The sequence below is a fragment of the Tachypleus tridentatus genome, chromosome 8, assembly GCF_004210375.1.
Source record: "Tachypleus tridentatus isolate NWPU-2018 chromosome 8, ASM421037v1, whole genome shotgun sequence".
NCBI lineage: Eukaryota > Metazoa > Arthropoda > Merostomata > Xiphosura > Limulidae > Tachypleus > Tachypleus tridentatus.
Genome location: NC_134832.1, coordinates 818,683 through 876,981, shown reverse-complemented (window position 1 = coordinate 876,981; position 58,299 = coordinate 818,683). Strand labels below are relative to the sequence as shown.

General features: G+C 35.1%; 1 protein-coding gene across 1 annotated transcript; it reads left to right on the top strand.

Moving 5' to 3' along the window:
- The first annotated feature begins 21,771 nt into the window (after window positions 1-21,771).
- mora (cysteine and histidine rich domain containing protein) lies at window positions 21,772-57,169 on the top strand. Its single transcript, XM_076452332.1, has 11 exons — window positions 21,772-21,841; window positions 25,825-25,937; window positions 29,650-29,756; window positions 31,527-31,616; window positions 39,080-39,239; window positions 46,722-46,781; window positions 46,944-46,954; window positions 47,689-47,759; window positions 54,855-54,957; window positions 55,656-55,847; window positions 56,363-57,169. The coding sequence occupies exons 1-11, from the start codon at window positions 21,780-21,782 to the stop codon at window positions 56,516-56,518; spliced, it is 1,125 nt and encodes a 374-aa protein (XP_076308447.1). The 5' UTR covers window positions 21,772-21,779; the 3' UTR covers window positions 56,519-57,169.
- The last annotated feature ends 1,130 nt before the right edge of the window (window positions 57,170-58,299 follow it).

Here is a 58,299-nt window from a genome sequence, read left to right as displayed (position 1 = left end):
CACTAAAATAAAGTGTCTGGAATGCTGCATAGATCGTTATATATTATGTTTTGTGCATTGTAAACTCATTGCCTCAATAGAGATGTGCCTTATTTTGTGCAATCCTTATCATCCCAGGGTCAGTATGTGATAAGAAATTAAAACCAGTGAGAGTCCATTTTTCAGAATCTGAAGACTTAACACTCCTACGAAAAGTGGGGCCTAATAGGCCCCAAAGCAACTTGAAAGGTTATTAATATTAGGCTAATAATTTTGTATTTAAATGAAATTGCCATTTAAATCCATTAATGAATGGATTAACGAGATTCTCACTGTCCCTATCTACTATCTAGCGAAACCACAGCCAGGGGAACGGGCTTGGAGAAATCAGGACTAGAAACGTATTTTCGTAGAAGTGTTAATCTCTTGAAAAGTACGGTATCGTGAAATTAAAATAACTTTTCAAGCATTATTTGCTTATCCTTATCCTCTTAACGTTTCCATTATATACAATAGTTATTATAAAGAAACTACCGCACTTTCAAATCTACTTTATAATACAAAATACTTGCACTAAGAAAATTAAATTTCGCCAGATAACACATTGGTAATCCCGTTTCATTTAAGTGAGTTTACGTAATATTTTACTAAGTAACGATAATTGGTATTTATCTAATCTTGCTTTATATCAATTTATCAAATGTTTCTACCTTATTGATATTTTGTATATATTGAATTTATCGGTTATTTGTCATTATTAGATTTCACAATACATGTGCTCAAGAAATCTATTAAATTAATCTCATTCTATGTTCTCTGTTTCTTTGCCATTGTTAAAAAAAAAGAAAAAACCTGTTCTGTCCATTGATGTAATTTGCTGTAATACTACACAGTGTGTAAGAATTGTCAAAATTATAGTCATTCTTGGTAGAACAGGTGACGTTTCTAAACTATGGCCTTACCTAGATTTGAAAGAGAATTACCAGTTGCGTAAGTTGTGCAATTCACCTTGGGTCAGCAGAGTCCACAGAAATTATTCCAAGAAGGGGAAAGTTTTTAAGGAAGATAAAGTAATGTGAAATTGTGAATTGAATATATATATGCTGATTAAATAAAGAAATAATAATGTTTCTCATTTTTATAAAGGGAAACAAGTGCCCTTCTTGTTCCCTGCAGACGACCATGATACCAGATCAGAGTATGGTGCCTGGAATGTTTTATTCTATTTAGATGAATGTTACAAAAAACTATGGAAAATAAAATGATGCAAGACAAAAATTACCTAGTAAAATTAAATAAATCATTCATTTGAATGATTTCATAATACCTAATTACATATATATAAGTTTCCATGACTTTGAGTGTCAGTGCAGTCAACATATTTTCGACTTAACTGCACGTGTTGTCACTTGGTGTTGCAGTTATTTTAGATAATAAAGTTATGCAAGCAGATGATTATTGGAAAAGTGGTTTTAATAAACGAACATTTCAAAATTTGCGAAATTCGTAGATTCCACACAACATTGGTCAAGACGGTCATCAAATTCCTTTTGCTTTACTTATCAATTGTTATGTGGTATTCACTTAATGTATCATTTTTCACCTTCTTGTGGAAAAAATAATTGCAATGTATATGATGTCAGTCAAGTATACTCTCTATTAGCAGTCAGGTTACCTTTTGAAATAACAGTGTATCTAATGTTTATTGTGATTAGACTATCGTGTTATTAACGCTAATCACTTTGGGTACGTCTTATGTTACCAAGTTAAGTAATTAAAGTAAGATTTATCCAATCTGGAATGCAATCTTGACAGGTGCAGAAGACCAACAGAAGTAGGCTTGTTAACAATTTGATGCGAGCTAAAACATCTTCATATCTATTTCCCATACAGGTGATTATAAACTGTGGCAAGTAAATTGCGTATTTTCACTGTGTTTGTGTAATATAAAGCTTACTTATTTTGATTTTACATTTGGGTTAAGTCTTCCTCTCTATATATTTATTTCTCGCAAACTCAGTCAATGATTACAAAAGTATTTTATTGTAAATGTCTTGATTAATATCTTATTATTCAGTAGTTCTAGCTTGTCACTCTTGTAGGAAATTAGTGCTGTAAGAAAACACCACAGAGTGAGCAGGAAAGAGAAAAGTTTGATGTCATAACTACAGGATATGCTATTGTTGAGTTTCCTATATTTTATCTCGTTTGTCGGCCCGGCATGACCAGATGGTTAGGGCGCTCGACTAGTAATCTGAGGATCGTGGATTTGATTCTCCGTCACACCAAATATGCCTGCCCTTTCAGTCGTTGAAACGTTATAATGTAACGGTGAATCCCACTATTCGTTGATGAAAGAGTAGCCCAAGAGTTGCCAATGTGTGTTGATGATTAGCTGCCTTCCTTTGGTCTTAGACTGCTAAATTAGGAACGGCTAGCGCAGATAGTCCGCGTGTAGCTTTGCGCGAAATTAAAAAAATAAAACAAACACTACCACCTAGTTTGTCTACTGCCCTTTACTGAAACTCATAAGTCTACAAAGAATTAACTAAGGAAATGGCATTTTCTACACCTCGAAATAGTTATGAACAAAGCAATGAATCAGTCCTTGTAATAAGATGGTTATCTGAGAGAGTTGAAGAGTATAGAAAAAGTCCTATCCAGGACATAAGAAGTTTTTACTGCTGCATAAGTGCATGACTTCTTTTACATTGCAACTGATGGCTCAATATGGAGAGCCGTCAAACTCTTGTGCACTCAAATTACTCAATTAAGTTCTTCACCTGAAAAATGGCCTTAATTCAGGAGAAGTATGAACGATTGAGAATGGTCATAAGATATAGCGGCTTACTATTCTGATATCAAATAGGACAATCTGTGAGGTTGCATCTTCCAGACCATGTGGAAAAATGAGCGTACAGCTACTAATGAATATCAATAACTTGTTGGTTGATGTATTCGGGGGGAACCAGGTGGCTGATTGGGTCAGACAACAATGACCCAATATAACGGAGTTACAGGTGACACATGTCTGATTAAACAATAACCATATAGAATTTACTGAAGCACTAGGGATGTAGAGGCTAGTGAAACTTACGCTGAAGGGGCTAAATGCCAGGTCTATGACCTAGTGTTTGGTCACATGTTGAACTCTACATGAAAAAACAAAAGGCCTGCAATTCTTATGGTTTTGCATCTTAATACCTAGAGATACATTCAAAGTGAGCATAAGTCTTTCAATCTATACACAGTTAAATGTACTGGAGATCTGGTGACTATTGTTGGTATGTCCTATAGTGGTTCAGCTACTTGACTGGATCAAGCAAGTGACTTCCTCAAAATGTCGGGTAACATTTTGCTATAAAAATCATTCAGTAGCTCTGCAAGCAAGGTTTCTAATGCCTTTCAGTTATTTATTTTTCATCCACACGACCATCCCAGCCTACGATGATCAAACAACTGTCACTTAATATTCGCTGGTTATCTCTTAAAGAAATCCTGCTCAGTAGAGCTTAGACGGCAAATTTAATAATGCCATTTCAGCCTTAGTCTGAAAGAGATAATATAATACTCTTATATTCATCTGACTTGATGGTTTATTTTTCTTATTCCTGGTCAATCCAATGCATAAGAATGTTGTCAGTATTATACTGGCTCTACTGTAGCTCGTATAAAATGGGTCAACTGGTTAAAAAACAAAAGAAAAAGAACTTGTTTAGTCACTCCTAGAGTTCGAAAAAGAGCAATTAAAGGACCTAGATTTAGCATGAGTAGTCCTTGCCATAAGCAAGGTGAAGCTTGATCAGTACAAACTGAAAAGCATGGTACAGATACACATAGTCTATGGAACTTGTATGAGCAACTATAAATGCAGGAAGGTTTACTATACTATTACTATTATCTCTGAGCTACAGTTCATTGCTGTTATTGCACTAGAGGTCATAGAGCACTAGGTTAAGATTATCCATACTCAGTATAGCAGAATGACGGAGTGGAATCAAGGTGATACTCATAATTTCATTACCATCTGATGACAGCTCCTCTGGCCTCATTCAAATCGAGTTGTTCAACATTGGTGTACAGTGTGTCTTCCAGGAAGTTGAATATACCAAAAACAATGTTAACTCTTGCAGATAATCAGTGATTTTCTTATACAAGGAATAGTTCTTAATTCTGAATATCGCTGGTACATTTCCAGAGACAGAAACCAGGTTTTAAGTATATGTTTGTTGCCACTGAATGCTATACAGTATGGGTCAAGACTTATCCATTCATTAACACGATAGCACAGTCTATCACTGGTAGATTGCTGAAACGCTGTATAGTACGTATCGGAGCACCTCAAGAGATTCAAGAACCATGAAGCTATTTTTTACAACCAGTTGTTCTCTGAGTGTACGAAATGTTAGGTATGATGAAGACTTGCGCTTCACTCAATCACCTTCTTCTCTTTTGGTTTCATAGCGTTTATAATATATAGAGTCACGTATATGTTTGCGAAGTTTATTAATCCTAATTGAATATATGCTGGGATGAACATTTTTGCATTTACATTAGCCAGTAAATTGTTTCAAAAGACAGTTTACCATCAGAGACAAAAACGACTGGTAACTATATTAGAGCAGGTGTAGTAAGTCAGTCTTTTTTTAAAGGTATATTTAACAAATTTTTATTATTTGTTTTTCTGTGTCACATAATACCGCTGAGAATCTTCTAACATAAATAAGTTGTTGCAATTTTCAACCAATTAGAAACATAAATTGTACATAAGTATAAGCAATGATAAAAAACACAGCATCCTATCTTCTTGATTTGTTGAGATATCAAAGAGTTTGTAAAACCCACCATAGAAGCCCTTATCCCTTTTCTCTCTGTTTTTCGAGACTGTTTGCTAAACATTTTTTGAAGGTTGTTAGGAATATTTAAAACCGAAAGAAAGAGCATGCTATTCTCTAAATAAATTTATAAGTTATTGTTAAGCTTTGTGCAGTGAACTGTTAATAAACAGAACTTTTCGGTATGCGGTGATCATATTTTGGTGCTTTGAATGGTAAATTAACTTTTAACGCAATTACATATTTTTTAGAATGCTAAATAAACTGCAGTACGTTTGGAACATTTTATCCAAGTGACTGATACTCTTCTTCTTGTTTAAAATACAAATTTCAAAGATATGTGGGGTCCGGCATAACCAAGTGTGTTAAGGCGTTCGACTCGTAATCGGAGGGTCGCGGGTTCGATTCCCGGTCGCACCAAACATGCTCGCCCTTTCAGTCGTTGGGGCATTATAATGTGACGGTCAATCCCACTATTCGTTGGTAAAAGAGTAGCCCAAGAGGTGGCGGTGGGCGGTGATGACTAGCTGCATTCCCTCTAGTCTTACACTGCTAAATTAGGGACGGCTAGCGCAGATAGCCCTCGAGTAGCTTTGCGCGAAATTAAAAAAACAAAACAAAGACATGAGAATATTTGGACAGTTAAATTTGTGAGACTCATTGAGTGTCACAAATGTACGTCTAAAATTTCAACTACAGTCTAAAAAAAAAAAAGCTTGAATACATAGCAGGTATTACACATTCTTTTGTTTTGTTTGTTTGGAAATTTCGCACAAAGCTACTCGAGGGCTATCTGTGCTAGCCGTCCGTAATTTAGCAGTGTAAGACCAGAGGGAATGCAGCTAGTCATCACCGCCCACCGCCACCTCTTGGGCTATTCTTTTACCAACGAATAAGGGGATTGACTGTCACATTATAACGCCTCCCACGGCTGAAAGGGCGAGCATGTTTAGCGCGACGGGGATGCGAACCCGCGACCCTCAGATTACGAGTCGCACGCCTTACGCGCTAGGCCATGCCGGGCCTTACACATTCTTATTTCTATGAATTCAACTATGAATTTTAACAACAGTAACTGAAATCTAAAAATTAGAAACTTCTTAATGTTAACTAAAAAAAACTTTAGTAAAAGTAAACATCTAAAATCTAGTTCTCTGTGCAACATTACACTCAGCAATCACATGATGTTGACATGGGTCTTTAGACTAATATTAACCCAGCAGTTTTAATATTAATGAGTTCTGTAATTCATTTCTTCTCATGCAATTTTTATAGCAATAAAAATATAAAACTTTAAACAGATGTGATAAAAAACTTTTGATATTTGTTCAGAAGGTTCTATAGATTATGGAAGTAAACTATAATACAAAAAATGTTAAGATGAAAAAGTATTTTCATTCTTAGCATGAAAATCACCTTTGATAGAGGCTAACTTGGTAAAAACTTTTAAAAGGAAAAACCAAATCTTCAGTGAAAATAATTTATAGTAAATGTAATTTTTTACGTATGACAAACTTAGTAAAATTTAGAATTATAATAAACATTAAGATATATATAGTTTCAGAAATGTGGGGTCGTCCAATTTGAAACGATCCTTAAACTAATAGTTTATTAGTTTGTTTTTGAATTTCGCGCAAAGCTACTCGAGGGCTATTTGCGCTAGCCGTCCATAATTTAGCAATGTAAGACTAGAGGGAAGGTAGCTAGTCATCACCACCAACCGCCAACTCTTGGGCTACTCTTTTACCAACAAATAGTGGGATTGACCTACTTTATAACGCCCCACGGCTGGGAGAGCGAACATGTTTGGTGCAACCGCGATTCAAACTCGCGACCCTCGAATAGTTTATTAGAAACGAATGACTATGTAAACTAATAGTTTATTAGAAATGGATGACTATGTGAAAGTATTTTTTCTACTAGAAATTTGTTTGTCCATAAATACATTTATGTTTTTTAGTTTATTACAGGTTAAGAATCGACAGATGTAAGGCAATAACCATTTCCTTTTGTGTAATAACTGTTAAAATAATTAGTAGTCAGTTATTGTAACCAGAAATTGGTTTTCCTTGTAGAGAGGTTGACCTTGCGGTGTGTTATTATGACACACTAAACTAAAAAGAAAGAAACAGAAGTTTTGCTCATATTTGGATGTCCTGCTCCCTCTAGATATAATGTAATGAGAAAATTTGCCACAGGTTAAGGTTTACATTAGTTGACAAATACCAGTCTTTGCAACACTAGTTAGAAAAACCGCTATATGACAGGAAAGATGCCTGTTATAAGATTCTGATGAAAGGATACATCAGTATGGAAACTGGGAGAGACATTGGTATGTACTAGCGGCGTAGAAGCAGCTTATTTCCGGTGAAACAGGACTATTTCTTGTGCTCCAATGAGATGGTCCATTACTGCACTATTCGTACATTACTGATCAACTTCTCTTGCAGTAATTTGATCAGGAATCAGAGGAATGGATTGAGAAGTCATAGGAGGACAAGAGTACTGTTTTATTGTTCCTGGATCTAAAGTATGAGAAGAAAATACCTGAAAGTACTGGCCCGATTGCTCATGATAAGATAGATGAGAAAATGTCCGACCTAGGGAAAGATGAAAGTTATGATTGTGAGCTAACCCACCGGCAATGGCCTCTTAAACAATTTGTTGGTATAAAACCTAATCGCCAACAGCGAGAAAAGTCATTTGGTTTAAAAATCAGTAGCTGAAAGGAAGTATGGATCCTTATTTTCTAAGCTATCAAGAGATTTTCATAGTAAAAGTTATGCATTGCATTGTTTGATTTCTTCATGATTATCAAAAGTTAGGAAATTTACTGACCTTAAAATCACAGAATGAAAGGAAGTAGCATTCTCTACTTTCGGAACTTTTGTGTGGTATTGTTCGAAAAAATGTAAGGACTTTTATTTTCTAGCTACCATTCTATTATTATAAGTTAGGTTGACTGGAATAAGTACATCAAGAGTTTGCACAACTAAATATTGTAGCTATAGGCTTAAAAATTATACTGAAAGGTTCTTGTTATGTGAGCTACTGAGCACAATTTTAAAATATACTCACCGGTTACGAGATCTACGTTATTTATTTGTTTCACTCTTTCAAGTCACAGTGGTAAGTGATCAGTCGTAAAATTAACGAAACTAGTTTATTGTGCGCGAGTAGCAAACCAAAGAATAAATTAGGTTTCTGCATCGCCTTTTCTTCACGAAATTCACGATTTGACGAAGAAAAGAAATTAGCAAATAAATAGATTGTTTTCAATTTTCCGTTATTTTTCATTATACCTCGAAACCGAACCAAAATTATATTCACTTGAGTTTTATATGAAAAATAACATTTCTCACAAAGTATATATATTTGTGCGTGTTTGTGTTTTCTCATAGCAAAGCCACATCGGGTTATCCGCTATATATATACGCCATGTAGTGTACTGAATTTTATTTTATTTTTCCAGGCAAGCTACATAGTCCTCCTCCCTACCCGGACAATGTTTCGGAAATAAAATGCTTTCTTTTCCATTTCATTACAATTACTAAAATATTCTAGTCGGAAGTGTGATAAACTTAAAAGCTAATTGTTTTCTATCCTTATGATAAATTACATTTCCGTTTTTGTACTTTTGTCTTCCACTTAATTTTAAACTTATTATAACACTGATTAGATTGTTTTCTGCTTTTCGCCATTTAGGTGTAATTAATAAATGGTTAAATTTGAAGGAGTAATAGCAAGTGCGTAGATTTTTTACACCCGATGGGGAGGATGATTTTTGCAACCACTTACGTGGACTGTTCAATTTGCAAATTGGTAATCTCTGATTCGTGAACCTGAAAGCTGTAAACATGTAGTCACAAAGTAATCTTGTTGCTACCATACTTGCATGTATACTTAGCCTACTGACTGATACTTACGAACTATCGCTTAGATCGAAAAGCTTAGAAGCACGCCTATATTAAAGATGTACATTTCGGCTACTGAAAAAAGCCTATATCTAGGCCTAATTATGTAATTCGATTGGTAAGAATACGAGAATCACAAGAACAAAGGCCTGGCATGGCCTAGCGCGTTAAGGCGTGCGCTTCGTAATCTGAGGGTCGCGGGTTCGCGCCCGAGTCGCGCCAAACATGCTCGCCCTCCCAGCCGTGGGGGCGTTATAATGTGACGGTCAATCCCACTATTCGTTGGGAAAAGAGTAGCCCAAGAGTTGGCGGTGGGTGGCGATGACTAGCTGCCTTCCCTCTAGTCTTACACTGCTAAATTAGGGACGGCTAGCACAGATAGCCCTTGAGTAGCTTTGTGCGAAATTCCAAAACAAACAAACAAACACAAGAACAAACACACAATTTGTAGGCCTGTGATGCAATAAAACAATTCAACAGACCAAACTGTAGTGGGGGGATGATTGTATGCACCATACCCCCCACCTAAAATGAAGGGACGGATGTATACCCCTCATCCCCCAAGGATCTACGCCCCTTAGTAATAGCCATGTTCAGATTTCTGTACATCTCTAACATATATTTGTGAATATATATATACTTCATTTATGGTCATCCAATGGGTTAGTGGTAACTTTAAAGACTTATAACGCTAGAATTCGGGGTTTAAATTCTCTTAATTGACAAAGCGCAGACAATCTATCGTGTAGTTATAAATATATATATATATATACGTATATTCAAGTTAATAAGCGTGTATGGAAAGGTTTGCTCCGACGATTTATTTATTTTCTTCCACAATCGGCCCGGCATGGCCTAGCGCGTAAGGCGTGCGACTCGTAATCCGAGGGTCGCGGGTTCGCGCCCGCGTCGCGCTAAACATGCTCGCCCTCCCAGCCGTGGGGGTGTATAATGTGACGGTCAATTCCACTATTCGTTGGTAAAAGAGTAGCCCAAGAGTTGGCGGTGGGTGGTGATGACTAGCTGCCTTCCCTCTAGTCTTACACTGCTAAATTAGGGACGGCTAGCGCAGATAGCCCTCGAGTAGCTTTGTGCGAAATTTCCAAACAAACAAACAAATCTTCCACAATTCTGGGTTATCGTGTTCTTATTTTATTAATTTGTAAGTAGTATAATTATTTATCAGTGATGACGAGTAAACCCAATTGTAGAGAAAATATATATGTAAAAACGGCTGGTTTTGATTGAGGAATTGTTTATGTAGAGGAGCGAACAACGTTTCGACCTTCTTCGGTCATCGACAGGTTCACAAACTTGATGATGACCGAAGAAGGTCATAACGTTGTTCGCTCCTCTACATAAAAACAATTCTCAACCCAAACCAGCAGTTTCTACATATATAGTATAATTATTTATATATGGAGGATTATTTCGTTTTATTTTGCCTCCAGCAGTAGCACAGCGAGATGTTCGCGGGCTGACACTGCTCGATTTCGTAATTGTTTGGAATTAAGCACAAAGCTACACAATGGACTGTCTGTGCTCTGCCCACCACGGGTATCGAAATCTGGTTTCCAGCAGTATGAGTCCACAGACATACCGCTGTGTCACTAAGAGGCTACGCTACTCGAATCCGTGTTTGAATATTCGTAGAGAGCAAATCATAGGAAGCCCTTTGAGAAGTTACGTGGTAAACTACAAACAAACATTTTTATTGTTTTAATTTACTATATTTTCAAATATTAAGCAGTTTCGCGACGCTGATATTTATATTAACTAAATATATATTCTTACACTTTGGTTAAGGCATTCGACTCGTAATCCGATAGTAGCGGGTTCGAATTCCCGTCACACCAAACATGCTCACCCTTTCAGCCGTGGAGGTGTTATAATGTGATGGTCAATCTCACTATTCGTTGATAAAAGAGTAGTCCAAGAGTTGGCGGTGGGTGATGATGAATAACTGCCTTTCCTCTAGTCTTACATTGTTAAATTAGGGACGGCTAGCTCGGATAGCCCTCGTGTAACTTTGCGCGAAATTCCAAACCAAACCAAAAAGTTACACTTTAAACATCATGCAAGATATAAAAGTTTGGAGACGGCCATCATCTTGTCGAAATATTGTACATGTATTATTGTTTTATTCATTAACCTTTCAAGCTGTCTCTAAACTTTTATTTTCTAAACTTGGGTTTACGTCATCAAAGCATATATGGTTATGTTCTTGGGAATGTTTTTAAATTACTCCCCTAGGTGGCAAGGTAATTGCCAATATAAATTTTCATTCAAAGAAATTTCGAGATATATTACGCACGTGTAATCTGGATAAAAGGTTTGTGTTGTAAAAAGTGTTACACCGTTAAAGGTTTGTATTATTTTTCTTTGTTCTAACTTGAATTTAAATTTATTTCAAGGTTTAATACAGGGTAGGGTTGAAATTTGGTTAAAAAAGAATATGTAATTTATATGAAGTTAAGTAGTTTCTGAGGTGGTTCTGCGAACAATTATGTTTGTAATTTTATGTGTGTAAATGGTAATGTTATTACTAATAATAATAAATTGTAATTTGTTACAAGAAGAACGTTTTGTTAGTGAAACCTTATAACAATGCTATGTATATGTTTAAATTTGATAGGGCTTCATCATTTTTCTGTTTTCAATTAATAAAGGTATAATAACCTTTCAGTATAATAAGCTAAAATTCTTTATGACGAGAAACCCACTTGAAATAAAAATGTATTTCAGAACGGCTGGTATAGGTATTAATACTTTTATTGATAAGGAGAGAACAACGTTTGGAACTTCTTAGGTCGTAGTTAGGTTGGAAAGAAAGATTTTGCAAAAATGACCTAGGAAGGTCGAAACGTTGTTCTCTTCTTATCAGTAAAAGTGTTAATACCCATATCAGCCATTCTGAGATATGAGCCAAAATTTCTGTTTTAACATGGTACTTAAATTTTATTAACTTTTTAAAAAATTCTTGTCGTTATTTGTAACGCCTCGGCTAACTTTTTACGAGTTTTTTTTTTTTAATATTTTTAATCTCCTTTTTATCCAACTTGTTTGATTTTCTGCAATCTTTCATCTCGCAGACATTTCAGATTTGTAACATTTATCTTTTAATTTTCTTCCTGTTCTTCTGATAAGCCATCCTGATAAGTTAACTGTAGTTGACCTTTTCCTCTTCTGTGAAGTATACTTATATTGAACATTTCATTAAAGAAATCTCTCACTACTGACAAGCATCTTCATCTAATCAAGTTCTGTCTCCTCTCTCAAAATTAGTTCTGAAACCAAAGTGTACATAAATTACCTTAGTACCCCTCCACGTAATTTTTACATTAAATCTGTAGTTTTATATGAAACTGAAAGTCTGTACCTCTGCACTCATTATTTAAATTGTAATCTGTACATTTTCACTAATGATAAGAAAAAGACAGCTATTGAAAGTGTTTTGTAGTTGACTCAATAGTTGCTTACATCTTGTTAGTTTCAAGGTTCAATAAAGTTCCCAGTGATTTTATTAAGGTGTTAAAGTTTAAAAATCCAACACTTCAGTGACACAGTATTCTGAAAAGCTAACAACGTGAATAACTTAAAATAAAAAGATTTATGATCTTTAAGTAAATGAAACTAAGTTATTTTTTGGGAAAAATCTGTTATAACAAATTGTGTTGCTTTCTTTGAAGATGTTGCTACTCAAATTAATGAAGGGAAAGTTGTGGTTTTAATAAACCTGAATTTTCAGAAGGCTTTTCTAAGCCTTCACTAGTAAAGAAAATCAACTCCATTGATGTTTGGGAGGTTGAAGGTGAGGAAGCAAAGAGTTTTAATAAATGGAGTTGCAAATGAGTTAGTATGCAAAGGCTTGTGCTCTTTGATATTAAAATAATACTGACAAGAGAATGGTCAACAAATTGGTGAAGTTTTGGCATAATTGGAGGATGCAGTTGGTTTAGAAAGGGATTTGGCAAATCAGGCAAATAAATGTTAGGTGGCATTTAATTATGCTATGTTAAGATAGTACAACTTAAGCTGTAATTACCACCTTGATGGGAATAAACTAAATGGTATTATTGAAGGAAAGGAAAGGACTAAGGTTTTATTTAAGCAGTCTTTCAAACCTTCTAGGCAGTGTGATATTAGTGGAAAAGTAAGTACATTTTTAATTGTGTATCTACAGAATACAAGTCAAAGGAGGTTGTAATTTCTTTCTACAGATGCATGGTTCTTTTCCATAATGGCTGTGATTTATTGAAATAATAATTCCTGAGATAGAGGTGCTGTCATATGAGGAGAGCTGCAGGTCCTTTATATGATTTTGCCTTGAGAAAAGTTTTACGGAGAATCTGAAGTGTGTTCAACAAACTGAATATACAAGAATTAATGCATATTTTTATAACAGTGTTGTAAGCTATATTTTCAGTGTTTTAATTTACATGTTTGCTAGAAAGTGCATAAAATTTATTATCTGGAAAATTTAGATTTTAATGGAAGGCAGGTACAAGTAACATGAACTACTGATGTATTCATGAATTATATTAGTGTTAGTTGTAAGAGTTACCATGTTTCTTCTGTTGATGAGCTCTGTGTTCTTTTATAAACCAAAGCATATTTTATCAAACTTTCCAAAATTTTTTTCACTGCTTGTGTAAGGTTGTAGTTAATGGGACAATTTTTATCGCCTTCCTTGGAAAGAGTAATACTACCCCATTATTCAAGGACTTGCAAAAGATATCAATAAGTGGCTCATATCCAATCCTTAAACTTCCATCAAAATCTTTTGTGTATTGAGTGTGCTAGGAATAGGGGACATGTATCAAAAATTTGGTAAGGTGAAAGTTGTATCTAAGGTATGCCTTTTTGTTTGTTTTTTTGTGGCTATTCTTTGAGATAGACTGCCTTTGAATGTGATTCACTGCAGTATTTAATATTTGGAGAGTTCAAGAAAATTGTTGATTTAATAATTAAGAAATAATATTTGGATATATACAGGTTGGTGGTTTAAGTTAATAGAACAGCTATGATTGCCGAAATGACCCTTGTCTTGAATAACTTGATGTCCCAGTAAAGCTGCAATTGTCCTAATTTTTAGTATTTTTGTCACAACGGAAATAATAAAAGTACTAACATATCTAAATATCTCCATGCCTCATTGTGGGTTTATGGATGGTTTCTATTAATTTTACAAAGAATTACTCAATAAAGACAGATCAAATAGTATATTGTTCCTTCCCTCTTTGCTATGTTTTATTAATTTATCATTTGGCCAGCTGCCTGTAATTTTAGATTTGAGAATCTGCTCAACCAAACAAAAAATGATATATCTAGTGATAATTTATTTCTTTTAATCTGTGATCAATAGATTTGTTAATAAAATTCTGTAACTTAATTGTGAATTTCAGGTTGATGCTTTTATTGGCTATCTTGTATTAACAGTAGTTTGTTTTAAAAAAACAAAACAAACTTGACCCAGATCTTTAACTCTTGATCTCATTTCAGTATTGATAAAAAAAAAATTTAGAAAGAAATTTGTTCTTCTTATTTTAACGAATAATTTACCCTTGTAGCTTTTTCATTGTTAGTACATTGTTTGATATTGGTAAAACAATCCTGTGATACATATGTTACAAGTATGTGTATCCTAACCAATTCTAACTTTGAATATAAATACCTAAATTCTGAGCATATTGCTGGAAAAACCAAGGTAGGAAGAATATTGTAAAGTTATGCAGTTATGTATTAGAAACATAATATAATGTAAAAAAACCCAGTAAATTTACATTTTATTGATCACTTAAGGAGCTAAAGTTAGTGGTTGCTTCTGTTAGCCTCTTACCATCTCTTCAAAAATAGGGTTAGTGGCAGATAATCTTTGTAGTCATACAAAACAAATACAGGTTGAGCAAGTTTAGTTTTAATGGTGATTAACCCTTAGACCTTCAAATCATGAGGCATCAACTTTTGCCCATAATACTAGATCATGCTGGCTAAAAATTGAAGAAACTGAAAAAAATAATTGTAATTATAAAATTTTATTTCGGTACCTCCAGTGGGCAGAATATTGGTAGCACATCATGCACTTGACAACAAAATAATGGCAATCTTCCAACTACTTTATTAGTCTTAATAAACAGAAACCTGAATTTTGATTGATTTTTTTTTATATATTGAACTTATTAAAAATAGTTGATAATGAACATGCAATTTATATTAGTTGATTATTTGCATTGATTGATTTTAACCATAATATTCAATAACTGATTAGCTTGCATGATGCAAATTGATGTTACTGATTCTCATACTTAGGAAGTTAAGTTTTCCACCTTTTAATTTGAATCAACAACTTTATATAGAATGTAGTTATGAGTATTTGCTCCTTTTTAACAACTCAAGAAAACATGTTTGCAAGAGTGTAGAGGCTTCTTAATTGTACATTTAACAAAATATATTTTATAACTTTATAATGATGAACCCACATGTTTGGACAAAGGTTTGGAGATACCTTTATTACAATAATGATTTGTTTTCATAACTCACTTAAGTTGTCTCTAAACTTTTCTATTTGAAAACTGTTCACTGCAAAAAATGATTGAGTATGATAGGCTAGATATCTTACAATTTTGACAAGTTTTTCTTTTAATTGATGTTGCATAAGATTTAAAAATGTGTGTAAAAAACCCATCACATTTGGCTTTATTATTAGAAACTTGCCACTTTACCATATGCAATAAATGACAGATTGGTGGGCAGAAGTTTGCTTTTTGGGTCAGTGATGACAGGAATATATAGGACACTGATACCACCCTCAAGAATTCCTTGATGTTTTTCCCTTCTGATTTTTAAGCAGATCAGATCAATAAGTATTTAAGACATTAAAGTGCCTTCATGATAGACAGCAATGCATCCTGAAATATGGAGGCTTTGAAATCCTGTAGATGGGCAGTCTTGGGGTGTTTCCCCCCCCTCCCCAAGATCAATCTGCTAGTCCATTTGGGCCAGGGTCAACTGAGTGCCAGCATAGACATCCTCAACAGGTGTAGTGGACATTGTCTGATAATGGTGTTCGGGTATAATGTTCATGAAACCCTGTCGTCAATGCAGTAACCTTATATGGCACTGTAGTGTGTTTCCTTGTAGGGCTCCATGGTGGGTGGGGTCAGTTGGCACTGATTTTTTTTTTTTTTTTTTTTAAAAAGCATGACAGCATAGAGAAAATTCCGACTACTGGCAAATGACTGCACATTGAGTACTCTCTATGGTCAAACTCACAACTTTAATCTGTCCCACCATTCTTAATTATACAACTTTTAACTGAAAAACCCTCAGGGCATATGTCTCCTTTTTGTATTCAGGACTTGCTGGTTCACCTAAACCAGTAAAAAAAATTATGGTCTGGGGGGCATTTTAGTGGAAACCGCTTCATCACAACATTCCAAAGTCCTCTTGAAGTCGAAGGCCATTGGGGATATACCTGTTGAGGTTACTCCTAATTCTACTTTGAATTCTTCCAGAGGAGTTATAATTGAGAAGGATTTAAATACCATTCCAGAGTCGGAGATCCTTGCAGGTTTCACCAGCCAAGGTGTTACAGCCTTGCGCTGAATTTTTGCTTGTAGAGATGGGATTATGGAGCCAATAAATGTTCTAATATTAACATTTACAACATTGTGTCCTCCTACCACAATCAAGGCAGGATATCTGAATTGTGAGGTACAGCCTTATATTCCTAACCCTGATAGATGTTTTCACTGTCAACAATTTGGTCACTCAAACAGCTTGCTGTGGTTCCTTAACATGTGCCCATTGTGCTGGTAAAGACCATAATGCTTTGAATACCAATTAGAACCACATTGTGTTAACCGTAATGGTTCACATCCTTCCTGTTTTACTTCTTGCCCTAAATGGGGGGAAGACAAGTACGACGTCTTCAGACTGTTAGTAATATTACTTATCCAGAGACTTGGAAATTACTATTTCCATTTCCATCTCAGGCTTATGTTGCTATAATCTATTCCACTACTACAGTAAGACTCCAGACAGATGTTTCCATGCCTCCTACAGAATCCTTAACAGCACATCTTAATCTAGTACCCTCCAAATTCAACAACTTAACAAATTAGTATCTACTTCTATCTTTGTCCTTACCACATCTTCCAGTCATTGCCCAACTTTACCTTGTTCAAGCCCAGGTGTTTTCATGGGGTCTTCCTCTCTTGACATCCCAAAAATTAAACAACCCATTAGTTTACATCCTCATTTACTGGAACGTACATCTACAAACTCAGACCTGCCTACTCAATCCAGAGCAGGATCACTAGAGATTGACCAACCCACATCTAGTAAAGAAAAAAGCACAATTGCAAGCAGAAGGTCTCCATGCCATATTCTCCTCCAAAATAAAGAAAAATCACCATGCTAATCCAATGGAATTGTCAAGGTTTTCAACCAGATAGTTCTTGTCATTGAATATGCCCTTGGAGGCTGTAGCCATCCATATCTCCTTGGGTCATACCACCACTGTTTGCTCTCTGTACCTTACTCCTGGAAAAATTATCATCCCTCAGACCTTGATGCCCTCCTTAAGCAACTGCCAACCCCCTTTTTAATTTTGGGGGATCTTAATGGCCATAATCCCTTCTGGGGTGGTTTTAGTATTGATGTGAGGGGTTGTGCTATAGAGCACATGCTCCTGAATCGCAACCTGTCTCTCTTCAATACTGGCTCTTACACTTATGTTCATGCACCCAGTCAGTCATTTACTGCTATAGATCTTTCTGTCTGCTCCCCTTCACTTTTCACTTGCTTTTCTTGGGAAGTTGACATCAATCCACAGGGTAGTAATCATTTTCCTATCATGTTAAGAGAGATTGGCTGTAGTCAGTACTATCTACCCACATGCCTCAGTGGATTTTGACTAGGCCAACTGGCCTTCTTTCACTGCTCTTTCAAAACTGGATCCTGCCATCTCATGTAAATCGTCGATAGATGATTGTGCAGTAGCAGTAACTGTATTGTCCAAGCAATTGCTCAGTGCATCCCCAAAACCTCGACATCTTTCCTATGGTATCCGTACCCTTGGTAGAATTCTGCTTGTTCTATAACACGAAAAGCTCAAACATGCTTGGGATAAATTTCGTAGATATCCTGTGTTTGCAAACCACATTCCATTTCAACAAGCCCTTGCACAGGCTTGGCAACTTAGACGTCAAAGCCAGAAGGAATCTTGGATTAAATTTGCTGCCAGCATTTCTTCAACCACCAGTTCAAAAGCCATATACAAGGTTTGGAAGGTGAGTGGACAGCATACTTCTGCCCTCCTCTCTGTCTTAATATTCAATGGCCATGAAGTTGCTGATGCTCAGAGCATTTCCAATAATTTTGGTGAATTTTCCTCTCATGTATTGAGTTCTTCAAACTCGTCCCCTTCCTTTTTAGTTATTAAAACTCGAGTTGAACATCTATTGCCTTCCTCTTCGACTGATCATCCCAATGATTACAATCGCCCTCTTACGCTAGTGGAACTTAAACTTGTGCTTCATTGCTTTGGACATCTGTTGGACCTGATAATATACATTATGTGATGCTATGCCACCTTTCTCCTGCCTCACTTACTGTTCTCCTGGCTGTCTTTAACTGGATGTGGCAGGAGAATATCTTTCCTGATGCTTGGTGCCAAGCTGTTGTACTCCCTATTCTTAAACCTGGGATGGATCCAAAGATTCCTTCGAATTACTGTCCCATTGCTTTGACAAGTTGTCTCAGTGAGACCTTAGAGATGATGATTAATGTTCATCCTATTTGGATTCTTGAATCAAACAACCTTCTCTCACCCACTCAGTGTGGGTTCCAATGACAACACTCCACGATAGACCACTTAATTTGCCTTGAAATTTCAGTTAGAGAAGCCTTTTTGAAGCCACATCTTGTTTTAATTTTATTTTGATTTAGAGAAAACTTATAATACAACATGGAGATGTGGCATTTTGCGAGACCTTCACTCGTATGGATTGCGTGGCAATTTGCCACTTTTTATTGAGCATTTCATAATGAACCACTGATTCCAGGTACATGTGCGCTCAACACTTTCCTGTTTTCTCCCACAGGAACTTGGAGTCCCTCAGGGCTGTGTTCTGGGTATCACACTCTTCATTATAAAGATTAATGCCACCAGTGAACAGCTACCCCCTACAGTTAAATGGTTTCACTGACGACTTTCACATCTCATGTCAGTCGTCAAACATGAGGTTTATTGAGCGGCAGCTACAAACTGCAATCAGTCGTATACTTTAGTGGACCACAACAAATGGTTTTCAACTTTCTCTCTCTGAAACTGCTTATGTACATTTCTGCCACCAAGGAAGTATTCATCCAGATCCAGAACTTCGTATTGATGATGTTGTACTTCCTGTCTTACCCAAGGCAAAGTTCTTAGGTCTTATATTTGACTGTAAATTAAACTTTATTTCCCATATCAAGCAACTTCATGTCAAATGTATAACAGCACTGAACATTCTCCGTGCTCTTGCTTCCACTTCTTGGGGAGCAGATCGATACTCCATGCTTAAAATTTATCATGCCCGTATCCGATCCAAACTTGTCTGTGGTTTAGAGTTCTGCCAGAACCTCAGCACTAAAAATGCTGGATCCTATCCACCATCAGGGGCTTCAGCTATGCTCTGGGGTCTTTCATACTTCTCCAGTCCAAAGTTTGTATGTGGAGTCTCATGTATATCTGCTATTTGCAACTGTCTCTTGTGTATACTTCCAAACTTGCTTGTTACCACAGCATCTTACTTGTTTTCCATCCTCAGTGGCCCACACTTTTCTGTAATAGAAAATCTGCCATTGTTCCTTTTTAGCCTTTGTATTCAGGCACAATCAGAAAAATTGGATATAACAAAGCAGTATCAACAGATAGACCTCTTCCACCATGGCTAATTACTATCCCCAACTGTGACCTATCTTTGAGTCATCTGAGGAAGACTGGTACTCCAATTGGAAATATCACTTTTTTTATTTGCTGAACGTCTTTCAAACAATCCATCCATTTCTATATATATATACAAATGGTTCAAAATTGAGTGACTATCGGTTCTGCCATGGTTTGTTACTGTTTGGTTATAGCACACAAAATCCCCTCTATAGTTTGTGTTCACTGCTGAATTGTATGCCATTTCTCTTGCCCTGAATCATATTAAAACAATGCAATATATGAATTGTACAATCTACACTGATTCACTTGGCTGTCTGTTGGCCCTGACATCATTCCATGTTTGTTACTATCCTATTCTTATCAATATTCAAAACAAACTGACCCATCTCTATCATCTATCCAGTTTTTTTGGATACCAGATCATGTTGGTATTTGTGGGAATAAGCTAATTGACAGAGTGGCAAAGTCCATCTGCTTTGGCTCTATCACCACTATCCCTGTTCCATACATGGACTATGGTCCAGTTATCAAAACCCTGAGCAATGAAATAATCTTTTTCAAATTAAGCCTTTTTTCAGCTCTTTGGCCATCTTGTTTCTGTAAAGATTGAAGAGAAGTTGTTTTGGCTAGTCTACGCATTAGTCACAGTTTTTTTTTTTAAATCACCACTTCCTTTTATCTGGTATTAATGCACCAATGTGTAGTCTGCGCGGCATTCAGGTCACAGTCATACATATTTTATTATCATGCTGTTGTTACAACCAAGAACAACAATGTATTTTAAACTAATTTTTAAGGTAGCTTTGCCCTTGACATTGACCAATGTCATAGGTGATACTGGCCACCTCACTCATGTTTTTACATTTTTAAGAGCCATTGGTCTTTATAACTTAAGGTTTTTGTTGGACTATACACTGTTTCAGCAGAATTTCTTTTACACATTATAATTTTATTTTGACCTGAACCCAGGACTGGAAAGGCCAATTTCAGGTGAGTAACAGCAAGTTTGAACTTAAAGATTCAGTCTTCTTGGCAGGCCTTAATTTTACATATTTTTTTTTTACCTTCACTTCCATATACAGTGGTACCTTGGTTCTCGAACAATTCGGTTTTCAAAACATTGTTTGAGAAAAAAGTCTTGATTCCCGAACCAAGCTGTCGTGGCCCAAACCCCTGAAATAACCCGTCTGATGACCCAAATGACTTTTTGACCATTTTCAGCCCCTGACAAGCTTGCCCAAAACATTTTACCCACACCTGTTGCTCAGTCCACACCCCCAATAAAATCTGCTGTGAATGTTCTCGTTTTTTTTTCTTTTCTTTTTCTAAATATTCTGATTAAATAAGCCACCATGGGGTCAAAGAAAGATGATAATGAAAGCAACAAACCAAAAAGAAAAGTTGTTAGAGCCACAATAGAGGTGAAAAAAGATCTCATAGCGAAGTATAAGAGTGATGTTTGCGTGTCTGACCTTGCTACACAGTTTGGTGTATCAAAGTCTACAGTCTGCACCACACTAAAATATAGAGGTCTTCAAAGGAGCTGATGTTGCAAAAGGAGTAACCGTGCTTACGAAACAAAGATCACAAACAATGGAAGAGGTAGAAAAACTTTTGTTTTTTGTTTACCCAAATCAACTAATGCTAGTAGGGGGTGGTTTGAAAAATTTAGGAAGACAAATGGCATACATAGTGTGATGAGACATGGGAAGGGTGCCAGGCAGAAACAAACCTCATTAGACAAGTTTTTATTGAGAAATAGGTCCAGTGAGTCTCAAGCAGGTTGTAGCAGTGTAAAGAGACAGAAAAGAAAAAAAGAACCCCAGATGGAGAGTTACCTGACATTTTTATGGAAGGTGACTCCCCTTCCAAACAATAATAACCATCTTACTCTCCATGTTCCTCACCACCTTTCACTTATGCCATCAGCTCTCCTCAGCACAGGTAAAGTGCAGTTAAATTTACATTTATTGTTTTTATAGTTTTTGTGGTTGACTTTATTTATGTAAGTATTATTATACAGGTATAAATAAGCAATATTTTTACTTAAAATGCTTCATAATGCATAATTTTTGGAGGTCTATAATGGATTAATTTTAATTTACAGAATTTCTTATGGGAAAAATTGATTCAGTTTTTGAACAGCCTTCTGGAACAGATCAAGTTCAAGAACTGAGGTACCACTGTACTATTATCGTGTACTACATCCTGCGAGGCACAGATAGTCTAATAGCTTTGTGCCAATAAACATGAAATACCTACCTACCTGAAATGGGGTCAATCAAGTGGAAGTAAAAAAGAAATATTGGTGATTGTCAAAAAGTGCCTTTTAGTTCTAGTACTCGTAACTATTACAGGGTTCAAACTACCTCTTTCTGTTTTTCTTTAAAGAGAGATTTGTCATGGGTTCCACATTAATGAAATTGACCTGATATACATTTTGTAGGTTACTTAAATTCCGTGGGCCAACATTCTGCTTTTTGAAATCTGACAAGTGTGATTTATTTGCAAATGAGAGTTTTGAAGGTTGATGCACTCGACTGATTTGTGTGTGTGAGTGCGCGTGCACTTAATATTACTGCAGGAGCAGGGTGAGTTTTTCACCTGTTATTTTAAGTAATATTCATAGTTACAAAGGCAGAAACTATTCTTTACTTGACAATATGAGGTCTGTTCAAAAAATATGCGGACTGTTTGAATTGCGCAGCTCCAGTTGGTTCCAGGGGAATCCGCTTGGTGTCGCTAGGTTCGCACAGATCAGCTGATTACGACGCCATTTCCCGATTGCAGATATCTTCATTTGTGTATTAGCTACGCAGTTTTAAGTGAAGTGTGATTTTTTTCGTTTGGTGGATTTCAGAATTAATGACCTGAAAGAGCAACGACTTTCTGTGAAAGTTTGTGTTAAACTTGGAAAATCTGCAACTGAAACTTTTGCTATGCTTAACACGGCTTATGGTGATGTTGCTATGAAGCGTACGGCATGTTTCAAGTGGCATGAACGTTTTAAGGATGGTCAACAGTCCATTGAAGATGATGAACGTCCTTCCACGTCAACTGACGACCCACACGTCAACAAAATCAACACCCTGGTGCGGGCAAATCGACGTCTGACTGTCAGAGAGCTTGCTGAAGAATGTGGGATATCAGTTGGATCTTGTTACGAGATTTTGACCGATAAATTGAAGATGCACCGCGTTGCTGCGAAATTTGTGCCTCAGAACTCGTGAGTTTTTGGCCAAACACTCGATCACTGTTCTTCCCCACCCCACCCCCCTACTCGCCTGACCTTGTTCCTTGCAATTTTTTCTTGTTCCCCAAACTCAAAAGACCCTTGAAAGGAAGAAGATTTGAGACGATTCCCGAGATTAAGGCAAATGTGACGAAGGAGCTGGAGGACATTACAAAAGAAGCGTACCAGGACTGTTTCAACAAGTAGAAACACCGTTGGGATAAGTGTGTGCGTTGGAGAGGAGAGTATTTTGATGAGGTCCCAGACCTGTAACTTCTAAATAAAGTGCATTTTGTTTTATGACGTCAGTCCGCGTATCTGTTGTAAGCTGTATTTTCAACGATATAGCTGTTATAAAGGAAGTAATGGTTATGATGTGGAATCAAAAATGATTTTAAAATAATGCAAGAATACCTAAGAAGTTTATGATAATGTAATAATTAAGAAATTCATAGAATTTGGGGAATAAGACTATTTATAAATATGAGTAATCTCAGTTTGATTATATAATGGGGGATTGAGTTCAATATTTGTAGTGAGTTATGTTTATTGAGTAACTCTAGATTAGCAAAAAAATACTGTAAATGTTTAAGTGTAGCATTGGTCTCGGGAATTTTGTTCAAACGTTTTTTTAAGAGCTTAAGCCCACAACTTTTGTCAAAGTGAATGTAGCTTGTAGCAAACATTGAATAAATAATTAGTTTTTTTTACATGGACTAAACTTAGCATTGTTTTTCAAATAATTCAAAAAGAATATCTGTCCAAAAATAAAATGCTACAACAGTACTTGAGAGAAATAGGCATCACAGATACTGTCACACCTTTCTGCTTTTTTGGAGGGTTTTATTCATTGTGGTCAGATTTGCACGATTCTTGGACAGTGGACATATCTTGTGATATTAGGTTGTTTAGAAATAAATGTCATAATTCTCACAATGATATTTAGATGCTGAATGTTGAGTAACTTGTCATTAGTTTGTTTAACCCAGTGTTTGTCACTCACAGGGTGTCTTAATTGTCTGTTTCAACTCTACTTGGAGTAAGTTTTGCAAACCCCAAGGCAGCATGTACAAGGACTTTCATCTGATTTTCTTCTACGACTTCACACTTGAATGAAAAGCTACCGAAATTACATGGAACATCAACCAGGCATTCAGCCATGGGTTCATTATTGAACCCACAGTTCAGTGTTGGTTTCAACCTGGAGATGAAAGTCTTCAAGGCCACAAAGGTTTTCTAAGGAAGCCATCCTTAGATGAAAACGCATTTAATGGAAGCAGTTGAGACAGACCCTTGCAGAACAGTATGTGAGGCTACAGCAAAAGCTAGGCACAACCATTGCCAACCACCTGAGTGTGATTTGGAAAGACGAAAAAGTTGGATAAGTGGGTTCTCTATGAGCTGATTGAAAATCAGCATTATGAAACATGCTCTAAACTGCTATTGCAGAACTGAAATGATCAATTTCTTGAACAGATTGTAACATATGATAAAGTCAATTCTGTACAACAATAGGAAATGATCTGCACAATGATTTGATTGTGAAACACCCCACCCCCCCAAAGCATTTACCAAAGAAATGTTATGGTGACTGTGTGGTGAACTGTGGGTGGTATCATTCATTACAATCTTTTGAATCCAGGGAAAACAATCACAGCAGACAAATACTGTCAAGAATTGGTTGAAATGCATTAAAAGTTGAATGAAAAACAGCCAGCTGTGGTCAATCGAAGAGGACCTATTCTTCTTCATAACAATGCTTGTCCCCAAGTGACAAGGATGATGCTTTAAAAATTGAATGAATTGGGAATCGAGATTCTGCTTTATCTTCCTTATTCCCCAGACCCTTCCCCTACAGATTTTAATTTTTTCAAGCACTTTGACAACATTTTGAACAACGAATTCTTTCAAAGCTAGGCAGCTGCAGAAGAAGCTTTTAGGGAATTCGAGTCTGATTTCTACAACAGAGGCATAAACAGCATCATTACACATTGGCAAAATTGTGTTGAAGCAAATGGTGCTTGCTTTGACTTAAAGCATATTTTACAACACTGGTTTATACTTTTCCAAACTTTGCAGTTCAAAAATGACATTTATTCTTGGACAACATAATATATGAAGGGACAGTCACTGCTGTTCGATGCATTCTTGTTATCCAACAAGGACTACTTACACCAGTGACAAGCAATGTTCTGATGCAGTGTGAGACTCCTTATCATTTAGGCCAACATGGAAACTGTTACTGCCAGAAATAATACAAATGTCAGATCTGCTTAACAAAAAAGCAAATATTTATTTCATAAAATGACATTTATTTTATGAAGGGGTTTCTATTTACTTTTTGGTAGTTTGTGTTCTTGACAGTCTGCAGTGACTATTATAGACAAAGGGTTGAGGATGAGCAAAAAAACACTTTTGTTCAACAAATGCATTATCTATTATAGAAGTTAAACTCAAACCCAGATATTTTAACATTTATGGTAATTTGTATTAGTTTTTAAAAGTTTGGTCCTATTACCAAGTATTTTTCAGGAGACATCAGATCTACATAAATCATAGCTTTTGTTTATAACTGTATTTATAAACAGACTAGATTTCAAGGCCCTTGAAGTCTCATTTTGTCAGTCTTCTAAAAGAAAAACAAAAAAAAAACACTAGGTTTTTGCTTATTCACAAAGTATCTTAAAACAGCATCATATTTTGGCCAACTGCAGTTAAAGCATATATTGTACATCATATAAGGCTTGTAGGACAGTTTGTTCATAGAAACTTTAGATGATCTATGTAGAATACCTTAAGCCTATAATTGTTCCAAAGTTTTTCAGCTAAACCCTCAGGCAGGAGACTTCAAAAATAAAATGTTAATGTATTTTGTGTTTCTGATGTACTGTCTTAAATTATTACTTGATGAGTTTGTTTTCATTTTAGTGAAGGTGTTATTTATTCTGCAATGACAACCTTAGAAGGAACAAGTGACATTTTGCTACTCTGTTACAATAAAGGATGTGGAAAGAAGTACAGGCCTGATGAAAATACATCTGGTGAGCCAATACACTGTTTTAGTTAAGTATCATTAGTTCCATTTGGTTAGCTACCAATTAAAAGGTTATTACTGAGTAATCTCGCAATACACTTATTTTCATTATGTTGGTATTAATAAGACATCTGAGTTCTGGCATGACCTGGGGGGTATGACACTCCAAATGCAGAATTTTCACTGCATGTATAATTCAGTAGTGGCATGACACATTTAATTAAATAGTAATGCAAGATCTTCATAGATCTCTTCTATTGCAGTCCTAAGCTCCATAAGTTTCATGGACATAGTACACACATTATGCAGACTGAATGCAAGATGAATGATTTCAGTTTTCTTTGGTTGTTTTAATACAATTTTATAACTACTATCATTTTCCATTTAATCTTATTCGTAACCATAAGTATGGTCTAGTGCACTGAACCAACAAATGTCTTACAGTACATCCAGATGTGCATTACTCAGTTTGTTATTGTACGCATCTGCATCTTTCAAATTAAACTTGTCTGAAATTCCCAATTATATTCATTAGATAGTATAAAGAAATTGGAGACCTTAATTATTTTGATCCCATGAATAATCTAGTAAATTTCAGTAGGATCATCTCTTACTTTTTTAGGAGGAAATAAACTCTTCCTTCTGTTTTTTTTTAATCTTGCAAGCTATCTTCTGAACCTTCTCCAAAAAATGAAAGTTCTTTCTTAGATAAGGAAAACAAAACTGTGACTTGTGTAGAGATAATTAACTTTTGTTTACTTTTAATCAGCTTTATTTGAATACACCTTAAATTAATCCCAACTCTTTATTTCGAGTAAATTTGATTTTTTTTTTCTAGTAACTTGCCTGTCAAGAATTGAAAATTACAAAATAAAGAAATTGAAATCCAAAAACCTGCAAATAAGGATCATAGAAAATAAGGCTGGGAATATTGTAAACATTACTTGCTCAAATTACAAATCTGTTGTGGCTCCATGCTGTTATCTAAACTTGCATTTGGTGGAGTCAAAATTAGGGATTTGTAATTTCAGTAAATAACGTCTACAGTTCCTACAGCCTTATTTCTTTACTCTTTCCAATCTATTCATAGGTCTTTTAAATTCAATAATTTATTTTATTTCCTGGCTTTGGTTATGTTCAACTATGGGCAAAGGATTACTAGATGTGAGAGCTAGCATTGTACATTCTAATGATGATTAACAGAGTTATTAGCTGGATGGTAGTTTCCTCTTGATTACATAATAAAAGGGGTTGATTCCCTAAAGACACCATTTGTATACTGTACAATATATTTGAGTATCTAAATGTTACATTAATTTAATGTTTATGTATTATTGGCTGGTAAATCCTCTTTCACTGTGTACTTTATTTTTTTTAAGGAAGCACCATACATTTGTAAGAAAGGTAACTTAAAGGGGAAATGACAACAACATTTTCATTAGAATTATGTTGTTGTTGTTTTTGGGGGGGTGCAATACATTAGGTAATTTTTTGTTGCAGACTGGCAAGAGAATAACAATAATAAAAAGAAAGAGGATTACAAAGAGGCAGTTTTGAATGGATTTTCTTTTCCATGTAAGTCTTTAACTGCAACTACCTAGGATTTTCACTTTAATATCTAAACTGGTATACATAAGAATGCATCGAATATGTAAAGTAGTACACAACTTGTAGCAAGCAAAAAAAAAAAAAAACATTTCATAGATTTCTTCCTACAAAGTTGCACAAGACTACTACAAATAAAATAAAAAAAAATATTTCTTTAGATTTCACATAAAACTAGTTATGATATTTGTCATAGTGTGTGAAAATTATAGCAAATTTAGTAAAAACAAGATTTGCTCCAATCTTTAACACACTAAACCAATTTGGCAACAAAACTTGTGATATTATAAGATGACCTCCTTACTTCATGAATTACTTTTATCTTTGTAAAAGTTGAAAGTTTATTAGAAATACTGAATTATGGTTAGTTGTGTAATTACTATACATCAATTTTATATAATTAATTACACTGCTTATTGAAAAATTACATTCACTTTTTGCAAATTATGAATAATTGCACAAAAATAATGGACTGGTGTTATTGATTATTGTAACCAGCTACTAATCAAAATCATTAAATCAGTGTCATGAAATTAATCAGTTAATCAAAATTAATTTTTCTACTACTCTTTTCAGTTATTCTAACTATTCAGCAATCAAAGTATTGGCATTATGCCATTTCATTATTATTATTATTATTTGATTAATTCGTGTTTATTAAGATTAATGGATTAATGTCACGACTCATTAAAACATTAAAGTAATTGTTATTTGTGATTGACTGAAGTATTGGCATTATGTTTCATATGTTTAAGCACAAAACTACACAGTGGGTTGTTTGCTCTGCCCATTAACAGTATCAAAACCCAACTTGTACTTTTATGTGTATATTTTTTAAGCCAACTCATCAGAATAATTGACTAGTTGAATTTAATCAAATAAGCATGACAAGTAGTTAAGTAACAAATGCATCTGTAACCTCGCCATAATCACAATAATATCCAAACTACCATTATATATTGACATTTCAGAAATTTGTCAAATTCCACCATTAATCTAAAATTCCTCACAAAGTAATGAACAACTTTATGAAAAAAAACCCAAGAACATTACAAACCATTGTTCTATTTTGCTTTTTGAAAGAGTAATAACACTTCATGAATAGATCTACAAATTTATTGCATTATGTATCTGCTCAATCAATAGAATAGGTCTAATATTTATTACTTGTTTAACACCAGCAAGACGAATTAAGTCTTAATTTAGTATAAAATTGGAGAGGCCAACATTCACTGGCAAATGCAACATGTATTTGCTGCATAATCCCAGTATGATTAATTTTGACAGCAGAAAAATTGTTAAAGAAACCTATAAAATAGGTAAGTTTAACATTTATCAACATGTTTTGTGGATGTAAATTGGTTGAAACAAAGCTAAGTAATTGACCACCCCCTACAAAATGGGCATATCTAATATTTGTTTATGTACACAAGGGGACCTATAAAAAGTATCCTCATACCAAACAACTAAATTATGCTTTTTTGTAAGCTTTGACACTCTCTAACAAGATTCAAATGGGTAAATAAAACTTTTTTGAATGTTAGTGAATTGGGTGCAGGAAAATTTATTTGTGCCGAATTTTCAGCTTGATTGCTGTAAATATGACTGTGCAAGAGTCCAAAATATATATTTTTGGTTTTGATCTTTGAAATTAAAGAGACTGAAATTAATATACATATGTGTGTACACACACGTAAAAGTTATCTACTTGTAGTGAACCAAATTTGAAGTGATTTTGCTAAGAATAGAAGGGAAAGTGGTTGATTGAAACATGTTGGGATGTAGGAGAAACTGTAGAAAAATCTCTCTCCAAAGTCCAACCATCTAGAAATGCAAAATGTCCAGTTTCTAACAATGATTAATTGACCTGTATTAAACCTTGACATTTATAAGGATATTCTTGGCTATTTGCATCTGTTTTGTGAATTTTCAATTCCTCCCACAGATGTTTTAAAGAAATCCTCAGATTTTTCATTTGAGGTCTTAGAAGTTGATAGAAGCAGTTAAACAGCTGTTATAAAATGTATGCAAATGTCTTGTATTTTTTCCTATCAATTTTCATGGGTAATGTATTTGTTGTCTCTAAATACCAGTGTTTCATGTGAACATTTCAGAATCCTGTCTTTATCACCCGGGAGCTCCTGTTTTCCATGATGCATACAAAGGCTGGTCTTGCTGCAATAAAAAAACTACAGATTTTACTGAATTTTTGAATATAATGGTATGTACATCTTTTAGAGTGAAATTTGTATATATAGTGAGTATGGAGTTATTGTAACATTAGTAAACAGGGCTTAACACTAGCCTGCTTATATATAGCCACCAAAAATAAATTTTCAATTTATAACTTGTGTTCACTTAACACAAAGTTGTCGGCTGATGTGAATTTCTAGGAAGTGTTTTTTTATCAGTTTAATATTTTTTACTTTACTGTTAAATGTTAAGTCTGTCTTTATGATGATAATTACACTTTTTAATATGAAATTTAAAAAAATGTTGTGTGCTTTTATTCCTATATGTTTTCAAACAAGTTCTGTGCATATCTGTTTGCATGTTTATTGGTTACAGTGAGGTCTTCTGCTGTGTTTGAGAACTAGAGTTTAGAACAAACGAGAAGATCTGTAATCTGCCTTTTACCACAGTCACAGGCAGTAGGTTCAATTAAGTACTTCACTTCACCATGTAACCCCTACTAGTACTATATACAGTGAATAGAACTGAAAGACTTCTTAGCTATACAATTTGTGCTTGATAACTTAAACTTGAAGATTGGTGGGACAATGCACAACAGACTATTGGAAAAGGCTTATCAGTTATTACTGTGTGGTTTTCTTGTAAATGTTAAAGTTAATGCTTTTTTTCTATTGTAAACTGACAAAAAGGTGCTATTTAAGCTAGTACCTTTTGCCCGTCACTTGCTAAACACCAACTTTCTGTTGGCAAACTACAACTAAATTCAGATCAAAAATTTATCAAATTAAAACTAGTTACCTTCTTCTATTCTTTAGTTTGTGGATTACCACCACATGAACAGTTTTATAGCAATGAAAGCTGCTTAGAACTAATACTGCTACAATGATGTATTGGTAATATTTAAAAAAAACAACTGTCAATCATTATTTTGTTAGAAAATTGAATACAAAATATTCAAATACACTTCATTAATTAGGCTTAACATACTGGTCATAGAAACTTAACCCATCATAAAAGTAAGTTTGGTGAAAAGAACAGTATTTATTAATAAATAAAAATCATTCTTTTTGTAAAAAAAATAAAATGGAAATAAAGTAGGTACATTCAACAAAATGTTTTAGTGCAAAATTGTATGATTTACATAAGAAAGATTTATGGAATGAATACTAATTATCTTCTTTGTATTCTAAATAATTTCATCTGCCTAGATTACTTTTTATGAAGCTCATATGTGTGAATTCTGCAGTTAAATAAATCTACCAACAGTTAGGCACATTTTTCTTTTAATTGAAAGTAATTAAATATTTTTTTAAAATTTTAAGCTGTAAGTAGCTTGAATGATATGTAAGAATAAAGTGTAAAAGGGATTAAAAGTATTGCATGAGAATGTACTGTATAACCTATGATGCATATACATTCTTGAAAGTGCCTGAAAGGGGTCCATTTTTTGCAAAAGTAATGGAAAATATTATTATAGCAGAATATACAAATATATAACTCATTTTAATACGTTACAAGTTGAACACAGTAAATAAGTTTGTTTGTTTTTTGTTTACATTCATGTGTTAAACAAATAAATACCACTTTTGTAAAAAATTCAGTGGAATCCAATTGATATTATTGTACACCTTAGCTTTCACAAGGTGCTTGAAATTGATCTAAGCAATTCAGTAGGAACTACAGTAACCTTTGCTTTTGTAGTGTTTCATACAGATTTTATAATTAGAAATGTTAGAGCTTAACGTGAATCTAGTTTTGAAATTCTTTAAATTAAGAATAAAAGCCTCTTGTTTTTAAGGGTTGCACTAAGTCATACCACAATAATGTAAAACCAGTTGAACCAGCAAAACAAACCAAAGAAATGTCAGATTGTTCTGAAGGACAAGAGGTGAGTTGTCTATCTTTTAAATTTGTTTTTTGAAATTAATAAAATTTATGTATAGCCATCAAAGTTTTATTTTTTGGGTATTGACTGAAATCTCTATGGTGCTATTTAATTTATGGTGATGAGAAAGAGTTGATGCAAGATATTTTGCAGTAATTTCTCTCTAAGCATCAATATTATTTTAATGATTCATTTAAAGATAGGCATGAAACTGATTCTCATTTATAGCTTTGTAAACTTCAGTAAATTCATATTGGTCCTCCATAGAAAAGGACTAAACAGATAAATTGCAAAATAATGTCAGACTTGCTGAAAGCATCTAGTACTATCCCTGTGTCTGGTCATTGTTTGTCAAGCCTAGAGGAAGCCATAACCTCAAAATATTATCTGAATGTTCATTGAAAGACATTGCTTTTGACTTTTTTTTTCTTTGTTAGAAATATTCATTATTAGATCTATGTACTCAATGAATAGTGATAGGTTTATTTTTAGTTGTATTATGTTATTTTGTAACACCATATGAAATTTGTTTGATACTGTGTCAAGTAAACTGTGGGCTTGCGTCAGGACTCGATTTGGCCACTTTTGCATTGCTTAGCTGACATGTTGCTATACATAAAATAATCATGTTAACAGTTAGTACGAATCTTGCCATTTATTTTATGTAGGACCTAATACTGTATTTTTCTTTGTGGAAATACTCTTGTTACAGAAATCTTCAAAGCCAATATACACTATTTAAGACTAAGAAAAGCTAGCAGGGAAGTTGGATGGCTAGTATACACACAAACACAAGTTGGAAAGTAGCAGGCCTAAGTAGTAAGATCTAGGTCTATATTAATTTATCCTTACTTCACTGATGTTCTGTAGATATATTGAAAACTTGCAAACTAGACTAGATACAGTCTAAACACGTGAAAGATGGGAGTTCCAATGTGAACCCTACACCCCTAAGCTGTTTCTACAGTGTGACAGCATTTCTATGATATAAGATAGACATTTGAGATTTATAGAACATTAATATCACTTGTATTTATACAATATGTTAATTAGCATACATTAGTAAATAATGCAACATTTGCTAGCACTTCAAGCATCATGTATTCATTTGGCAGTTGTATTTTATTATATATTCTATAGATCTCTACACCAACTTCTAGATGTGTTGTGCTGTTGAACCAATTTCAGAACCCCTTGGTTTGGATTCCTGTATATGGTGAGGGGATCTCCCAGGGAAGGTTTTGTTTTTTCAGTTTACCTCCTCTGGGATTTAAAAATCTACCCACGTGCTTGCTGTATGTGGTGACCTCTGAAGGGGAGGAGAGGATTCTGGTGGCTGAGGGGTCCAATCCTAACACACCACTATGGCCTCGAATTACTGTAGATGGGAGGCCTTGGAGTGGCCCCTCTGGGGTAGGTCAGCTGGTCCACTTGGGCTAGGATCTACCAAATATCAGTGTTGGATGTTCTCAACAGGTGTTGTGGACATTGTATCTGATGCTGGTGTTTGGTTATAGTGCTCACAAAACCCTGGTGTTGCTGCAGTACCCTTGTTTAGCATTGTAGTGCTTTCTCTTGTAGGGCTCCATGGTGGGTGTGGTTAGTGGGCACCAAAATATCTCCTTTTTTGTTATAGATCCTCCAAATAAAAACTTAAATAAAACATTGAAAAAAAAGTCCATAGGTAAACAACCACATTTTGAAGATTCTGAGCAGCAGTCTTCAACATCTGTACCACCTGTACCTCATTTTCTTATACTACATTCTCTTTTAGACAAACCTGTAGGGCAAATGTCTCCCTTTTTTATTTAGAAGGGACTAGAGGAACTTGCTGGCTCCCCAAAGTCAGTCAGAAAGCTTTCCTCTGGGGACATTGGTGGAAACCTCCACATCTCAATACAGTGAACTAACTCCTCTTGCATTCAAAGGCTACTGCAGTTACGTCTCATGCTAATTTGAATTTGTCATGAGGAGTTATTGTTGAGAGGGATTTGAAGAACATCCCCAAGTCAAAGATTCTTGCTGGTTTCTTCACCCAAGGAGTTTCTCCAGTGATGTGCATCTCCACTTGCAAAGATGGAATTATGATGCCAACCAATGTCCTCATTCTGGCATTCACATCACCATGTCCATCTGCAACCAGGCAGGTTATCTTAATTGCAAGGTATGGCCAATCATTCCAAACCCTCTCGGATGTTTCCAGTGTCAATGGTTTGGTCACTTGAAGACATCATGTTGTGGTTCCTTGACATGTGCTTATTGCAGTGGCAAGGACCATGATGCCTACGAGTGTGAAACAGACCCTCATTGGATCAATTGTAATGGCTCTCACCTGTCCTACATTTGTTCTTGCCCTAAATGGTTGGAAGAAAGAGGTGCAGCGTTAGAAAACGATTCAAAACATTACTTACCCTGAGGCTCGAAAGTTGCTGTCTACCACTTCGTCTTAGACGTATGCTGCTGCACTTCATTTCACAACTACAGGGGGAGTGCAGATGGATCTCTGTGGCTTCAAAAGAATCTTTCCCAAACCAAAGGAAAAGTATTTTGGCCTCCATGATTAAAGTTTGAATCAATGCCAACACCCATCTCTGTCCCAACAAAAATTTCAGCAAACCCCAAGATCTGCTTCCTCTGGTTTCAGGTACAGGCATTTCCTCTGGTACATCTCCCACTTCAAGATGCAAAACGATCATTCATTGAAGTCTTCAGTTGCTGGAATCCTGCCCAATCGACCTAGAGCAGGTGCCCACCCTGTCTTTGCCACTCAACACACCTTTGGAGGCTGTGGCCATCTGTGTTTCCTTGGGTCTTACCATCACTGTTCTCTCTACCTGTTGTCTGTAGAGACCTATGATCAATCAAGCCTTGATGTTCTTATTGAACTGTAGCTGTCTCCCTTTTCAGTCCCGGGGGACTAATGGACATCAGTGCTGATATTTATAGGAGGGGTCAATCTGTAGAGCGAGTGCTCTCTGATAACAACCTTTCTGTTTTTAATGCTCCTATACTTAATTTCATGCATCTAATTAGTCTTTTACAACTATTGATTTCTCAACTTGCTTCCCTTTACTATTCTCCATCTTTTTTCATGGAGGGTTGACAATAACCCATAAGGCAGTGATCATTTTCCTATAATTTTGGGAGAGACTAGCCATGGTTGATTCCACCCAACAGTGTGCCTTGGTGGAACCTGGATCAAGCCAACTGGCCCTCTTTCACTGCTTTCACAGAAATTGATTCTGCCATTGTCTGTAAGCCATCAATAAATGACTGTGTGGCAGCAGTTACTGACTATTATACAGGCAGCTGCTCAATGTATTCCTAAAACCTCTATACCTTTTCCATGATATCCTCATATCTGGGGGAATCCTGCCAGCCTCGTGGCATGGAAGGTTCAAAAACAGGCCTAGGATATGTTTTGTAGGCATTCCACACTCTCACATTACATTGCTTTCCAGCAGGCCCGTGCACATGCTCGGTGGGTAAGACGTCAATGCCAGAAAGAATTTTGGATTAAGTTCACAACCAGCGTATTTTCTACCACCTGTTCCAAAGTCATATGGGACAAGATTTTAAAGGTCAGTGGGCATTATAATTCTGTACCCCTCTGGATCTTGCTCTGGGATTGAGAAGGCTTATGATACAACATGGATGTATGGCATTTTGCGAGACCTCCATATATATGGGTTACATGGCCATTTACCCATGTTTATTAAAAAATTTTTAATGGGCAGGAGATTCCAAGTTCATGTGGGTTCAACACTTTCCCATTCTTTTCTACAGGAACTTTGGGTCCATCAGGGCTGTGTTTTGAATGTCACACTTTTCAGTATAAAGATTAATGCCATCACTGAACAACTCCCTCTTACTGTTGCAAACAGGTTCTCGTTGACAACTTTGACATCTCATGTCAGTCATCAAATATGAGGTATATTGAGTGGCAGCTACAGAATACCCTCAATTGTTTATTGAAGTGGACCACAGCAAACAGCTTTAACAGCTCTAAAACCACATGCATGCATTTTTGCTGCCAATGGGGTATTCACTGTTATCCTGAACTCCGTATCAGTGAAGTTGTGTTGCCTGTGGTCCCTGAGACAGTTCTTGGAGCTTATCTTTGACCACAAGCTGACCTTTGTACCACACATCAAGCAGCTATAGGTCAAATGTCCAAGAACACTGAACATCCTCCATGTCCTCTCTTCCACCACCTGGGGAGCAGATTGATGTTTTATGCTAAAGATATATCATGCTCTTATTCAATTAAAACTCAACTATGGATCACTGGTTTATGGCTCTGCCAGAACCTCAGCCTTAAAGATGCTGGACTTCATTCATCATCAAGGACTTTGGGTCTGCACTGGGGCTTTCTGTACTTCCCCCAGTTCAGAAGTAATACATAGTCTCATGAACCTTCTTTACACCTCTATCAATTGCAATTGTCTTTACTTTATGCTTCAAAACTTTGTTCCTTCCCTAAGCATCCCACCTGGAGTTGTTTTCCTTCCTCGGTGAGCCATACTTTTCTGAATAGACGATCTGCCATTGCTCCTTTTGGCCTTCGTACCCAGGTGGAGTTGAATGAATTGGGTCTGTCCGTGGATAACATTGCTGTATCTACTGGTCAGCTCATCCTTTCTTTAAGTCATATGAGAAAAGTAGACACTCCTGATTGGAAATACTGTCTATTTGCTGAATATCTTTCAAACCATTATTCCATTCCTACTTATATGGATGGTTTGTAATTAGGTAACTCTGGGCTCTGCCATGGTTTGTTGTGGTTCAGTGGTTGTGCACAGAAAACCCTCTATAGTTTGTGTTTACTGCTGAACTATATGTCATTTCTCTTGCCCTTGATCACATAAAGGTTAAACAGTACTCACATTGCACTATTTATACTGAACTCACTTAGTTCTGTACTGGTCCTGGAATTGCTTCACATTAGTTCACACCCTGTTCTCGCCAATATTCAAAACTGAGTGACCCACCTACTTCTATCCAATTTTTCTGGATACTGGGCCATATTGATATTTGTGGGAAAGAGCTCGCCAAAACAGCAGCCAAATCTGTCTGCTCTGGCATTATCACTGCTATGCCTGTTTCATACATGGACTATGGTTCTGTATTCAAGGCTCGGTTCCATGCCAGTTGGCAATTGATTTGGAGTTAGCAATGTAAAAACAAGCTTTTCCAAATAAAACCCTATTTTGGACTTTGGCAATCTTACTTCCGTAAGGATTGGAAAGAGGAAGTTGTTCTAAGTAGACTACACATTGGCCACAGTTTTTTAGCTAAGTTTTCTTTTATCTGGTATGATGCACTAATGTGTTTGTGTGACACTCAATCCACGAAAAGCCACATTTTACTGTCTTGCCATCGTTATGACTCTCAATGACAGCACCATTTTAAACATCTTCTGTCCCAAGGTTTGTCTATAACATTAGACAGTGTTATTGGTGATGGTGAATCTGTCTACCTTGGAAATGTTTTTAGTTTTTTAAAGGCTATTAATCTCTTTAATGCTATGTAAGTTTTTCAATTGATACACTGATTCTTAAAAGGGAATCACATAAAAAAGGATCTAAAGTACGTCTAGTTCGATTTGAAATTAGAAAATGGCCGTAACATCAAAGAACTTGAAACCAGGACTTGGAAGGCCAACTTCATGTGACTAACACTGCTGTTTGAGCTAACCGTTAGTCATCCTGGTCAGTTAAAATTTTGCTACAAGTCTTTTAAAACTTTACTTTCTGAAAATGACCATAACATCAAATAACTAGGAACCAAGACTGGAAAGGCCAATTTCAGGTGTCTAATGCTGATGTTAGAACTACCCTGGTGAGTTATGATTATTACAATTATGCTACAATCCATTACAACTTGTATTATGTAGTTTTTCTCTTACTGCTGTAGACCAGATGTGTCTACAGACACATGCCTGCAGACTTGGAATAGCAGACTATGCTTTTAAAACAAAAGGTAACAAAGGTAGCAAGTTTATGCAGTAAGTGGGATCACATTTAGACATTGTTGTAATGAGTACCTGGATAACCTATGCAGTATTTTTCTGGCTCACTGGATGATAGAAATGCATTAAAATTACAGTTCCTAGAGTTTAAAGTACACTGGTTTAATTCCTAAACATCTGAATAAGCGCAGAACTTGCTCTGTTATTCTCAGAAATTTGTGTGAGAGTTTTCCAAACAGATATCATTTCAGTAGCTATTCAACTGGTTTTTCCTGTGTCTGATGCCATATTAAAGCATATCATCCATGAGCAACAATCAAAACTGCCTGCAGGTTATATTTGAGTGAGAAGTTTTGTGAACACTTTTCGAGTTTAAATGATCCTCCAGAGGTAAATTTTTCCCTATCTAAGCTGGTTGACAAATGGTTCCAATCAGAAAGGTGGCCTTAATATATTCCTATATAAAAAGTAAAAGTTAGAAGAAAAAAATACAACACCAACAATATAATTGTTCAGTCTTCTGGTTTTGTTAAAATATGAAAGACAACATTGTACCATATACTAATTTACTTATCCTTCTTTACTTCAACAATTGATGTTCAATAAAGTTTATATTAAATAATAAAAAAAATACATGTACAATGTATATATATATATACAATCTTCTCAGTTATGTTTTATTTACTATTGTTTTCACAAAGTTGTAGTCGTGAATCACTGCTATGTAGTTCCTGCAAACTGCCATACATCTTCTTCCAAAAGTGGTAAGAATAGTGTTTTAGCTTATCAAGGACCAAGAAACAGAAGATGAGTAGAAATATTTCTTTCAGTATGAAAGAGAAGAAAGTTTCTGGAAAAATCCATTTTGAATATTGTTCAAAAAATAAATTTGTACAATAAAAATGTTTTAGCCACATTAATTCAAACTACCGGGTGGCCTGTAAGTCCCTACTCATCCATATATCTTTTGTATCTGTGTGCTGTCCCTCATTCTTGCTGCATAATATTATGCGACACCACATTCTGTGAGACATTTTCCTCAACATCGGCCATATTTTTCTGAAAAAAAGAAATAAATTTGTAATACATGCGTAATTGAATATAACATAATAACATATGGATGGGTAGGGACTTATGGGTTACCCTGTAGAGTAGAGTTGATTATTTTACTTTTAGCCATATTGTTTCAAATTATAGTATAATTGACTACTTTAAGATTCACATTAGATTTTGAAATATGTTTTGTTATTTGCATCAAAAATTATTTGATTGTGAAAACCTTAAAAATTTGGAGAAAAATAAAGACTTGAAAAAACCCTAAACTTTGTGTAGTGCTTTAATGTTTGTCCATTTTAAAAGAAAATTAATGGCATTCATGAAGGAAATCTTGGATCATTTTAATAGAAGTTAGACCACAAAGACAAGGCCTCTATATTATAACCAGTACTCTGTATTTATAAAAGAATGTTGATATTAAATATAAATCATCAAACAGACTGCAGTACAAAAAGCGTGTCAACCTCCATGCCAACTGCCTATGGCGAGACCAAGTGAAGAAAGTCCAGTCTGTAAACTACCTCTGACAGTGAGTGATTCTTTAAAACCTTTATTGGAGAAGCTTAAAGAAAAACAAAATCAAAAAACTGAAGAAAAAGGTAATGGCATTGTAAATTAAAGGACTTTTATAACTGATATATTTCATGCATGCACTTTTTATCATATTATCATGTGATGTTTAACCTGTAGAGTGATAAGTCTCAGCTGTTTAATTTATCAGTAATTTGATTATTTCTGTCCTTTGAATCTGTGTAATAGCATAAGAAAGCTTTCTTATTTTTTTTTAAATATACTTACTAGCAAAAGGAAGTCTTAGTGTTGCTGTATTATATATAGTTGTACAGTAACTTCAACACTTTGTTGAAATGAAATATAAGGGTTAAGCATAATATAATAACTATCATACAGGCTTCAGAGTAGGAGGTCCAAGCTGGAAGCATCAATATGCTGTTGAACATATTCCAGCTTTTCAGCTATTGAGACGTTATACCTTTAACACTCAATTCCATTATGTGGTCAAGAATGATCATTGGAGTGCCAAGTAAAAGTGATTGGTTGCTCTGTGTATTTAGGGACACTGGGCATGTCTATCCCTTAAAGTGGATTTCTGTACATGATGAAGGGACCTCCTAGAGAAGGTGCGGTACTTTGTTTACCTTTTGTGGGAAGTGAACATCCACCCACATGTTTGCTGTGCATGGTAACCCATCAAGGAGAGGAGTCTGACCTCAACATACAATTTGGCCTTGAATTCCTGTAGAGGGTTGGCCTTGCAGTAGCCCCTTAGGATCAATAGGCTTGTACTCTTGGGCTAGGGTCAGCTCAATACCATTGTTGGAAATTGTCAGTGGGTGTTGTGGACATTGTGTCTAATGCTGGTGTTTGGGTATAGTGCTTACAAAACTGTGGCATTACTGCAGAGTCCTTGTTTGGCATTGTAATTTCATCCTCTCATAGGACTTCATGATGGATGGGATCAGTGCACACTGAAATTTACTTATTGATACCCCAATTGATAGAAGAAAAAAACTGAAACATTTAATGGAAAACTACCACACATCACTGTCTGATTCCACTCCAATTTCTCATTCCTCTTTCATTATTTGAGAAATTCTTGAGGCAAATGTCTCCATTTTGTATTCAAAAGGGATTAAGCAAGCTTGCTGGCTCTCCTAAGTTAGTAAGGAAGTTGCACTCTGGAGACATATTCGTGGAAACGTCTACACCACAACACACCAAACTCCTCATGAATTCAAAGGCGATTGAGGATATACCCGTCAAGGTTACTCCCCATGCTACTTTGAATTACTCAGGATGTTTTATAGATGAGAGGGATTTAAAGAAAATTTTTTTATCAATGTTCTGATTTTGACATTTTACAATACCATATCTATGTCTATCTGCTGCCATCAAGCATCCCACAACTCTCCAATGTTTCTAGTGTCTGAGGTTTGGTTGTTCAAAGTTATCTTATCATAGGTCTCTGTTTGCTCAATGTTATGGCAAAGATCACGACACCTACGAGTATGAACTGGAACCTCGCTGCTTTAACTGTAGTAGTTCACACCCCTCACTTTCATTCTTGCACTAAGCAGTGGAGAAGAAAGAGGTCAAATGTTTGAAAGCTGTGAACAGTATTTTCTATCCTAAGTCTCTAAAGTTAATGTTCCTAACTCCATCTCAAATATATACTGCTGCATTGGATTTGACTGCAACAGTGGGAGTACAAACAGATCTCTCCATGCTTCCAACATCATTCTCCAACCATGTGAAGAGTCTTTTGCTTACCATAGTTAAGAGCTGGCAAGTAAACATCTACACCTACCTCAGTCTCAACCATTTCTTCCAGTAGTTCACCAGATCCACTTCTCTTAGTCCCGGTTTTTGGTATTTCTTCAAGTCCATCTTTTCAGCCCCCAAGATGCAAAATGATTATTTGTTTATGCCCTCTGTCACTGAAATCTGTTCACCAACAGAGAACTGCCCTTACAACTTCAGGTGGATTTATGGAGATTTACAGACCTCCAAGCACAAAAGAAAAATGATTTGGTTGAAAACGGGAAGGCTCTCTGCCTAATTATCAGTTATACTCCATATAATTAAAAATAGCCACTTTGATACAGTGGAACTGTCAATGTTTCTGTTCTAATATGGATGATGTTAAGGATTTGATTGATTCTTTACAGGAAACATTTTTTAAACCTGCCAAAACAGTCACCTTTTAGCAGTTTTCTTTGCACTGAGATGACAGGTTGTGCGATGGATGAATGCATGGAGGGGTTGCATTGCTGGTTGATCAGCATGTGCCTGCCCTGTCTTTGCCACTCAATACACCCTTGGAGGCTGTAACCATCTGTTTCCTTGGGTTGTACCATCCTGGGGATGCTTGTGATCAAACAGACTTTGATGCTCCCATTGAACAGCTGTTGTTTCTCTTTTCAATCCTGGGCAACTTTAATAGACATAATTCCCTCTGAAATGATAGGAGGGGTTGTTTTGTAGGGCATATGTTCTTCGATCACAACCTTTCTCTCTTAAACACTGGCTCTTATACTTATTTTCATGCACTTAGTATTTTGCTGCTGTTGATCTGTCTGCTTCCCTTCACTCTTTGTTGGTTGATGCCACCCAACCTATGTGCCTTGGTAGAAGCTGGACTAGCCCAGTTAGCCCTCTTTTACTGCTCTCTTGGAACTTGTTCCTGCTGTCATCTGTAAACCATCAGCAAATGCCTGCATGGCAGCAGTGACTGATTGTATTGCCTAGGCAGGTGCTCTGTCTGTTCGTAAAGCCTTGATATGATATTTCCACAGTATCCCCATCCATGGTGGAATCCTGCTTGCTAAGTGACACAAAGACTCAAAACCAAGCCTGGGTTACCTTTTCATAAGTATTCCACACTTTTAAACCACATCGCTTTTCAGCAGGCTCGTGTATGTACTTGGCAGTTAAGACGTCAAAGCCAGAAGGAATCTTGGATTAAGTTCACAACCAGCATCTCTTCTATCACCAGTTCCAAAGTTATATGGGTCAAGATTCAGAATGTCAATGAGCAGTATACTTTCCTCCCCCTTGCAAACTTGTTCTCCAATGGCCAGGACGTTGCTGATGCCCAAAGCATAGACTCTCAGGCCTCTGTCTTGAGTGTCACACTTTTCAGCGTAAAGATTAATGCCATCACTCCACAACTTCCTCCAACTGTTGCAAACACTCTTGTTGATAGCTTCCACATCTTATGAGGTTTATTGAGTGGCAGCTTAAAACTGCCCTCAATCATTTATAAAAGTGAACCACAGTAAACAGTTTTACCTTTTCTTTCACTAAACCTGTCTGCATGCACTTTTGCTCCCAACAGGGTATTTGCCCCAATCTCAAGTTCTATCTTTGTGATTTTGTTCCTGTTTGGTCCTTGAGGCAATGTTGTTTGGGCTTATCTTTGGCTGTAAGCTGACCTTCATCCCATACATCAAGTATCCTCCATGTCCTCTATTCCACCTCTTGGGGAGCAGATCAATATTCTATGCTGAAGATCTATTATGGCCTCATTCAATCCAAATTGGACTATGGGTTTCTGGTCTATGGTTCTTTCAGGACCTTGACCTTAAATTTGGGACCCCATTCATTATCCTGGGCTTCAGCTCTGCACAGGGGCTTTCCTCACTTCTCCACTTTTAATTCTATTTAACTCCTTTTATTGGCAGTTTAGCCATTGTTTTGTTTTAACTCTTTAATTTTTACATTTTATAATGCTTTTACTTTTTACATTTTTTAAAAGTTTTTTAATGCAGATAACCTAGATGCTTTGCACCAAAATGTGCCAGACAAAAAACCAACCAACTAGGCATGTCTAAGCAGTTAGTATCCCCAGCCTCACTTCTGATCTGTCTGTGTATAGACAATCCTTTATGTACCTGACCATAGAATTCTAAAAGTAACAAATAAAACCTCTGACCAGCAGCTGTAAGGCTATGCCTAAACCTTAAGGTGACCTGTAACCCATGTGTTGCATAAGGGGCTGTTCAGATTAAAAATACTAATAAATGTAGTAACTTGGTTTTGAAAGTGTTTCTGTATTGAACAGAATTTGGTGTTTTAGAATTTTAAGAAATTAAAATGTTGTTTATAGATGTATTCTGTTAAACAAAACTGTATTTATATATGGCATTAAAATAATTAACTTGTTTTGAAATTTATTAAATTCATAATATAATGCTTGCTTACTGTGTTTAGCATAATTTCATTCAAATACATTATCACAGATTAGGATATCATGTGTTTATTGAGGACTTTGTTTTAGGTTTTTTTTCTTATCAGTCAAAAAATGTAAAATAGCATTTAATCACAATTTCTTTACTGAAGTAATGTACAAAATTGTAAACAGGGCTGTCCTGACTGAAAAATCTGTGAATTCCACCCTTCTTTCACTTTGTCTCTGGGGAGAGGCAAGCCCATTTCAAGTGGCGATACAAATACTTGTCAATCTGGTTAAAAATTAGGGATTTTTATCCTCTATTTATATTGCTTGGAATAATTTGTGACTTGTGTAGTATTGAATTCTGGTATTCTGCACTTTTAACAATTTCTTGAGAAACATTTGATAAAACTATCTGGACATAATAAGAATTTCACATGTGAAATCTAAAACTTTTCTGATATATAAAAGTATTTTTAATTTCAAAATGAAAATTATTTTATATGTAAGGTAGGCAACATGTGAAAGAAAAATGGCATGAGAAGACATTGCTTGACAAACCTTAACACTTAATGAATAAATATTTTGCATATAAAAGCATTATGTTTACTGATGATCTGCCCCATTTCATGAACATACACTTATTAATAGAAAAGTTAATCACATGAAAATGCAAAATGGTTAAGAAGTAAGTCCCTGGAACTCAGCACATGCTGAAAGGGTTATTAACCAAATATTGTGGATCTGATTTATCATCATGGAATAAATCATAACATGTGAGAAGTAATATGACTATCATTAGAAAAATGTGTACAAAAGTCTCAGCAAATAGAAGCTTTTTCATGATGAAGTCATAGAATAGCACAAAATGCATTGAGATAGTACTTTTTATCACCTACCTTGAAAAGGGGAGTCAAGTAAGTCAACTTCCAATCTTCTGTCACCTACCCGATTGTAAAGAATGTAGAGAAAATAGTAGTAAGAGGTTCAGATATTTAATTCTTAACCTTCAAAAAACCCTTGGAAATGTCATCTTGACTAGGAGTCCATTTTTCAATTTCTCAATTTTCTATTATCTAGTTCAGAATTAATGTAGTCATCTTGTTTGATTTTATTTACATTAATCAACTCTTCATGATGAGGAATGTTGATTACTTCTTTATTAGTAAAAATAGAAGAAAAAGGTATAATTTAATAACCAGGCATCCCATAATTATCAGATATTAGCCTTCCAATATCATCCCTCATATGTCCTACTTTCATCCTAAAAGTTTTATTTTCAATGTATTCAGACAAAAGCCTTATTAATACAGTATTGTGAGAATATAAGATAAACAGGTCTGGAAAGGCTTTGCAGATTTGTGTAGTTTAGCTTATAATGTCATTAGCTCAAATGTTTTATTGATTATGTGAGGATGGGAAACTTGGGTATTTTTCTTGAACTTTACACAGACAATTTATTTTCTGGTGTTTTAAACTTAATATTTTCAAATATATTTAACTTTTATATAACTCTTTCAAAGCTGAGCTAGATATGTAATAAATCTTTGTCTAATAGTTCTGTCTTATCAGTCAAAATGAATTGTTTTATTATGAAATCAATGATGTAATACAGTTAATATTGCATGGTATATTAGCTGTAGTGAGTGGAAAGGTACCGTTGTATGATGAACTGAACTATTTAGATCTTTTCACCTGTCATTGACTATTTGAGACAAATTTACCTTTTAGTTGTGCTTATCAGATGTGAAATGTGATAAAACATCTAATAATGAATAAGGTAAGAAAAACCTCTTAACAAAATAATTTTAAAATACATAACATGAATGATTTTCTAGAAGGTCAAGCCAACCTGAATTTTTTGGTAGCACAATTCTGTTGTAATTTTGTATTAGTCCTTGAGTAAACAGTATCTTTTGGAACATTATAGCAATCAAATAAAATGTTTATTCATATTTTTTAGTGTTAATACAGTATGCATATCTTCACAAAATTCTATACATTCTCAGTAAACATTAAAATCCTTTTATACCCAAAAATCGGATTTTTTTTCTAAAATTCCTAGAATTTTTTGAGTAAAGATTTTCTCATGCATGTTTATTTTCAAGTGTTGACTGTCCAACATGCAAACTAATTTTATTCTTCAGATTAAAAATACTTTTATGCATCAGAAGAAATTTCATCTTTCACATGCAAAATATTTAACTTCCAAATAATTATAACATTTTTTTTTTTTTTTTTTTGTTAAGAACAAACTTTATTTTTATCTATTATTTTTATTATGTCTCAATGTGGGCTTGGCCAATCTGACTGACTGAGTAAACCACCATATAAAGCATCAAGAAATAGATATAAATCACACTTTTCTTCCATTTTAGAATGACTTGAAACATTTATTTTTTGTGTAATAATTTGATCTTAAATTGCTTTAATCTTGCAACATTATACATTTATATAGTGCCTGGATAACATTACAGAAATTGCAGTGAAATTGTGCATGTGTATTTGTTACCATATCCATCAGTATAAAATTGGGCTTTACTTGGTTTTCTTCCAGTGATCCAGTATTTTATAAAAGTCGCATATCAATTATAGTATGTTATATATGCATACAATTTAATGTATGTTCTTAAATTTCATTTAATTTGCATAAAATAAACAGCAAATAAAGAAGTATAGAAAACAATGATCTACTTACAAACTTCATGTTTGCTACTTCTATAATTTCCTACTTCCTGTCATATTTTTCACATGTAGGATATAAAACAAAGTAATCTTATGGGTTTAATGTATGCATTTTGAAACAAAAAAACAACATAAATTACTCTATCGACACCACAGAATCTCATTAATTTTTCATGCTAAGTAACTAATCTGTGTTTGGGAGTATGTAAGTAAATATTTTGAAAAATGGAAAAGGTTGATGGGAACTGCCTTGGTTACATCACAAAATAATCAGAAAATAAAGATAGGAGGTTCTTATCTTTATATTCTAACTCATTAAGATTGCTACTGTGAGTTTCTAACATGTAATTTTTTCGCAATACTTATTGACATGCATTCATAAAATAGCAGTTCAATGTAATTTGAATACCAGTCTACAAAGATGATGGCATACTGTTTGACCCCCTGATCATAGGAAGACCTGTCAGGATAGGATTGAAAAGATTACAAAACTTACCATAATTTATTCACTAAATCAGTATTACTGTGTGTAGGCCTTTATTAGTTCTAAGTTTAAAAACAACATTAGTGTTGATGGTATCAAGCTACAAACACATTTTTTTCCTGGAGATTATAAAATTCCTTCTGAAAAACACTTTCTGATGTTAGATGTGTTATACTTGTTTAATGACTAGTGTTAATATTGTTTATTTTTTCTTCTCAGATGATGAGAGCATTGTGATTGCTGTAGGAACTCAGTGTAAAAAATGGAGGTTGCAAAGTGGTAAGCTGAAGTTTTTGTGATGCTTAAAAAGTGTAATTTTGAATATGTTATTTTGCCTCCATAACAAATGTTGTTTGGCTAATACATAAACATAATTCATGCTGTAAACTGTAAAATTACAAGATAAAATATCACTAGGATCATGTTTTGTTTATTATTTAGATTCTAATTATGTAAATGTATTAGAGGTCCATAACTGCAAAAAATCAATTTTTAGTATTATTAAAATACTTAACATTTTAAACAAAATTAAACTCAGTTATACAATTCTATTAAATTTGAAGTATGTCTAATTCACTCGCAATAAAATAGCTTTTCATAAGTGAGAAAGCCAAGTATACATGGCAATAGTTTTGTTTTTTTTCATCATCAACCATTCTGTCTTCAAAGAGAATTCAATTATTTCAGCTTAAAATTGTAGACCTCTACTTAATTAAAATTTGAAATTTATAAATTAGCTTTGATATATTAAAAAATAGTTATACAGCTGCTTGTTCTTCTTGTATAAGGATCAAAAAACTTGCAACAAGGAGAGATTTCAGCAAGGCTGAAAAAACTACTAATATTCTTTAACCATGCATATACTTGCTAACTGTAAGGTCATCCAGAATCACGCATGTAGTACAAAGAAATTTAATCTTTTCTTTCTCTTCTAACTTAAACTTTTATGTGGCTTTAACACTAAGTTTAGTAAAAGTAATTGAAATGGAAGTTTACAATTGAACTACATAGCCACTTGTTTGTGTGTGTTCTCAACTAATTAGGAGATATACTACTGGAATAAAAAAGAGGGTTATTGTTTAAGTTGTCTTGTATATCACAAAACTAAACCACTCGTAATTTCTTCTACTGAAGAGTTGTTTGTTGTAAAATGCATATTCTGGACTTCTATTAATGTACTTTTCAGGCTTATGAAGGCAAACAAAGTGATTTACAAACCTGTACCTATCACCCAGGGGTGCCTATCTTTCATGAAGGGTAAGTTCTTGTTTATTTTTGGAGTTTGTAGTTGGGTGCTGTCTTAAAACATGTTCTCTTCATGATAGTGACAGTAAAGACATAATTTTCCAACTTGTTTCATATGAATTGAAAAATTGATAGCCATTGATTTTACATTTATCTGTTTTGTGCTTAAAACTATAGCAATGGGCATGTGAATTACATTTGTCTTGGTCATGATAATCTTTCAGGTAATTATGTCTACAAAGAGTTACTGAGAACAACAAATTATCTGTTGCCCAGAATATTCGGGCAGTTATTATTTTACCACACTCTTCTGTTTTGGCCCTGAGTGGCCAGGTGGCTAGCATACTTGACTTGAAATCTGAGAGACTCAGTTTTGGATGTCCATTCCACCAAACATGCTCACACTTTAAGCCATGGGAGCATTATGATGTCACAGCCAATCCCACTATTCATTGGTAAAAGAATAGCCATAAGAGTTGGCAGTAGGTGGAAATTACTAACTGCCTTCCCCCTAGTCTTTCATTGCTAAATTAGGGATGGCTAGTGCAGATAGCCCTCATGTTGCTTTGCATGAAATTCCAAAGCAACCAATCTTATAATGCCACCTATAGCAATAAACTTACAAGGAATGCACCAATTTAACTTCAGCAAAAAATGTGCCTAGAAAGTGCACAATATTTTTGATGTCTTTTATAAAGTAACACTGAGTGAATCTTTATTTTCACTGTGCTTCAGAAATTGTTACATGCAATGTTTTACTATCCAAAGAACTATGCATCTCTTCAAATCACTGAATTCTTACAGCATAAAACATTTCCACAATCATTTTACAAGTTTGGGATAATTATTTATAATTAGGCCAAAATTGAGTCAGCATGTTTCACAGCATTGAATCGTATTTTTAACACAGCATACTTTGATGTGAAGAATGAAATTCTTGCACATATTCAAGTTTACAGAAAATACTGCATGCATATTGTTTTACGTATAACACCAGTAACTTTTATTACTGTTTGATGATGAACAGGAAAGTGTTTTATAGTGAGTACATCATCTACTATACCTTCAAATTATCCCTTGGTGTGGATTCCTGTACCTGATGAGGGGACCTTGCAGGTATGGTTCTGTCCTTTCAGTTTATCTCCTCTGGGATCTAAACATCCACCCAAGTGCTTGCTGTGCTCGGCGACCCTTGAAGGATCGGAGAGGATCCTGGTGGTTGAGGGGTCCAACCCTAACACACAACTTTGGCCATGAATTCCTGCAAACATGTGGCCCCCTTTGGGTCAATCAACTGGTCCACTTGGTCTGGGGTCAACCAAGTACCAGTGTTGGGTGTTCTCAACAGTTGTGGGCATTGTATCTGATGTTGGTGTTTGGATATAGTGCTCAAGAAACCCTGATGTTGCTGCAGTGTCCTTGTTTGACATTGTAGTGCTGTTCCCTTGTAGGGCTCCATGGTGGGTGGGATCAGTGGGCACCGAACTTTTCCTTTTTTCTTTATGGATACTCCAATTAAAAATCTTAATAAAATAGTGAAAATACGGTCTATAGGTAAATGACCACGTCTTGAAGATTCTGAGCAGCAATCCTCACCATCTATACCACCTGTTATACATAATTTTCTTATATTGCATTCACTTTCAGACAAATCTTTAGAGCAAATGTCCCCTTTTTCATTCAGAAGAGGGACTTGCTAGCTTTCCAAAGTTAGTAAAGAAGCTTTGATCTGGTGATGTATTGGTAGAAACATCCACATCTTAACACAGTGAACTCCTATTGCATTCAAAGGCAATTGGGGATAAACCTATTGAGGTTACATCTCATGCTACTTTGAATTCATCACAAGGAGTTATTGTTGAGAGTGATTTGAAGAACATCCCAGAGCCAGAGGTTCTTGCTGGTTTCTCCACCCAAGGAGTTTCTGCAGTGAGCCATATATTCACTTGTAAAAGATGGAATTATGATGCCAACCATGTTCTCATTCTCGCACTTATGTCACCACGTACATCTGCCACCATCAAGGCAAGTTATCTTAATTTCTTGAGTATGGCCATACATTCCAAACCCTCTCCGATGTTTGCAGTTTCAGCAGATCGGTCACTTGAAAACATCATGTTGTAGTTCCTTGATGTGTGCTCCTTGTAGTGGCAAGGACCATGGTGTCTGTGAAAGTGAATCAGACCTTCACTGCATCAATTGTAAGGGATCTCGCCCATCCTATTTTCGTTCTCGCCCTACATGATTGGAAGAAAACTATGTGCAGGATTTGAAAACGATTCATAACATTACTTATCCTGAGGCTTGGAAGTTGCTATCCACCACTTCATCTTGGACATATGTTGCTGCACTTCATTCCACTACTACAGTGGGAGTGCAGACGGATCTCTCTGTGCCTCCAAATGAGTTTTTTTTCTTGAAACGGTTCGTCTTTCAACCTCCATTGTTATGAATCAACTTCAACACCCATCTCTGTCCCTTCCATACATTCCAACAAATCCCAAGATACCTTTCCTTTGGTTTTGGGTACAGACATTTCCTTGGATACATCTTCTCCCACCCCATGATGCAAAACGATCATTCGTTTACATCCTCAGTCACTGGAAACCTTTTCCAACAGTAGAGACCTGCTCAATCAACCTAGGGAAGGATCCATGGAGGTCGATAGATCTCCCTGGAATAAAGATAGTAAAGAAAAAAGGCGTGGTTGTAAACAGAAGCATTCTCCACCCAATTCACCTACATGCAAATAAAAAAAATAATAAAAAATAATGGCCACCTTGATACAATGGAACTGTCAAGGTTTGTTATAATCTGGAAAACATCAAAACACTGATTGCTTCCTACCATCCTATATATCTTTCCTTGTAGGAAACATTTCTGAAACTTGTCAATACAGTAACCTTTCAGTTTTGTTTTGTTTTTACAGAAATGATGGACTGTATGAAGAACGCGTGCCTGGAGGGGTAGCACTGTTGGTTGATCAGCAGGTGCTCACTTTGTCTTTGCCACTTGACACACCTTTGGAGGCAGTCGCCATCCATGTTTCCTTGGGTCGTACCATTACTGTTTATTCTCTCTACCTGTTGCCTGGAAAGACCTATAAACAATCAGACTTTGATGCTCTCATTGAACAGTTGCTATTTCCCTTTTTAACCCTCGGGGTCTTTAGTGGACATTATCCCCTCTGGGGGAAATGCTGATGTTAATAGGAGGGTTTGCTCTGTAGAGCATATGCTCCCTGATCACAATCTTTCTCTTTTCAGTACTGGTTCTTCTACTTATTTTCATGCACCTAGTCAGTCCTATTGACCTCTCAGTTTGCTCCTCTTTACTATTCTCCCTTTTTTCATGGAGGGTTTACAATAACCCATAAGGCAGTGATCATTTTCCTATAATTTTGAGAGAGACTGGACATGGTCGATGCCACCCGACCCACGTACCCTCGGGGAAGCTGGATCAAGCACACTGCTCTCGTAGAACTTGATCCTGCGATCGTCTGTAAGCCATCAGCAGACGACTGTGTGGCAGCAGTAACTGACTGTATTATAGAAGCAGTTGCTGAGTGTATTCCTAAAACCTCTATACACTTTCCACAATATCCTCGTTCATGGTAGAATCCTGCCTTCCACGTGGCACAGAAGGCTTCAAAATGGACCTGGAATACTTTTCATAGGTATCCCACACTCTCGCACCACATTGCTTACCAGCAGGTCCATGCACATGCTCAGTGGGTAAGATGTTAAAACCAGAAGGAATCTTGGATTAAGTTCACAACCAGCATTTCGACTTCCACCAATTCCAAAGTCATATGGAACAAGATTCGAAAGGTCTTGCTTTCTGATGGCCAGAAAGTAGCTGATACCTGGAGCATCACTGATACTCTAGGTGAAAGCTTTTGCCAGGTATCTAGCACTTCTGCTTCATCTTCCACCTTCTTAGCCAACAAGACTCGTGCAGAGCAGTCACCTCTGTCCTTTTGAACTGATTGTCTCCATAACTATAATCGCTCCTTTATGCTGATGGAACTCAAAGTGGCTCTTCATCAGTCTGGCAGTATATTGGTTGGACATGAGGATGTACACTATGAAATTCTGCACCATCTATCTCCTGCTTCTCTTCCTATTCTTCTACTTGTTTTTAACCAGATCTGGCAGGAGAATGTTTTCCCTGATGCCTGGTGCCATGTTGTTGTCCTACCATAATATCAAATAGCTCAGAACCAGGGCTGGAAAGGCCAACTTCAGGTAACTGACAGTGGTTTTTGTACTTAACTGCTAGTCTTCTTGGCAAGTTTTGATAATTAGTTATGCTACAGAATGTCCTGTACAACTTGTATTACTGTACTTTTTCTCTTAACACTAAACTAGATGTAAACATAGTTTTTACGCTTTTTTTTTAACTTTGTTTTACTTTATCTTAATTTCCCTTTATAAATTTCCTAATTTTACTTTAGTTTTAACTTTTTACTGGATGTTTGGCACAAATAGCCTAGCTGCTTTGTGCCATAAAACATCAAATCAACCAACCAACCTTAAAATTAAGCCATGCCAATAAAAACAGCTACTTAGTCATTGCTGGCCTAGATTAAAATCAGTTAAATATTTTCTTTTTTTATTATATGGTTTTATGTAATATAGAATTCTTATGTATCAAAGTTATTTTATTTATTACAATTTGTCACAATTTGTGATCCAGATTCATTAATGTTTAAAATTGCATACATATTATAACTTACTTTATGGAATCAGTCACAAAATAGTTGTTTTCATGTAGTTCTTACTATCATAAAACTTTGTATCTGACATTAAAATTATTTTACTTAATTTTAGCATCTACATTGCCTTTGAAAAAAAACTTCATAATGTTTGATATCAGCATTCAATAGTTGGAAATAATATATTTTAGAATTGTGAAAAATGGCATTTCAGTACTATGACAAGACCAAAAAACTGGCTCATTCATGCTAATGATGTTTTTGATGTTATAGACAGTACCTTCACAGAAGTAGTGGGTCCTGACTGGATGGGCAAAGTAGTTGGTGTTAGATCTAATGGAGTTTCAGTTAATTAAAGATCAAAAGATAGTGTTGCTGTGAGAAGAAAAATTGTTAAGAACACATCCTTAGCATGTATTGTGGAAGCTACAGACTAGCAATTCAAGTGTGTAAAAAATTTAAATTAGGATACCATACAAAAAAATATATAAATAGTTCACCTAAAGCCCTGTGTGAGCTTAAAGCTTTGGCAGATGTTTTAGAAGAGAAAGTTCTCAAACCACATAAGCTTAGTGGCACAAAATAGGTACCACAAATCAGCAGGGCTCTTGGAATTTTCAACAGTCATGCTGTATATTTCCAAAAGTTCCAGTATTACAGTCACTAAAGTATTCTTAAAGAAAGAGAAAGGGCCAAATATATTGCAAAATTACTGAACAACTTCAGAATGTTTCATTTTATACATTTTCTACAGGATGCTTTGTGTCACTTTAGCAGCAAGTCTTATGTCTCAAGGAGATAGTACCACTGCAGCAGGTTGTTATTGATGCCCTTAGAAATTGCCAATCCTGAGGTGGTTATACCCTTAGAGCAGCCAGGCCAGCAGCAGTTCCTGCAGGAAGTTTGCTCCATGTGGAATATATGGAAGAATCTGGTTGACTATAACTGTCATTTGAAACCTGAAGATGAGCAGCCTGTTCCTCACTTTATTGAAAGGATTCAGGAACAACTGAATGAAAGGTTTGAGACTTCATTTTGTTGGCAGTCTTTCATGTCTGTAATCAAGTCTCCACTACCTATAGAAGTGCACTTGTGTACACTTTGACACTTTGCTCTACTGTATGGGTTGTGATGTCATTAAAGTGGCATGTTAATGGATGAAAGTGAAGGGTTACTTTGCATCAAAACAGTGCATCCTGGACATCAGGAAGGCCACTCTCAACCTGGTTAAAAAAGGTATACCAAACATTCTCATAATCTTTGAAGTGGTTCTTCTAATTCTGGTGTCATCTTCAGTGAGCAAAAGAGGTTTTGCCACATTCATTAGTGTCAAAAAAAAAAAACAGGAGATCCTCTCAAGGAGCAGACATTTTAGAGCTCTTGATGATGGTATCAATTGAAAGACAAGATAGTCATGATTGTCATCCAGCCCCACTCATGGTTGATAAGTGAAAGAGAATTGTGAAGTTTATTGAATTTAATGATGGTGACCCACTACTTACCCTTTTAGAAAGTGGCTGATCTCATTTATGTGTATCATATCTGTATCAAGAAAACTATGCATAAAATGTTTATGTAAGCTGTTGTTCATTTTTTCCAGACATTTTAATTAGTTTTATCAACAATATTTATACATTTAAAAGTAGTTACTGTATTATTGTTAACAAATTTTTAGTTTTAAAAAAAGTATAAACCAAAATCTAACATTGTGAAGTTGTTGTCTTTCTACTTAGTTTTATAATCAAGAATATGAAAATGAGACCATTTATTTGAGGCCATATGTTAGACAGGTTAATCATAGCAGGACAAGTAAATTAAGTGTTTTTTACTTGTCTCATGGACAGCAAGGTGAAAAATTTAATGTTGAGTCATGCTAAAAGCTACAATAATTATTATAATTCACTCACAAATATGTATTGAAAGAAAATTTAGGTGAAACTAATTTTCCTTGATAACTTTGAGATATGTTGTTCAATTCTTGCCTCTTGTAATGCACAAAATTGCACAAGGAGCTGTTGTGCTAATTGCAGATATCAAACTCAAGATCTCAAGCTTGTAGTTGCACATAATATTTTAACATCTGAAGGAAAAGACAATACAAACAGTATCCTTATCTTTGGTATATTTTACATAATGTAGACAGACAAATATTAAGGAGCAAACTAAAGTGTTGGAAGGGTAAAGTGTACTTAAAAAATAGTAGTTGTAAAACTGCACAGTAGTAGAGATGCACCATCTGTTGCATTTTACCACAGTTTGTAAACCTAACATGGAAGATATCAATTTTTACATAATGCTACTTGCTAGATGAGGTTGTGTTGTTTAATCTACCAGTAGATTTGTGTTTGATATGAAATGTGATTGTAATGAATTCATTATCTATTTTTCAGGATGAAATTCTGGTCCTGTTGCAAAAAAAGGACAACAGATTTTGAAAGTTTTTTAGAACAGGAAGGCTGTACCACTGGTAGTCATGTCTGGATTAAAAAAAAAGTATTTTGTTTACTTATTCTTGTTTCTGTATTAAAAAAAAACAACTTTACAGGCAATGCTTGATCTCTCTCTCTCTCTCTCTCTCTCTCTCTCTCTCTCTCCCTCCCTTCCCCCAGCCGTTGAATTAAATTCAAGGTAACACCTTAAACTTTTAAGAATGGTCGGAAAAGAAGTGACTTTTATAGTGTACAAGTTATATTTATGCTCATTGTTGCATCTGAAGGCAACCTGATGCAGAAACCAACCACCCTGTTAGAAAAATAAAAGATGTCTTAGCTGAAGATGACTCCTACCCTGCCAAAATTTGTAGTTGTGTCATCTAGTCTTACATGTCTTATTATTATGTATTAAAAAAAGTTCAACTTTAAGCATCCCAATTAAATTCCCTCTCATTCTTCTCCTGTCAATAATAATTTTGACTTAAATTCTTTTTGCTTTATAATCATTAGATAGGAACTTTAATAGGAAGATTTTAATGTAAACTTTTTTAATTCAGCTTTAATCTATTTCAGAACATTTCCAACACTTGATTCTTCTCATTGTATTGTTTGGTGTAATGTTTTTTGGGAGAAAATTATTTATTGTAGATGACTAAACAAGTCGTCATTGTGTGAGGTGAGTATATTTAGACAATAAAATGCAAAGTTGTAACAACGTGTTAGAGAGGACAAATTGAGCATTAGTTTTTTTATTCCCAGAACATACAGGAGAATAAAGTTTCCTGTCGACATGATTGGCACCAAACTGGATCTTATGTTGTTGTGACAGTGTACTCCAAAGTCCCAAATCCTGACCTTTCTTTTGTAGAAGCCAACCCTGTCAAGCTTCATATGTACATTATATTTGGAGAAGAAAGAGAGATTTTTGACATGGAAATAATTCTTTCAGGGGTAAGCGAACCTAGACAAATTAAAAGGTTGTTTTACTTGCCTTATGAATGAATGCTGCTACCAGTTGACTGCAGACTTAATATCTTATGTACAATCAAGAAGTTCAAGGTAGTATCTGTTGCACAATTTGCTCATAACTGAAACAATTATTATCAAAAGTGGTAATGTTACAAGTGATATTGATATAATATCACTGATCTATTTCACCAGTATTGCTTACTTTTAACATAATTCTTTTTGTCCAAATGTATTTAAATATTTCAAGATATGTACATAAAGCATAAATGTAAACACAATGGATATTTTTGTAACTATAGGAACTTGGGAGTAAAAAAAAAGAATGTAGTAAAACATCATCCACACCACATATACTATATCCAGTGCCAACACCATTCAGTATTAGAGAAAAGGTGCATGCAACTAAGAATTATCAAAATGGCTTAAGATAGTTCAGAAACTCATAGATATGTGTTTTGGGAACAATGTTTTTATTAAAAACATTTGTTTTTCCACAGATAATTAATGTAGAAAAAAGCTCTGTCATTTTTCTTGGAAGCAAAGTAGAAATTAAACTGAAGAAGGCAGAACCTATGAGCTGGAAAACTTTATCTGTACCAGCCAAGAAGCCTGAAAAAGTTGAAGGAATAGATGACGATAACTTAAGTGACTAAGGTCTTGTTATATAATTATGCTACTTTTTACAGTATTAAATTGTATTTGTTTATCGTCACCTCAAATAGCTATCAAAGTACATACATTTGAATTATTGTTAATGATTGTCTGTTTTTATACATCATCTGCAGATGAAAAATTCATAAATCTATGAATGTAATTTTTGAAAGAAAATCATAAAATCTCTCAGCAAGTTGTCATTGGAAAATATTTTAATACTGCATATGCTAAACACCTACAGTCTGTGTAGCTATAGTTTTGAACCATGGCTAAATTAAAAATAAAAGATTTTGATGTGTAGATAATTCTTTTCTTTACAAGTTCTTGAGTTTTATAATTTCCAAGTTGATGTAGAGTGAATTGCAAACACTAACACTTCATCAAACAGCATGAAATAGTTAGAAAAGGTACGTATATGTTTAAGTTGTTTTTATCTCATTAAAAGTCAACAAAATATACCTATCAATGTAGCATTTGTTTTATTGTAAATTAAATGCTTTGCAAGAGTTATGCAATTAAAAATTTATCATGAAATTCAATTGCAATATTTCTAATATTTGGTAATGCCTTATCAAATTTGTGCTTTTAAATAATACCTTTTTTTAAAATATGAATTATTGTTCCATTTTATTAATAAAGAATAATTTGAAACATATCTTGACCAGCATAAGTTTAACTCCAAAACAAGAATACTTAAATGCAATGTGTTTAGGGCTAAGCTTATGTAATAATGCATAAAAGTTCATTGTGTAGTTAATGTATAAAAATGTATGATATACTGAAAAACAAATTACAGAAATGTGGACTGATGACTAAAGTGCCTGTGGCATGACTGTATGTTTGCAGATTGACACTTTTAAAAACTGGGTTTCAGTACCCACAGTGGGACAGATCACAGATAGCCCATTGTGTAGCTTTGTGCTTAATTCTAAACAAACAAAGACTACAATGTACATATGATTTTCTGACCATTGATCTTTTTTTTTTATGCTGTAGTGAAGTTCTTTTCTAAACTTTAGAAATATGACAAAAGAACAATAAGTTTTAAAAAAACTTCATTTTCTTGATAGTGGAATGTTTTTGTTTTTAAGCTGTTTTATTCAGTTTATCATTTTTTAAAAATTGTTGGACTATTTTGTGTAGATTGTCTTATTCAGTTTGTCATCTGAATATACTTGAAATACGAGTTTAAAGTGTACAAGAATATTTATCAAATTTATTTATTCCAATGTTTGAAGAAAAACCACCCATATATCTAAGTTTGCTGAATAAACTAAATCAATGGAAAAGTCATTAAGAACACAATGAAAGATATAGAAAATCTATATGCATACAAATACAATTAACAAAAAATTGAGACTAGAAACATAAACAGTATTTGAATGTGAGAACAGTAAAAAAATAAATGCAGTGAACAATGATCTATTTTTGAAAATGGTAGGCTTTTCTCATCTCGCCAGCAACAAGATGTAATGTTAAACCTTTTAGGTTTATAAGAACTTCCAACTTTTGTCAGGCATGAGATTGGTTCCATTAGATAAAAGAACTGGGAACCAGAGTCCTACTGGGATTTACTTTTATTCAAAACTAATCCAGTAACTAATAAAGCTGTCATGAAAGATAATTGGTAGGTGTTGGACCATCCATGTAACAAACTTAAACTAAGATTAGTGTCAAGGTTAGATACATCTCCTTCACATACATCATCGAAGTACAGATATCTTTATTGGAGTTTTCTGAGATAATACATGAATATATTATCTCAAGTTAAGAAGGAGAT

What these genes read in the sequence shown, in the direction of transcription:
- mora (XM_076452332.1), top strand. Translation starts at nt 21,780, where the DNA reads ATGGGAAAAATTGATTCAGTTTTTGAACAGCCTTCTGGAACAGATCAA. An exon ending in TCAAAAAACTGAAGAAAAAG is followed by an intron (nt 39,240 to 46,721) that starts GTAATGGCATTG and finishes TTTTCTTCTCAG; the next exon opens with ATGATGAGAGCATTGTGATT. An exon ending in ATGTCTGGATTAAAAAAAAA is followed by an intron (nt 54,958 to 55,655) that starts GTATTTTGTTTA and finishes TTTTATTCCCAG; the next exon opens with AACATACAGGAGAATAAAGT.